The sequence below is a fragment of the Strongylocentrotus purpuratus genome, unplaced genomic scaffold (genome assembly GCF_000002235.5).
Source record: "Strongylocentrotus purpuratus isolate Spur 01 unplaced genomic scaffold, Spur_5.0 spur5_scaffold_12, whole genome shotgun sequence".
NCBI classification, from domain to species: Eukaryota; Metazoa; Echinodermata; class Echinoidea; order Camarodonta; family Strongylocentrotidae; genus Strongylocentrotus; species Strongylocentrotus purpuratus.
In genome coordinates, this window is record NW_022145597.1 from 23,179,926 (window position 1) to 23,252,014 (window position 72,089).

Genomic DNA, 72,089 nt, shown 5'->3' on the forward strand with positions numbered 1-72,089 from the left:
ACTTTAAAAGCAGTACGAACATGGACACTGTAGATGGAGTATACAAACACGTCTGAAAATACTGCTGTAAAATGTTAAAATCAGAAGAAGAAAAAAACGCTGGTGTGCACAGCAGGAGAAAGAAAGGAAGGGTCTGGAAATACCATTTAGGCCTGTCTTCATCAGCTCGAGTTGGCCAAATAGCCCGCTATTTCTGATTCGGGAAATTAGCCCAAAGTTACAAATTGCACCTTCATCAGCTCGATACAGCTCGAGAAATTTGCTCAGTGTTCGCGCATAGTGCAAGTCTTCGAACTGGTGAAGACAGACCGGACAAATGGCAGGCTATTTTGCAAACCAGCCCAAAATATCTTGGGAGGATTTCCCGTGCAAAAAGCCAGCTATTTGCGTCTTCACCTGCCAAATAGCGAGCTATTTCGTGATCGGGCTAATTTCCCCGATCAGAAATAGCGAACTATATGGCCAACTCGAGCTGATGAGGACAGGCCCTTTGAGAGGACAAATGGCCATACAGCTGTAGCGTCTAATGACCTACTTGACACATTTCTGCCATGCTGTTCTATATTTAACGTCCGACACCGAAAGAGAGCATGTATCGCCATGCAGAAAGTGCTTTAGCATGCACAAGGAATGTGACCACATAGATATGCACTGTCATACTTTCACAGTGAACCCACAAAATGAATTTGGTGTACTGTGGCCCAGCATGGATTTGTTTCAAATATTTAAAAAGGTTAGAAAATAGAATGAATTGAACAAGGAAGGGTTTCAATAGACTTGACCATGTCAACTCGGGGAAAATTATCCCTCTGAGGCTACGCTACAAACTTTACATGTCAGACTACACCTAGATGGGCAATATTCACTAACAAATGTTTATTTTTTTACAGGGCACAAAAATCCTACAAATCTTTTTCGTATGGTGTATCTATGTTCTAAACTTCTATTGCTTGTGTCTGAATTCTTCCAATTCATTTAATCATCTATCACAAACTAAAATCCAAACTTAAAGACAGGTATCTGAGACGCTCTTTATACTAGTATGGTGCTCTTCACAATATGCATTGCATTGATAGTGCATGCTGTCTGTTCAGAGCCTCGTGGGCATGAACTCATAACACTTTAACACTTTGACACAGAGTTAACACCTTTCTGCCTCCAAACAGGTTGCTTTCCCTCATCCTAAATCATATTTCTTTTAAACAATCTTTTTATACGAAGAGCAACATGTAGATGTAGTCCCTACTTCATCCTATAAACCCATCTTTAAGAACTTCTTGAAATGCATGTCACAGTTAGAGATGATGATCAAATATCAGACACAGCACTTATTTTCAATCTAATGTTTTACTCGGCTCCTGTATATATATAGCTGCTTTAAAAGAGATCAGGGTACTTTGTGTCATGACCTTCTCCTATGTGTACAAACTTTCACTTTTGTAACTCCTCATTTCTTACACCAACAAAACCAAAGCACCCGGAAGAAAGCCGACAGCTGTATGAAAACACTTACAGGATGCTCCGGGACAAGAAATAATAATCACTCGCTTCCCTAAAACATCATTTAGATCATACAGGAGATCAACTATGTACCTCTTTAAACTGGTAGTAAAGACATGCATTGTTAAGCTGTTTATCTTTAGATATTGAAAGTATCTAACATTGTAAAGTTATAATAATAAATTTGGGTGACAAATTGCTTGGAATTTATAATGATTTCCTCACAAAAATCTGATCTTTCTGCCATCTTTTCTTCCTCTAGCTCCTTCTTCCTCTCTCTATATCTCTCGATCTCCCCCCCCCCTCTCTCTCTCTCTCTCTCTCTTTCTCTCTCTCTTTCTCTAGTACTTATCAATTCATCAATCAACCATCCACTTTTGATCAATCAATAGACCTATAAATTGATTAATAATACAATTATTCAATGAGTCTCAATCTAATTAACATGTCAACCAATCGTTCCCAAACAAAATATCAATCACTCACCCAATCATTCAATCAACAAATCAATCAATTGGTTAATTGATCAAACAATTGTCAATCAATGTATCTTCTCCTCAATCAATCAATCACATAATCAATCAAATAATTAATCAAACACTCACTCACTTACTCAAACATTCAATCAACCAATAAATCAATCAGATTAATCAATCAACTCATAAATAATAAATAAACAAATCAATCACTAGTCCTACCTCTGAAGGTTGTTTGGGTGAATTCTGTCCAAACTGTTGCTGCTCCTCCCACCTGGTTGCGACCTGTAATGTTTCTAAGGTCTTCTGTGATATTGATTTAGAACTGTCCATCAAGGTCTCCTCGTAGAATTCTTGTATATCTGTGCGGGAGAACAAAAATCAAAAACATTATAATTCATCATCAATTAAAATCAAGAGACAAACAAAATGAAATATACACTGTAGTATGAAGCTGACAGAAAATTGAAGCGTGAATCAAATCAGTGTTTTCCTCAGAACGGGTGCTGCTTTATTTAGAAATAAAAGTCAAATGATCATCATCACATACAAATAAAGAAACAGACAAAAACATGCGAAGTGAGGGTCTTTAAAAAAAAAGCACTTGTCATGCTCATTTATATTCATCAATGTGTTCCCAAAATCATTCTTTTTAAAATCCAGTCATTTCTGCTGTGAGTCAGAAGAGTATGCCAAATTATAGAAAGTTAAAGGGAAAGTCCATCCTGATATTAAGTTGGTTTTAATTAAGATTTTAATAGAAGCAGAAAAATGAAAGGAACGGATCAGTGAAATTTTCAGCAAATTCTGATTAAAAATAAGAAAGTTATGAATGTTGAAGTTGCGATCAATCAAACACGCATTGGCAACTCTATGACGTACATGTATCTTGCAAGCTCCCCTCCCATTTGGTCTGTGCTTAAAAAAAACCAACTTTCTTTGGACTTCAACAGACAACATGCTTTGAAATTATTATCCATTGTGGGTCATTTAAGAGGACAAATCGCTTTGTAGATTTTGATCGAGTGGAAGAAGAAAAATTAGAGAAAAACATGAAAGTTTCATAACAAAGTCAGAGAGTAAGAGATTTTCACACATCAAGAGAACACATAGTATGGGGAATTTTCTACTTGCAATTGGCAATGTAGCCATGTACACACGTTCTCATGAGAAATATTAACCCATTTCCTTCTGGAACCAAATGGCCCCTGTATAAAGCCAATAGGAATAAATGAATTCAGCAGTCAGCAGGTTAACCCCTTTTTATGGTACAAACAGTTCAACCTACATATTCTCATTCCTTAGGACAACATGGTCACATCCATTTAGAGAAAATGCATAAATATGTACATTTATCTATTTATTTCTTCTCTCTCTCTCTCCCTCCCTCTATGTCTCTCTCTGCCTAGTACATGAACATCAGTGTCTCTCTCAGCAGCTTTCCATTTAGTTTAGTTTGGATGAATAAACCCGAATTGAATTGGTTTATCTCTTCTCCTTCCTCCCCCCACCCCATCTCTCTCTCTCTCTCTCTGTGTCTGTCTATATGGACCTCAAGTCATTTTTTTTTAATCTTCATCATCATCATTCTTTCTCTCCCTCTCTCCCTGCCCCCTTCTCCTTCTCTCCCTCTCCCCCTCCCCTCTCTCTTTCTTCATCCCCTCTTTCCTCTGCCTACATGTATCTGTGTCTCCCTCACCATCTTTATACTGCCCCTCTCTCTCTCTTTCTCTCTCTATCTATCTCTCTATCTCTCTCTCTTTCTCTGCCTATCTCTCTCTCTCTCATTAATATGTACATTTATCTATTTATTTTCTAAATATTGAAGGGTTAGCCTGATCAGTACTGTTACACTGCCTGTACAAAGATGACCTGAAGTTTAACTCAATAGTCCAACAGTAATACATACTTGATAAATATAAGTACAGTAACAAATTTGTTTGAAAATTTTGAATAACCAGATCTCATATTTAAAAAAAAATGTTTTTAGAAAGTAAACTCTGAGATTTTTTTTTTCAAGATCAATAAATCTTCTACTTTCATGTAGAGCCAAAAGGGCATTTACTCATATTCTTTGACACCGAGTAATCTCCCTCTGGCTCTTAAAAGACGATATATGCAAAAGCCGTGATAAGTAATCCAATTATTAAACTGTTATCCACTGCCCAACATTGCCCCCCCCCCCTCCACGATCCTCTGCAAAAGAAACAAGCAAATTGCATGATAACAAGATGCGCATTGTCTCTCTCGCACCCCGGTCTCTCGTGAATAATCCCGGGCGAATTACACGCCAGAAACGTCAATTACCACTATCGGATTACCCAGCTTCCCCAGCCGAGCGTTCCTCGCAAGGCCACGACCATGTCTAACCTGTGTGGTCATGGATACGTTGTTCAACACCAGGTCAGAGTATAAAACTTGATGATACGAGCATCCTCTTTGAGAGATACATGTGTATGCCTGTAAATTCTTGAACGTAGTTGACGATCAATAATAGATTTAATCCACTGATTTATTAGGTGCCATGTGTCAAACTGTCTATTCATTACAAATTACCAGTAATGAAAATCAGCAACGAAATGAATCTTGTCGTGAAATAACTATGAGAAATTGATTCCATGATAATATGATTTTTTATTTATTCATACAGGTACTAAAATGAAGAAGTTAGTATGAGAATATGGGGTGACACTCCATAGCATAAACCACTTTGATGTGGGCTGGGTACTTCATACTTACACAATACTTTTTGTGAATTTAAAAAGAATTAAAGTTATAAGCTTACATCGCATTAGATACCTGTACAAGTAGCCTTGAGTCTCACATATCATTTGATAACAAATTTACATGTATAAAGTTTTAACAGATTGCCGCGATGAGAACAGCAAAAACAGATAATTTACTTATTTCCTCAGTTCACAATAAACGAGTGTCGATAAGTAATTAGCAATGATTCCAAAACAGTTAGAGGTGAATATTAAGCCTAATGGAGTCATGGCCTTATCCATTACACAAAGATTTCAATTTTCTGTCCCTTCACAATCAGTTCCATCAATGTTCATAGGGAAATCTAGACAAAACTTTTGTTACATTTAAATAAAATCATATGTAACTGTGATATATGGATGGTTCCAGTGAGTCGAAACCATGATACCATATCGTCTGTTCAGAGCCAGAAGGGAGTTAACTCTGTGCTAAAGTATGAGGGTAATAATGCCCTTCTGGCTCCAAACACATTCTGATACACCTTTCAGAAGATGTACAACGTATGAAAGCAAGCATTTTAAACATGATCAAAACTATTGTTTTCGAAAATTCAACTCAAGGGCAATTTCAATATCCTTTAGTATAGAAAATTATAACTCATGTTCAAATTACGTTATTACGGAATACGTTATTGTAATGTTCGCACATTTCAATAGATGACACACTAGGCTCTTAAAATTGCCTTAGGTTGATTTATTGAAATTTTAAGGGTAAAATTTAGACTAGTCACATCTTTTCCTAGACTAGTATCCTCTGTGTCTAAATTAAATAATACATAATCTTGAAATAAGATAACAGAGGCTATCACTACCATCACACCCTTTGTACTGGTACATGTATTTGTATAAAAAAAAAACAGCTTATGCATTTGTTTTGATATTGAATGTCTGGGATTTTTTTTCCAATTTAATTTCTGCACGATCATTACTCTGTAAGCGTCTTGATGACTAATAGTAGCACCATCATTGATTACGACTGTGCTCTCATTCACTCTATCTCGTCCCCTTCCTCCATTTCTCTCTTCTTCAAAATATCTCATTCTCTTTCTCTCCCTCACTCTATTTCTCTCTCTGCCTAGTACACGTACATCAGTGTCTCTCTCAGCAGCTTTCCATTCATTTTTAGTTTGGATGAATAAAATAGATTTGAATTGGTTTCTCTCTTCTCCTTCCTCCTCCCTCCCCTTCTCTCTCTCTTTCTCACTCTCTCTCTCTAAAGACCTCAAATTATTTTGTATCTTCATCATTCTTTCTCTTCCTCTCTCCCTGCCCCTTCTCCTTCTCTCCCCTCTCCCCTCTCTCTTTCTTCCTCTCCCCTTTCCTCTGCCTACACGTATCTCAGCAGTGCCTCCCTCACCATCTTTATACTGCTCCCTTTCCATCTCTTCCTATCTCTCTATCTTTCTCTCTCTCTCTCTCTCTCTCTCTCTCTCTCTCTCTCTCATTATCCTCAAATTTGTTAGATTATCTGAAGCGCCTAAATCATCACCCTTATCCTCCTTGCCCTGAATCGAACTGAATCATCAATGACTCATTATCTAGTCAGGCTTAAATTCTCACATCAGCCCTTAAAGATAAAGACCAGTTATGGTCATGCGATTGCATTGTGAAAGAAAACGTTGTGGAATCGATCAGAAAAGGTTGATCATCTAGCATAAAAGTATTGGTGTGTACTGCAAGGTTCTGGAATCATCAAAATGATAAGAAATTTGGCCAAGTCTTGATAAAGTTACAAACACTGTACACAGAAAGATGTATATGGGACTACACAAACACATGGCATAAAAATCCTATCCAGATTTTTACGATGTCACATGACATATTTAGAATATGAAGGCATTTCAAGAGCCATGCTTTCTAGGGAACATGTCTTAACTGATGTTCTTCCACACTGGCGTAATACGAATGATAACGCTCACAAATTATTTTTTACCTCTTTCCAGAACTCAACCTTCTCTTTAAAGGTACTACTGTAAACTCAGAAACTTATGTGACATAACCTTACACAAATTTAAATGGCGGCGACTTTCACAGGAAGAAACTATGGCGAGTTGCAAATATATTTGATGCAGTGTGAAAAAATTTTGAGAATCGTTAACATTCACGAAACTTGTGAGCATTACGTAAACATGAAAGTATGTTTCTAGGAATCAAGAATAAACATGGGAATAGACGATGCATTAATTAGCTCATGAACAACTCCAAAAGATCAGTGGAAAATATGATGGAGAACTAAAAAAGAAGAATTCGCCTCCTCTGAGACTAGAAAGAATTTTACTCTACAAATTGAAAACAGAATATTTAGTTTGGGCTTTACATTTTAACAGTTTCAATTAATGAAAAGGAGAGCACGAAACTTGTTTCATTTTACATAACTCCTCCTCAGATTATTAATTACAATGCTAGAAAGTACGAGACAAAGGAATCATCAGATAACATGTCCGCTTTTGCTTTACAGTGAATCTTTATGTGATGTTTCTTTATAAGAATTTCGTAAACATTTCTTTTTTTGGTATGAACAGGTCATACAGTGTAAGTAGTCTCTTCCCTTTTCTCTCTTTATATCATGTTCCTCGGCGTTTTTTATCTCTCTTCCTCACGCTGCTTTTTATCCAATTTGGATCTATTTTGTCCTTCTATCAAACTTTTTTTTTCCTATCTCGTGATATCATCCATATGGAAAGATGCCAGCATATTTTCCATCCCCCATACCCCCCCCCCCCTTGATAAGCAACTATATATACATATGTGTGAGTTTTGTTGCATATGATCCTTCATCCTTGTGTTTTTGTTTTTTGGTGTAAAATAACCATTTCTGGTCTTCTTTATTTCCTCATAATAATATAATAATTTTCATATATTCAGCATTTGCCTCCATTTCTGTAGGAATATACATGGTTTTCTAATATTTTCTTCTATCTGTAGACAATAATTCAGTGCGTAAAACAAAACATGAAGAAGTCTCTTTTTTTTTTTCTTTTCTTTTTAAATTCTTTTCCAACAAAGGTTTTGTAGACAGTGAAAAGTGCATAATTCAAAATAATAACATCTTTTACCTTCGTTGAATTAAAATCAATACCAAACAATAGATAATGTGGTTTGAAATTAAAATTAGACATGAAATATTTCTTTATATTCTCTTCAACTTCTTTCCAGAACTTAATCCTTCATCCTGGTAAACTTCATTTGAAAATGCTTTTGTAAAGTTTATCATTTAGTCATACAAAACTGAAGAAAATAATCATTCTATTTCTCTAATCAATTTAGTTCATTCCCTTTCCATCATCTCTCCCACTTTTTAGCCATACCTCTCTTCCTTTCTCTATTACAAACATGTCCCCTCTCCCCTCTTCACCCTCTCTCAATTTCGATCTCTTCTTTCATTATATTCTCCCCCTCCCCCTCTCCAACCTTCATTAATCCATGCATTCCATGGCTAAACATACACTGCCTCGTTTAATGCATTCAATAAACAATCCCTAGGCATGCATCGAGTGAATTAACTATGACAAATTCATCATTCTTGCCTCAATTCCAAACCAAAACTGGAATGTCTACAGTTCAAGATTTTCACCCTTGTAGTAGGTATATACAAGGAGGAAAGTTTTTAGTCAGCCACTATACTACATCGACATGTAGCTATTAATATTGATAAAATGATCAAAATGAATTGATAAAACATCTATTGAAAGTCAGAAGAGTGGTTGCTCAAATAATTTTACTTGGAGTTAGCATCCTGGTTCTCAGCAGAAGACATTGCATGATACTTCGTTTTTTGTTAACTTCTTTTTTTTTTGTCCTTGTTTTTATCTTTGACAAGGGGACAAAATTACCAAAACAGATTAATGAAATATACCTGTTAAGAGCCATAAGGGGCAATAACTCAAATATTATCTTATATAAGCCAGAAGGGTGTTGAATCTGAGTTAAAGAAGACAAGTTAATGCCCTTCTGGCTCCAAACAGATTTCCCAGATTTAGTGTCTTTCTGGCTCTCAGCTGATGAAATCATGTCATACTATGTTTTCTAGATGGAAACTTGTCAGGGAGTATGGGATAGAAAAGTGGAGGGAAAAGGTAAACCAGGGAAGAAAAGAACGAAGAAGAAATGAAAGAATTGAAAGGAAAAAAAAGTTTTGAAGTGATATAACATTGTGCATGTAATAGATGTGCAAACAGTGGTAGAGGATATGAAAACATAACAAGAGAGCTAGTACATGGATCAGATTTGAAGATGATACACTGTATTTCGTTGTGAAAAGGAAATGCATGATAGTGAAGATTTCCAAGAAATCAGCTCTTCAGTAGGTCAATTAGAAACCCTATCGTATATCTTATAAAAATCATGTCCAGATTAATAATTCCTCATCGTTATTTTTGCACATTTCAAAAGGTGATTCATTCTGCTGTTGAAATTGCCTTGAGTTGAATTATAAAAAAAAAAACTTTTAAAGGAAGGTAGTGCATTTACACTTTCTGTACTTGCATCAAAAGAGAAGATGTGCCACTGAAAATTTTAAGTGATTTATGATTAATTGTAGAGGTGTCATGGTCTAGTGGATAATACGTCGCTAGACTGTGAATCACATGGTTCACGGTTTGAGTCCCGCTGCGGCACTAAGGTCCTCTGCAAAGATATTAATCTACATTTGGCACTCTCCACCCAGGTGAGCCAAATGGGTACCCAGTAGGAAGAAATACATGTATATTCCTTAAATGCTGAGGCGCCTTATCATGGTGGAACGTCTAAAGCTGAGGTGATAGTGTGATTCCAGGGCCCTCAGGGTGAACAGTATTAATACTGATGAGGCTACCCTATTAAGTAAACAGGATGTATCATTATTATTATTATTATTATTTTTATTGTTGTTGTTATTACTTTTATTGTTGTTGTTGTTAACATTATTATCATTATTATTATCAAACTTATCGATCATAGAGTAAATATCTGAAAGGAATGCCAGACTTGAGCTACATGTACATAAGGTGCTATGTTAAGATCCTCCTTCACCTGCAGGTAATTAAAGCTCTACATGACTTTCTGCTGCAAAGTACACTACATACAGTGTATATACATGTACATTTCATATTCTCAAACACTGAAAATTCAAAACATGTAGCAAAACCATTATCATTAACAATCTACCTACCCCCTTAACGACCCTCAGCAGACGTCACTTTTATGAACATTTGGGGAATAATGTTTCCTATAATTCATAATCTCGGTAGATTAGTTTGATATGTGCCACAACGTTCTCCTCGTTTGAAGAAGTGCAGTACGTCCCATGGCCCATGTGATTTAGTATTGTCAAGATTTATTCATACATTTTATTAAAGCGGGACTGCACTACTTGTAGCTTCTTGTGCCCTCTAAACAGCCAACAATGCCTTAGCGGTCCAGTTGATCCCCCATGGTCCCCTTTTTCTTATGTTAATTGAGAGCTGATTTGATGAGATAACCACCTGCCAGTGACCACGCAGGGAGGTCTAATCCCTCCTGGCCAAACTATTGCAGATAGGTTTTAAGACTTGTTCATTATATGATATGCTAAAATGCCCCCTGGCCCTCCCCCCCCCCCCCCCAAAGGAAAAAAAAATCATTGCAGCAAAGTTACAAAAGTGTAATTATGCACTTATTATTATTATACCTTAACATACAGAGAAGTTTACATTTAGGGGTCTTTAATGGCTACGTGCAGCTACTTTTTTCACCTCTTCATGCTATTTATAGACAGGTAAATGTTTTTTCTATATTGCTGCCATAGTTTTTATGACGTGGTTTACCGCACCACATGTAAATAATCCTTAACCATTCTACCTTTGTTAATTTCCATAATAGACAACATTTTATTTTGATGTATTTCCCCTGCCGCCGCAATTAATGCCCCTATTGTCAAATAGATTGCGAGTTTTTCTAGACCTCTACCTGACCTCTGCATGTACTCTCTCCATTCACATTCCCACAATGGCGACATTCAACGAATGTTCAGGGAATGTAGCTGGTACTAATTAGCGACGTGATTAGATCTCTTCCTTTGACAGTAAATACACCCACGGCTTGCACGCCCTCTCAATCTACATGTAAATAATGAGAAGAATTCCCAACTGGACCTCTACAAAATCAGTTTCAGCTTTAGAAGACATTTACATTTGTAAGGGGTGCCAAGAAGGATATCCTGCTTAAATTTATAATCACAATTTTGTATGATTTTGCAAAAGGTTGATTGAACAGGTACAAGTTTTTATTTGAACTCAATAATATTCATACATATATATATATATATATATATATATATATATATTTGTAATTTAGTTGCACATGAGCTAAACACATTTCGAACTCCATGCATCCATAAGCTTTTATGCCTACATTCTAACTGTGTTCTGCAATGTCCAGGTCAGTGCCAAATCCAGGGGCCTAAACAGTCCTTGCCTTCATTTCAAAACTCAAACTGGCATGATACACAAAAAAAGTGTCCCCCATTCCCCTCCATCATAGCTTTGAAACCCCTTTCAAATTTAGAAATTTAGATCCAAGGGACAAGATTTTTTTTTTTTTTTTTTTTTTGGAGGGGGGGGGGGGGGGGGGGGGGGGGTTGACAAAATGTTAAAGGTGACTTTTTTTTCTTCAAAGACTTTAGGGAGTAGAATCCCCTAACACTTCCAATTGATTTTCACTATATACTGGGTCTGGAATGGGGCTTAAAATCAAATCCTTCAATTAGTACATGTCAACATTGGAATAGAAATATATCACGATGAAGTCTTTACAGCCAAAACAGTCATTCCTGAAGGGGTTTACTGTGCTCATCAAAAGGCAGTTTTACTACGATGTTTGACATACGTGCAATGCTAAATATGTCTACATTGTCAAGAATGTAAGAATGTACATGAGGAATGTAAATCTACCAGCCATGAACTATGATATGCCTAGAAGTATGTGAGTTTTATGAAAAGCAATAAAAAGAATTTCAATCGTGAAGTGAGTGAGCAAATTTGATGTGAAACATCTGGCTTTAACCAGTGATATACAATTGTTCACTTGTGCATTACTACAAATTATGTCTCCTCATAGCCGAAAGGACATAGGGACATAATACTGCCATTGAAATGAGATCTGCTGTGAGCTTTGAAAGGCAGTAACTCCTATCAATAGGCTGGTACAGTAATGTAACCAAATGTTAATGAATTTGTCATTGTGAAGTGCGTCAATACAATTATTTCATTCCGCTGAACATTACAAATATTCACCTGTTACAAATTATTGTATTTCAGTAGTCATAAAGTTAATTTCATACAGTATTTGTTGCTAGGTAGGACAAACATTATGGCTTTCCCTACCTAACAACACATCATGTATGCAGCTTGCATTCTGACTATTGAAATACAATTATTCTTAACAGGTGAATGAAATAACTTGTATTGAGGCACTTCAAAAGGACGTACCATATGTATTATATTTGGTTTCATTACAATTATGGCTTTTTAACAGAGTTTAAGCCCTTCTGGCTGTCAAGAAATAATGCAGCCGTAATGGCCTTCTTGGAGGCTTAAAAAAAAGTTAAATTGACACAACTGATCAGACTTCTATTTGAAACCTCTGGTATTTCAAACTTTGCAAGCATGTCAGCAAAAGTTGTTGCATTGCTCAAAAATATTATGACATCTCTCTACTATGTGATTCTGTTCTTGATGTGGAAAATATTTGACATTTCATTCATTTGTGGTCAATTTTCTACACTTATCATTTTCCAAATCCTAACTTGAATCCTGAATTATATCAAACCCTAACCCTTATTACAAAAATAAAACAAAATCAGAAGCCCAAACCTACCCCCATATTTTTAATTTTTGTCCTACCTAGCAACAACTAATGTATGCAATTTTAATTTTGATGATTGAGATACATTTATTGTAACAGGTGAGTGAAATAATTTGCTTCACAAAGGTATATGCATAAATTTGGTCCATTACGAAAATGGCCTATCATTTCGAAAACGGATCGTGGTCGAATCGTATAATGTGAGGTTGGCTGTAGATGTAGATGAAATATGAATCACAAGAATCGCAACAAAAATCATAGGGTGCTTGAATACAACACAGAACCATGCTCAAACACAAGATCACTAATCATTTCTTTCAAAATATTATTTTTCATCCAAGATACAAGTACAGGTACACATATATGCATATCAAACACCAAGACAATACTGTAGGATACAGTCATGTACTGGACATTAAAGCTACATTAAACAGAAGGAAACACTATTTCATATTCTTTACATGCTTATGAAGCAATTTCGTTTGAATAATTTGACCTCTAGCGTTTCAGTTTTAGTTTCAAAAGTGGTTAGATTGTTGATTTATGATAGAGGCAGTATTTTTGTTGTAATAAAAATGGAAATGTTATGACATTTAAAAAATCAAACAAATAGGAGAAGTGCTCGCTAGATCAAAGATATCAATCTGTGTTGAATTGGCCAAAAGTTTGCTTCTTCTTCTTCTTCTTTTCTATTTCTTCTTAACTTTCTCACTGGATTTCCTCAAACTGTTACTGATCTCTTTCTCTCTTTTTCATTCATGTGATTTTCATTAGAACCAACATGATGCCAGGATTAACTTTCTCCTTTACCCTAGAGGAATACATGAATCATGCAGCGCACCTTTTGGCTTTCAGCGGACGAACGATACACATTTCGATCATGCAGCTCAAACATGAATGACTGGGAAGTGCGGAGATTCAAACCAGAATGAACATCTACAATACTAATTCAATGGGTTGCCATGACAACATCCAACAACGTGAACAACAAACCATCATGCTGCAATGATTCAAGCAAAGCTAGAACGAAAATAACAGCCTGTTCAAACTGGGGGAAACGTATATGAAACGTTGTATAAGAAACGTTGTATAAAGAATTAGTTATGAAGAGGTCAGTTCACATATCGTCTGTTTAGAGCCAAAAGAACGTTAACACCACATTAAAGTACATGAGTTAACACCCTTCTGGTTCCAAACAGATGAATAATATTGACAGTTGGCCAATCTTCAGTGCACATTTTCGATAAGCCCCGCAAAGTTATATGTTTTTTTTGTACGATACATTGGAAATGGACTCTGATTCTTGAGAAAGTATTTATTCAGAATGATCCTATACAACGTTTCATTATACAATGTTTTTATTATGCGATTCTCAGGCTAGACAACGTAACACCAGTAACTTATCGTATAGCTGTTTTTACGTAGAGCTATACAATGAAAGTTACGAGTCTGAACAGGGAGTTAAAGAGATATACAAGAGGAGAAAAAACATTCTGACAAGTCACAATGTGCTCACAAGATAACTGAAATAATAATAAAAAAGATCATTGCAGGTTGCCGGCCAATTTATACACGAGGGGGTGAACAAATTGACAACATCGAGAAAAGAAGAATGTGGAGACGCGCTCCCTCTTACTGTTATCAACTGGAAGAAGAACGCAAGCGACTTGGATGTCTGTTGATGGAGAGATAGGAAGGTTGGTGGAGGATGGGTGAATGGAAGGGATCGATGAGATAGAGGGAAGGTAGGATGAGGGAGAGAGAAGGTAGAATGAGGGAGAGAGAAGGTAGAATGAGGGAGAGAGAAGGTAGAATGAGGGAGAGAGGAGGGAGAGAGAAGGTAGAATGAGAGAGAGAGAGAAGGTAGAATGAGGGAGAGAAGGTAGAATAAGGGAAAGAGGAGGGAGAGAGAAGGTAGAATGAGAGAAAGAGGAGGGAGAGAGAAGGTAGAATGAGAGAAAGAGGAGGGAGAATGAGGGAAAGATAAGGAGGATATGAGATTATGTATGGGAGGAATCAATGATTGTTTGCCAAAAGACAATGATGAATGGAAAAGGAAGGTATGAATTGTTTTGATGGATGACAAATTAATGAAAGGTGAATTGGATGAGTAATCAATGAATGGAAGAATATAAGCACATGTATTTAATGATTTCAGGATAAGTGGAATGGATAGATGAAATTGCCAGTGTTCATGATGAAGAATAGATAAAAAAAGAAGATATCGTTTGAAGATAAAATGAATAAGAGATGATGGTGTAATGTAATATGATAAGGAGAGACATGTGGTATAGGTTATAATTGTTATTACATGGATTCAATTTAGAGGGGAAAAAGATGCATTATAGACAGGTGTAGGAGTAAAAATATGAATTAATACGGGGAGGAGGGGGGGGGGGGCAGGTTGGGGATCAGAAATGGAGAAAAGAAGTACACAGGTAAGCGGGATGGGAAGGAAAGAATCGTAATGAGAGAAACGGAATAAAAACATGAGTTAGTAGAATCAGAATCGTTACGACTGTATGGCGTGTACTTACATTGTAGGCCTTCTGTATATAAAGCTTTATATTCATTTATTCATACAGAACACAATTATCAAGGAAAAACATTTCAACTAGGAGCAGTTGATCTTATTATAATGTAGGATTTTTTTGTGATAGTAATCTATATTTTATAATATATATTTAATGACCAGTACTCCAGATTGACCGAGGATAAGGTTAATCTTTCATCTGCAAACAAAAAGAAACATGGTATTACTGCTTAGAGCCAGAAGGATGTTAACTCATTAAAGATAAACTCCAGTTCCGGTAAAAAAAAAATAAAAAAAATTAATTCTCACAGAATCAAACGAAACTTACACTGAATGTTCAAGATTACAAATAAATGACATGTGCCAAACAATTTTGGAAGAAAATGTATACTGGCTGAGTAATGAGCATAGAAAGACAAGGAAATCAAGGTAGTACTAGCCCCGACACCATGTGTGTTGTCCCATATATAGCTTTCTGTGTACAGTGCTTGTTACTTTACCAAGACTCGGCCAAATTTATTATGATTTTGATGACTCCAGAACCTTGCAGTGCACACCAATACTTGCATGCTACATGATCAACTGTTTCTGATCCATTCCACACCTCTTCTGTCACAATGCAATCTCATTACCAGAACTGGAGTATATCTTTAATCTAACAAAGAATTATTGCCCTTCTTGCCCTGAATAAACTGAAAAACCCGCAAGAGCCTAAGTTTAATTCAGTTTGACTTGAGTTTTGAAGACAGCTTACAAACTACATGTACCCCCCAACAAAAAACAACAACCATGAGATGGAACAAATTTAAGTTCTTTACTTTATTAATTCAATAACTTAAAGGTAATACAAAGTTTGGGGAAATTTTGAAAATTAGGTGGATAGTGATTCTTTACAGTTTTGATATATTTGGATTCCCCTGCAGATGTATTATAAGCACTAGAAAATTTAGCCCCTTAAACACTTCTGCTTTCGAGAAAAATGGAATATAAAAATTTACCGGTGCTCCTGGTTAATTTTGATGAATTTCAAATAGCACCTACGGTCGTACAATGGCAGCTGCAACCATGAAAATCTCAGAATATGTAGTTGTGATATATAATTTCCAAATGGGAATAGCTAATCGGCAGATTTTAATCAAGAAACAATGTTTCATAGCTTAATTAATATCTTGATCTTGAGAGGGAGCTATACAACATAAAGAGTTTATTATTTATAATTTCACATTTTTAACCGCGACAATGAACACTGAATATTGTAAGATCGCATATGCTTCCAATATGTTCATTTGAACCAAATTCATGACCCCATACCAAAACTTTGTATTACCTTTAAAGTTATCAAAATTAATTAACATGAAGCTTTTGCATACATTAATGATCCTTAGAAAAACAATCATTGAAGAGCCTACTACATGTGTGTATACTTAAATACTAAACAAAGGGGTGTATTCCAACCCTGACATCGTCTAGTCAGAACCAGAAAGGCATTAACTCTATGTTATAAGTTAATGCCCTTCTAGCTCCAAAACTACAACATGATAATGCATAAGGATAAAAAGTCATAGCAGTTAATAGCACATTCATACCTTTCATATTCTTAATGTATACAAAAGAAAGTCTTAGTTTGAACATAATGTAATAATTAATTAAAAGGAGTATCAGAGAGCAAGACGGATACAACCTACATGTATGAACGGTGCTAGTGTGCTACACTTAAAAATTGGTGTATGCAGGACACAAACAGCTCCTAAAAGGCTCATTTACACACATCCCAAACACCATTTTGAAAAATCATCCATATTTTTTAATACCACACTAGTAAAAAAACAACATAAAAAAAACATCAAAGTATGCTCGTACTGAATTTTTGGTGAGTAGTGCATATGCGCGACTCATCTGTGCCCTGCATGCATTAGCACTAAAGCGAGTCATGTGACCGAAAATCAGCATCTTATCGAAATTCGCAGTTACACTGCAAAAATCATGAAACTTTGGTAGGAGTTTAAAAAACCACGCTCAAGAGGTGGATTTTTCAATTTCGATTTGCGCCGTGTTTGCCTGTTGTTGCTATGGTATATTATGCTATGCAACTACCGGTGAAACACCGGAATGTGAGAAAAATCTATGATTTTTGGTTGCGGTGTAAAAGCAGCTATAACTGCATCTTTGATCAGAGTGCAGACACCTTTAATCCCATTCCAATTACTCGCCAAGGCCATTTAAACATTCATGTCTAATTAGTATGAACAAAGAGACAGTGATTGCTGATTAGTCTAAGAGGATGACTGGAATAGGATGAGATACACATGGTAATTGGGCTAATAGCTTTTCCTTCTCCTTGTAGGCACATTAGTCTGTAATCTCCAGGCACTTTCCGTGACTGTCTGCATACAGCGGTTGTTTTGAGGGCATTGTACAAGGGGTGAGAGATTCCCCACAAGAAAACAAAAACAAAAAAACCCAGCATTATTGCAATATTAAATTTGTATCTAAAAAATAAAAATGGAAATGGTAATCAACTTCTTTTTTTTGAGGGGGAGGGAGGGGAAGGGGGAGGTGGGGATCGATTACAAAAAAATAGTCACAGAGTTTATGACTGCCCTCGATGAAATTTGACTTAGGGCGCGTTCATGCTTGATTTTGACGGCCAGAATCAGGCATCTGTTACGCGTTTAGTTTAAAACACGGTTGCGTCTTAGCTCACTTTTGTAGAATCACCGAAAAAACGGCGATCACGATCGCCGATCGTAAACTCACAAAAAGATGCGTTTACAATTTGTAAACGCGTTTAAATGGGGTCAACGCACTGACCTCTAGTGGGTCTACGTAGCATGCACAGTGAAGGTTTGCGAATCCAGCTGGAAGACCAATTAAGGCCACACACTGAGAATTGCCTGGGGGAGCCAGAGAAGTAAGCATGAACACTACATCGTGGAACTGCGATCACGATGAGCGTTTACGATGAGCGTTTCAGATCGCTCATTCTGCCTTCAAAATTTAAGCATGAACGCAGCCTTAGAGGTACATGTATGGAAAGTTGGAGACTACAGGCAGAAGACAAGAGTGAGCATCAAAACAAATTAAGACAAGGCTAAGAATTCATAGAGCAAAAAGCCACAATGTCTGCTGACTGAGAGCCAGAAGGGATCCAATGACGCATATATTTAAAATTCTTCTACAGCTTTCAACAGACGAGACACAGCATGAACATTGCTATAATAATAATAACAGTTCATTCTTATATAGCGCTTTTCAGGACCGAAGGCCCTAGCTACACGTAGCTCTCAAAGCGCTTTACAGATATATATTATTACACCGGTCATCTGATTCAGGCTTGTCCGCACACAATGTATGCATATTCTCCACTACCTGGGGAGTATATATTCCAGCCAGGCGTCATTTTTACAAGAGCACACTTGCTCACCTAACCACATTAACTTTCGCATCCTACCGGGTACCCACTTAACACCTGGGTGGAGAGTGGCAAATGTAGATCAATGTCTTGCCAAAGGACATTAGTGTCACGATGATGGGCATTAGCAGGAGAATTTGTTAAAAATTCAAGTGCAATTCATGATTCTTGATCTAATGTAAGGCAAATAGTGATGTGTAACTCCCCTCTCTTTTACATCACAAGATTTTAATTTTTTTACTTTTCATATTTTTTTGTGTGTATAGGACCCTCCTCCCTCTTTTTTCTGTTTTGACCCCACGTAGTTCTTTTTTCTCCTTGTTAAATTTTTTGTGGAATTGGACCCCTCCCCTTTTTCATCATTGCTTTTTGTGTACAGGACCCACCCCCTTCGGTCTGATAACCTTTTTTTTCATTTCGCTTGTTAACTTTTTTTAGAGCCACTAGATCGATCACTCCTCCCCCTCCCCCATCCTCTCCAGCCCTTTAAAAAAAATCCTTCCCCGCCTCTGCATCTCGCTTCCACCTTCAGGCGAGGTCTCATACCAGGATGTCATTCAAATCCTCTAATGCAAAGTAATTGGCGAACAAACACCAAAGCGAGAGCCTATAATGCAATTAGCAGCTACTACATGTATTATTACAGACATTAAGGCGTTACCTCTGTTACATCTTCAAATGAAATTGATTATGGAGCAATTCTTTGTCGTAAACAATAATTACTGATAATATACAACTCACTCCAACATGTAGATCCAAATCAAATGATTGGTCAAATGGGGTCATGTGTGATTCATTTACTGAGATTATAATCAAAAAAATTTTCATCAAAAACATGCAATAGTTTTCATAACCACGATCCAATGATTTTTAAGTACGCAATGCGCAGCAGTACAGCTGTAGAGGTTAATGCGCATGTACACTGTGTGTGGGTGAACACACAACCTTGAAAGGAATTGATAATGCTTTGAAATTACTTTGTATCTTATTCCTCCATTATGCAAAGACCCACTGAAAAGAATTAGTTCATGAATTGAAATTAACCTTTTCTAAATCATGTAAACAAAATACAAACCGGGCTTAACCATTTCTATTTGTAAACAAAAAATTCTGCTATGCCAAAACTACAAGCTCCTTAATTGAATACCAAATGCATAATTTTGTCATCATCCCCTTATCTAATGGTGCCAGAACCTCGCATCATTACACTTCCGAACCAGGCTGGCAGGTTATTTTCGGCGGAAAAACATTTCAACCGTAGCCGACTGATCATGACTCACTGCGTTGTGTATTAGGCTTGCTTCGGATGTGGAGATAGAGAGCCAAAATACCCCCCTTTCAATATTGTAATATCCGTTGCTGATCTAATAAAAGGGGGCGTCGACTCATTCCTCTCCAACTTCTTGTTTTGTTTTTGATGTCTTAAGGCCTTCATGTCTTCATCAGCTCAAGATTGCCAAATAACCTGCTATTTGTAACTATCCCCATTGCAAATTATCCAGCTAATCATCCCAAGATATCTTGAGCTAGTTTGCAAAATATCCCGCTATTTGCCCAGTGCGTCTTCACCAGCCCGAAATATCTCGAGCTAATTTCCCGAGGTCGAGTTTTGAGTTTCAAGGTCGAGTCTCGAGCTGATGAAGACGCGATTTGTAACTTCGGGCTTATTTCCCAAATAAAAAATAGCGGGCTATTGGCAATCTGGAGCTGATGAAGACATACCTTTGGGACAGTTAACCTTTGGGGGAATGAAGCAAAGTTTTATTGAGGGACTGACTGATAGCAGTCATCTTTAATGAAAACAATAACAAGATGGCGTAGACATGCAAGAGAGGTTCGGAGAATGGTTGCATAACAGGAAATAATGCTCCAGAGTTGTTATGGATGATGAAGGGATGACAAAACATAAAATGCAAACTGTTGATTGAAAGATTCCTCTTTTAAGCATAAAAAGCATACATGTAAAATATAAAGACCAGTTATGGTCATGCGATTGCATTGTGAAAGAAACGTGGAATCGATCAGAAAAGGTTGGTCATCTAGCATATAAGTATTGGTGTGTACTGCAAGGTACATATCGGAAAGGGACTACAGTTAACTCTGCATAGTTTAAATCAATTTTCGTAACCTAAATATGCAAACCACGCAGGCCTGAAAATGTGTTATTAACACTTCCAAAGTTACTTATTCATGGCTCTAAATAGAGCAATCCATCGTTATATATGTTTTTTTTATACAGAAAATAAAACCAAACCAAAAACCGGACTGGCTCTACTTGTGAGTAGTCTACACATAAGTCCCTTTTACATGTACATGAATGGTATGTTACTAATAATTGAGAGTGTATTTGAACTTGTAATATCTCTTTTCAGAAGTATTACTTGAAAGTCAAATTTTGAATAAGGTATTACCACATGGAATTGCTAAGATACAAAATGAAATATTTGTGGGTGATTTATACTCTTTAAATGTTACATGTATGTCAATGTATTTATTATATTTAAAAAAAAAAATCTCTTTTAAGGTCCCATGCTGGCCTGTATACCATCCTCAGCTCAGCCAATCTATAACAGACTGGAGTAGCTCGTCTAGTTTACAATCTAATTACCGAATTCTCTTTTGGACTCTACAATAGGGATTCAATCTGATCAATAACACCCTTTTCTACCATACCCAATGAATGGTATTAACACTAACACTAGAGCTAACCATCTAGTCCCATCAACAAATCAATAATTAGTCTTTTACAGTCTAAGTACAGATATCTGTCTGCAATGTGAAACCTGCTTTACTTGGGGTACGTTTATGCTCAGCTTTTTCTGGCCAGAATGAGGCATATGTTACGCGTTTAGTTCAAAACACAGTTGTGTCCTTTCTCATTTTTGTAGAATCACTGAAAAACGGCGATCATAATCGCTGATCGTAAACTCACAAAAAGGTGCGTTTACGATCGGTGATTTTGCAAAATCAGCGATTCTGGGGAAGCATAAACGCACAATCATTTGTAAACGCGTCTAAATGGGGTCAACGTAGCATGCGCAGTGCAGGTGTGCGAATCAAGCTGCAGACTCAGCACTGCACTTCTCTGGCTCCTCCAGGCATGATTCTGGCTCTGAGCCAGAATCATGCCTGGATCTGGAGGAGCCAGAGAAGTGAGCATAAACAGTACACCGTGGAACTACGATTATGATGAGCGTTTACGATGTGCGTTTCCAATCGCTCATTCTGCCTTCAAAATTGAGCTTAAGGCCCGGTCACACAGAGGGGACGCATGGGGGACGCACGGCCGGCGCATGGAAAATTTGCAATTTTGGCCAGTGCGTTGTCGTGCGCCCAACTTTTGTCGAAGCTATACAGCTAGCTGACACCAAATGCATAGCGCGCTGGACGCATACAGGGCGTATACAGGGCGCACACAGGGCGCACACAGGGCGCACACAGAGCGCACATGAAAACAACTTCCACGAATGCACAGCGTGTTGCTAGCGCGCTGGACGAATGGTCCACGCATGCACCGCGTTCTACGACGCACGGCCAGCGCATTGGAAATCGGAAAAGAACGTGTGCCTAACTTTTGTCATAATTTTGGAAAAGCTAGCGAGCTGACACAAAATGCACGGCGTGTAGCTAGCGCGCTGTGCGTATACAGGGCGTGTGCTCCGCGTTTGTCTGGCGCTGGTCTAGCGCGCTCCACGCATGTCTGGCGCTGGTCTAGCGCGCTCCGGCGCATGTCTGGCATGCCTTTGGCGTGTATATTCATGCGTCGAGCTCGGCGCACGTTTTTGAGCATGCTCAAAAAATCCCGACGCACACAGCGAATGACGACGCATGCATAGCGCTGGTCCAGCGTTGGTCCAGCGCGCTCGACGAACGAGTAACGAATGATGACGCACGCCTAGCGAACGACAACGCACTGGCCCAAATTGCAAATTTCCAATGCGCTGGCCGTGCGTTCCCCATGCGTCCTCCCTGTGTGACCGGGCCTTTAAACGCACCCCAAGTCAAAGATCAGACATAATACAATGTAGAGTGTATGTGTTGGAATGTTGTATTTATTTCTGTAACATGGCCCATAAATCTGTTGCATTTATCACGATAGGACATTCATAATGCACTTTAAATTTCCATAATACAGGCAAAGCCAGGGACGACAACACTGTATTACTCAGAGTCAGAGCTCGAGTTGCTATGGGCAACGTCCAGGCCTGGCTTGGGCTCAAGTCATTACCCTCTGGAGCGGTCATGAACTCTGACCTCTAGGTGTCAACTGATTAACCTCCAATCATCTAGAGCTAGAAATAGGACACCCTCCTCGGTAAACTTGACCCCATACCTCCAAAACAAAGGGGTGAAGGGCACATAATAGGCGCGCATGGGGTGCACATGGGGCGCACGTCCGTACCCCATGCCGAGCCAAATCTGCAGATTTAATTTAAATCTACAGGTGAACTATACCATACATACAGTACATGAACATCCATAGACCTACAGTGTAGGCCTACATCATAATATTTGGTAAATCTAATGGCAAAATAGAGGGGTAGAAAAGGGAAAACTTGGAACAGTTTTCAGGAAGCAAATTTTGGTTTGTGGTCGTGATGTCACCGCAGCTTCACGATACATAATAGACAGAAACTTGCGGCTTCACGATACATAATAGACAGAAACTTTGCGTCTTCGTGATGACAGCTCCGTAGCTCATCATATCGTAGTAGTACTTGAGGGGTAGACGTGACTCAGTCGCCACAGGGGATCTCCATCGGAAATGCTCTCATACAGTGCTTGAAAACCAACAAACCTTCAGCTCTACAGGCAATTCCTTCATCCTGGGTTACAGGCACTTGATAGAATATCGAGCTCCCCCCCCCCTCAACAGTGCCTGGGCCCTTACCCCAGTCTTGTAAACTGTTGTGATTAATCTCAACTTATTTGCAATTGTTATCAATCGCAACTACGTACAGTAAGGGTGTGTTCAAGCGATTTTTTAAAACTAGAATCACAAACATGAATCACAAATCAAAACGCTGTTAAAAAACATGGTTACTGATTCTTGCTCATTGCAAGCCCAGCCACTGCTCATCACACTGTGCAGTTTAACCCAGGAAGTATAGGTCAACTTCGCTGCATGTTTTCTGTCTGTGTTTATAGTCGTCTGTCGGTCAAACCGGAAGCAGGCCACGATAATTACGTCATAGAATCATGAGTGAGATCTCTGTTCGTTCAAGGGAATTTCAGCGACCGTGATTCTGCAGAATCACGATACGAACTCACCTTTTTCAGCGTTTCATGTTTGTGTATTTAAACACGTTTATTTTTACGACCAACGAAAAATCGCTTGAACGCAACCGTGTTATAAAAAGTGTCAATTGAACGCACTCTAAGAGATATAAGGAGACTGCAAACTTGCGATTGATTGAGATCAAACGCAAGTCTTAATGAGACAGGGCCCTAGCTCGACCAAGTACTGTATAAAATCCAGACACTTTTGCGAACCGTACACAACAGCAACAAACTGCACAAATTTGGTGTTCTGTCAGTCATGATTCTAACAATTTGCAGCATGAAACTGCCACACAGTTTCATGCACCAAGAAGTTTTTCTTTGGCAGTACATCTTGACTTGAGGATGGTAAGTTGCCCAATGAACGAACAATATGCATGTATTGTGTTGTAAATGTGGCCATCAGAATTGTAAGTTGGAGAGAATGACAACGCTTCTTGCAGACGGGGATCGTGCCTTGCTTTAACATCCTGCCGAGATTACTGACATATCTACTTCCTCCTCGCATCCTTGCAGCAACTTCCTGTCTACTGCAGTACAAGTGAGCTAGCTGTTTGGGCACTTATACCAAGATGGAGGAGGGGTGTGGAGGGGGAGAGGGGGGTGGGGGTGGAGGAGGAGAGGGGAGGGGGGCTTATTTTGAGTTCATCTCTTAGGCCTTGTTTAGATATGTTGCAGCGAAACTTTTTTACAATGACATAATACATTTTTATCTCATAAAACAGAGCTCAGTGAATATGCGCTTGCTAGTTGCCTTTTATTTAAATGTCTTTAATAAAAAATTACCCAAGATGAAAACTTTCAGTTTAGCCAAGGTGGTGTATGCTTAAATTGTTATTAAAACTGATAAATTTTGGAACAAAAACCATGTACAACAAGCTTGAACATATATGCTCCTCATTCCTACATGTACATGCTTGAACATATGCTCCTCATTCCTACATGTACAATGTAAAGCGAATGTACATCTGTACATGTGATACATTTATTCATACATTTATTCGTCACTACCTGCAGAAAAAATATTGAAAAGCAGATATTTAAAAAACAGTATATCTCTCAGATAAATTATTTCTCTTTCTGTTACCATGGGAATGGGAAGGTTATAGGTATCCTTGGGTCTGGAAATATAAATCACACACTTTGGGCAGAAATTGGCTAAACTTCATTTTCAATTATACAACAATTTGCACAAACTCACGTCCACTAAAAAAGAATATATTTCATTCCTTTGGGACATGCTCTTTTGGGCAGCCCTGGATGGCCCATCCATAACTAAAAATATTCTTGAATTTATTTCAATTTCATATTAATCTGCATCAACTGTTCATCTTCTACTTGATTCTATTTTTGGCAAACTAATCACTCTTGTTTGTTTTTAGATATTCGTTATCAATTTTACATGATTCTGCACAAAGTTGCTTTTGAGAGAAAGGAAAGGTTGAGTTCTGAAAAAGGTATAAAATGATTTGTGAGATTTTTCATTCTTTTTATGTGAATGTGGAGGAATAAAGGTAAAAACATATCCCCTTAAAATGATGGCTATATGACATGCAATAGCTACTTGTGTTTGTTGTGTACCACAATTTCATGCCACATGTTTTGGTAGTCCCGCATACATAGTTCTGTGTATGATGCAGGTGAATTTTTAGCAAAACTGGGCCAATTTCTTATGATGATTCCACAACCTCGGAAATACAAAAATTATGTCCTACATGATCAATCTTTTCCAAATGCTTTAAGACAGATTCTTTCACATTAAAATTGCAGTCAACTTTGTGCTTAGATTCGATATGGACAGTTCTTACATGAAGCAAAGTAAACTTGCGTTGTAGAAATAAGAGAAATCCAGCAACTGAGAGTGGACTGATTTATGACCATCTGAGGGTAATAAGACAAGGAGGAAATATTGACACCTATAGAGTGCCAAAGACAGCCACTATCCATTTGTCATGTCATTTCATACGCAATAGCAAGGGAAATCACTTTGTAATGCAGACTTGTATACATGTAAATGTTCATATGTATGCCTAGATTTTGTTGATGTGGGCACAGCTACAATGTAGTACTTGTATTTGTAGTACAAAGGTGGGAAAGGGGCTCTGGTGGCCCATGCAGACTGTATGCTAAATTGGGGGTGGGGAGGGGGGTGGGGAGGGGGGGGGGTGGTTAGTGGGGGGGGGGGGGGGGGAGTTGTTGAATTTTGTATGCAAGATGACACCATGAAAACCCTTTTTTGGGGGGGGGGGAGAGGGGAAAAATATTGGGATTTGTCAAAGAAATAGGGCTTCTCCGCCTCTCTATCTCTCCTTCCTTCCACCCTCTCTCTCTCTCTCTCACCCTCTCACTCTCTGCCTCCGTCCATCCCTCTGTCTCCCCTCCCCCTTCCCCTTCTCTCTACCCTCTCTCCCTCCCCCTCTCTACCCTCTTCCTCCACCTCTCTCTCTCTCTTCTCTCTCCTCCCCTCCCCTCCCCTCCCCTCCCCATGATCCTTTCTCTCTCCCCTCCTTCTTTTCCCCCTTCCTCCCCCTTCCTCTTTCTCCCCCTCTCTCCATTTACATTCTCTATCGACACCTCCTTACCCCATAAAACTAACAGGATGACAGAACTGTTTCAATATCAGGGAGAGGACCCTCTAACATTACACCTACTGCTGATGGACCAATAACTCTATTACTTGGATTACACATCCTTTCAAAACATTGTATGCAATTTGACTGATCGAACAGGTTACTCTACCCAGCAGGTGTAACTATAGATCTTCTGTATATATACCAGGTTCATCTAAAACAAATATATTGGATCACAGCATTTGAGGTATGTAATCACAGTGAGCTGTGTGCATCGGAATTAAAAACAAATAACAAATGTGTTCAATTCATTTCAGTCCAGTTTGCATACTACATACCTGCATTTGTTCAAGTGGATACTCGTAATTCAAATATGCTCTGTGTTAATAACATTTATCGACATTACTTCATAAAAAGGTTGTTGAAAGGTACCCTATGTATGAAAGAGAAGGTTGAGTTCTGGGAAGAGGTGAAAAATAATTTGTGAGCGTTATCATTCAAGTGTGGAAGAACATCAGATAAGACATGTTACCTGAAAAGCATGGCTCTTCAAATGCCTTCATATTCTAAATATGTCATGTAACATTGTAAAATCCAGGGTAGGATTTTTACGCCACGTGTTCGTGTAGTCCCATATACATCTTTCTGTGTACAGTGCTCGTAACTTTACGAAGACTGGGCCAAATTTCTCATTATTTTGATGATTCCAGAACCTTGCAGTACACACCAATTCTTACATGCTACATGATCAACCGTTTCTGATCCTTTCCACACCTTTTCTTTCACAATGCAATCACATTACCAGTACTAAAGTTTATCTTTAACATGTTAACATTTATCGACATTACTTCATAAAAAGGTTGTTGAAAGGTACCCCATGTATTAAGCTAGTGAGCTATGGCAGACAAACATACATGTACAGTGCTAAATCAAAGACGAGTAAAACAAATTGTAGGCTTAATGTCTGTTGAGAGCTAGAAGAACATTCACATGTATATAGTGTAGAGCTACATGTAACACCCATCTGACTCTCAGTAGTAACAGTAAGGAAGAAATATGATCCTGGGGGGTGTTTCATAAAGAGTTTGTAAAGTTACTCATGACTTTACGAACGACTTGTATTATGAAGTGCCAGATAGGATGCCCAAAGTTTTTTCTGATATTTCCAATAACCTCGATTAAATTATGGCAAAAAATATACTTTGCATTAAAAATGGTTGTTATAATAAGAATGTTAATCTACATCTGCACAGTTCAACTTAATAAATAATAATCAATAATGATTGAGCATCCCATTTGGCTTTTCATATATACAAGTCGTTCGTAAAGTCATGCGTAACTTTAGGAACAGCTTTATGAAACACCCCCCTGGTATTACTTTCACCTCTGTTTGTTATAACGCCTCGAATGAGAAGCTACAATTAAATCTAAGCCTTCCACTTTTTTAAACAGGTCGAATATCATGAACGATCAAAACAAAATTGATAAATGTCGATATCTACATCTCAGTTATTTCATCCTTCTAGTTTTCAGTTTATAAGATACAAAGAAACTTAACAGTAATTAACAATTAACAAGCCTACCCTACACAATCATTGCTTGGGCTTGGAAATACTTCGGGTCTAACAACATTCTTTCTTGGATGACCTCTGGGGGCGGAGCCTGCAATTCAACACTGAACTTGACCTCCGATTTCAACTTTCCACTCACAAGCATTCGGTGAAAACAATATGCGGTCTAATTGGCTGCAATCGGGCCTGTTCGTCTATGCCTAATGGATGTTTGTAGCATGTAATGTAGTGCACTGCCTGTGGGCCCACGAGTCAGAATTCTATGTACACATGGTACACAGAAGATGTATTTTTTTAATGTACATGTACCCATGTATTGAAGCATGCTGTACACTTATAATGTAGAATATGGAGATATGCAATTTGTTATAATCTTCTATCAGCCTTTTCACACACAGCTAAATTCTATAAACATGATTAGTTTAAAGGGTTTTAAACTAATCAGCTGTACATACGACATCATTCACAAACAGAAATATCTGTGCGATCGTTAATTGTTTCATGATTAACTACTGCTCTTAAAATGCGCAGTAGTGCCATTGCACATTGAAGGTCAGGTCATATCAAACAAAGCACACGTTCTATCCAGTTTAAACCGTTCACACACAAAATGTCAAGCTCTCTAGATACAAACTTTGTATCTGCAGCCTGCTTTGAGAGGTGTATGAATCGCGACTTCGTATCTATCCGAACATCGTATAAACGATGTTCACACAGGGAAAATTTTCTTTAAAGGTGTACAAAACTGTTGAGTTAAAGATGAAGTTGAGTTCTGGTCATGCGATTGCATTGTGAAAGAAACGGTGTGGAACCGACCAGAAAAGGTTGATCATCTAGCATATAAGAATTTGTGTGTATTGCAAGGTTCTGGAATCATCAAAATGATAAGAAATTTGGCAAGTCTTGGTAAAGTTACAAACACTTGCACAGAAAGATGTATATGGGACTACACGAACACGTGGCGTAAAAAGCCGGCCCCCGATTTTTACGATATAACATGCATATTTAGAATATGAAGGCATTTGAAGAGCCATGCTTTTCAGGGAACATGTCTTAACTGATGTTCTCCCACACTTGCATAATAAGAATGAGTAATGCTCACAAATTATTTTTCACCTCTTCCCAGAACTCAACCTTCTCTTTAAACATGTTTATACAAATCATCTCTAGATATGATGAATTTTAGCTGTGTGTGAAAAGGCTGTATGACATGTATGTTGTTATACAGAACAGTGATCAGGGCCAGAAGGGCGTCATTACAACTACTGTAGGTAACACCACTCTAGTTATTCTGGCCCTTGATTGTAATCATAAGTCTGTCTTGTATTCTAGAATCATTTCTACACAATGTACAGTTGAATTAAACAGCAGACACTGCTTTTCTTTCCTTATTCATTTTGCAAGAACTGATGAAACACTTATCCTTTACACAAAAGAATTGGCATCTTTACCATCTTAATCACAGTATATTCTAAACTCTAAGATCAATGTAAATGTACTTTGCTATTCGTTCCTTTTTGATTTTGTCTTGTATCTATTTTCGAGGGGGTGTCCTAAGATCTACGTCTTTGATAAGATGCGAAAAATGATGACCTTTCTCAACCTGCTCTCCAGGAAGTTATTCATGAGGAAACATCAGTGAGGCATACATGATGTATGCTTATAAAGGTGCATTCTCATTAGCCCAAGCAAGCGCACGGTTGAGAGTTCAGCTACATTGTACAGGTTCACACGAGACTGGCATCTTTCAACTGTAAGTTTGCGAAACGTCATAGTGATAAACAGCGATCCACTAGCAACAACGAGGGTTCACTTGGGAAAGAAACAATAGGCCTGTCCTCATCAGCTCGAGTTTGCCAAATAACCTGCTATTTTCAGACTCTGGATATTATCCTGAATCTCGAAATTGCATTTTCACCAGACCGATATGCTCATCACATCTAGCTTGGACGGGCGTATAGATTAGACTGTATTTCCCCAAAAGCGGGATATTTTGGAAACAAGACCAAAATTTCTCTTGATATTTTCTCGACCAAATATCCCGCTAATTGCAACTACGGGCTGATGAGGATGCAAACTAGCTGGATAATTTGGGATAGTTTTACTAGCGGGTTATTTGGCAAACTCAAGCTGATGAAGACAGGCCTAATGAGTACTGAGATGTCTAAACTACAAGTTGGGGAAGGCATTCATTTGAACTACACGGTGGTGTGTCAACACAGCACATGACTTTGAATTAGGCTAGGAGGCTTGCTTGAAAACTCAGGCTAATGAGAACAGACCTTCTGAGTGAACTCCTGTGCTTTCTACATCGATGATCATGGCAGCCATCTTGATTTCTAAGCATGACTTCACAAATCGCATCTTGTCTAACTCCCAAAAATCAAATTCTAGCCTGGAAAGTGATAATGGCAAATGCTTGTAACATTCTACCAATGCTGTACGTTTCATGTACAGTATATGTTCATGTAAAAACCCAAATGTACAACGTACACTGCAGGCCTGATAAAAAGTGTACTAAGATGAATTAATGAATCGAAAAATAAATAGAATAAATTAATTAATTAATAACTAAATAAAAGTAAACAAATAAATAAACAAACAAATAAAATTCTAGCCAGGAAAGTGATCTTGGCATAAATCATTAGATAAGAATAAAGTTCTACAAATGATTGTTGTATTCTTCATGTGTAATTGTACAATGTAAATAAAAACATATACAATGTTGACCTGTACATGTACATGATAAAGAATGTACCGCCAAAAATAGATTCTCAGTTTGTAGTTTAAATTCTCCAAATAACTTGTTGAATATTGCACATACTCATTTATAGCAATGACATGTTAGAAGATATGGAAAATCTAAGTTACATGTACATTGTATCTAACATAATGCTCAGCATTAGACAGGCCCTATGATACAAGTAGTGCCCAACTTGTATCAATTTGCCTTTTTATTTTTGAGATTTACACATATGATATAAACACACCAGTTTAATACCAGAGACTTTATATATGAACAACAGAAACTAAAATGTTCAAAGAGGAAAAACTGACGCATCAATAAAGCAATTTAAAGGCCCATTGTACTATGTACTTGTACTACTTGCTCTCTCTATATAGAAAACAATTCCTAATCGGTGACCATTGGTCCCCCATGATCCTCTTTTTCTTATGTTAATTGAGAGCTGAGTTGATGAGATAGCCACCTGTCAGTGACCTTCCTGGGTGGTCTAATCCCTCCTAGCCAAACTAGTACAGACAGCCTTTAAAAGAAAATCAGAGAGGTGCATCCTCTATTGGGCATGCAAGCAACAGCACACGTGCCGTCTCGCACAGCGAACGCCAGTCAACGATGCTAGCCGAATTAGTAATTCCTTCCTCAACGATATAAATACATGCTGGTGCGGTGAACTGCATGTACCCCTAACACACACGGTTCAACGTGTGATTAAGGGAAGCACAGTAGCGATTCCAACTCCACATTGAATACATGTACGATACTAGCATATACTGCATTTTATATGCGTCTCTGTAAACATCAAATTCACCTCTACAACTTTCAAATCAAATATCTGTTTTCAATTCTCACATTGACAGCCCTTCCAGTCACAGGATATACCCTACAATTTCATCACAAACTTTTGCCAGATTTCTTGGCAGTTTGAATATAAATAATCCCCTAAAAGTTTTTTACACATCTTGTTATCAAGTCTCAAGAGAAATACCTCATATCATTTCTAATGATTTTTTCAATATCAAGGAAATTCTATGGAAATATATGAATGCATACTAATGGAAGGCGAAGGACCATAAATGACTCAAATTATTTCCTTTAACAGAATAAATATGATTTTGGGATGAAAATTTCTGACATTTAAATTATATTTTCACCGATATACCTTATTCAAGCAAAATTAAATCACTTTCATTTTCAGCAAAATTATGAAAAGATATCATAAATAGATATCAAAAATTCAAAAAAATATAAAATATCAAAGAATTTAATTTGTATGTGGTGTTAATTTTAAAGGTTATTTTTATAATAGGTTAGAAAATGTATACTATACAAGCAGATGGAAAACAAATACGTTTTAACTTCTTGCCAAAGCAGCCAAAAATGATTGAAGAATGTAATAACTCATTTGGTATTTGTGAATGTGGAGGCAGGCAACACACAATGGTCTCTAGCTATGCTAGCTGTGATGATTCAGACGCAATCATCATCAGTCATCCTAGTGACCTTGTAGAATGGTTGCCTTGAAGCTCAAAGCTATTGATCAGCATCTATTCTATTCTCTGCTCACCATTGGGTAAGTTTCCACTACTTTCTCCCTTTGAGTTTTCTTTCTTTTCTTTCCTTCTCTCTCTCTCTCTCTCTCTCTATGCCAGTATATTGTGTGTGTGTGTGTGTGTGTGTGTGTGTGTATGTGTGGAAGTGTGTCACCCATACCCCCTCCTACCTCTCTCTCCCTCTCTCTCTCTCTCTCTCTCTCTCTCCATCTATATTTGCCCTTCCCCTTCCCCTCTTCCTATAGATCTATTTATCTATCACTCTCTCTCTCTCTCTCTCTCTGTATATTTTCTCTCCTTCAATACATTGTCCCTTCTCCCTCTGTCTCACCCCTCATCTCCCTCCTCTCTCTCCCCCCATCTCCCCCCCCCCCCATCTCTCTCTCTCTCCCTCTCTCCCCCATCTCTTACTCCCCCTCTCCCTCTCCCCACCCCGCTATCTCTCTCTCTCTCTCTCTCTCTCTCTCTCTCTCTCTCTCTGACCATCATACACCAAGGTAGATACAAAACTAGATACATACAATTACAAACGATGCACAGACTGTACTATACATCTAAAGAAAGCTGCCGAGGATCTTTGCCCAAACCCAGGACTGACAAAGAAAGGAAAAGATTTATTCAGCCTTTGGGCTACTCATTTAGCATGGAAGGAAAAATCGATGCATTCTGCCACCACTACGCCAATCTTGACATACAGACAGTGCTTATGCATTAACACACAGTGTAATATACGTATGTAGAAGAGTGCATGCAGTCTCTATACCTGTTGCTATTTGGCCAATGCATGTCTGTTTGGTGCAAAAAGGGCATTAACTAATATACATGTCTTTTTAGAAAGAATTAATACCCTTTTTGCTCTCAACAGATGACATGCATACCGTGTACTGTACATGTATGTCCCAAGCTACCTAAATGTCCAATTGGATATCAATTAACACCAACCATGCCAATTACATTGAATGTATATTTTGTCCCAAGCAGAAAATAACCTTCATTTGCCAGCTTGAGAATGCCATATCGGTAGTCCCAATTAGTATTAAAGATCCATGGATGTAGGTACAGTGTACATACCATTAAACATACAGTACATACTTCTTTAAAAAAATTGAAATGCAGTTGTCTTCAGCTGCAGTCGAGCTTATGGTTTGCGTTATTCACTTTTTGTCTGTTTAATTGTTTTGTACATGTGTTGATCACGTGGACATAGTTACTGATAACTTGTTTATAAGCTACTGGAAAAATAATTAACCAATCCCCACAATTAAACCAATCTACATGTACAAGTGTATACAGGGCTTTTCTAATATCTCCACTTACACATACTGTATGAGTCTGAACATGTGTGGACTCTATAGCTCTGTTCATAATTCAAAACCTGAAATTACCAACATCGAAATGCATCCTTAATTTTCTTGGTTACCACTTATGTAGCAGCACTTAAAAAATTGCAGTAACACACCAACATATTACAGTATTACTACAGTGTACATTCACACCCTCACCTGCGCTTCTGGAAAGCTGCACATCCAGTTTTCATTGAGCAATAGGTATTTTAGAATACATCCAGCAAAGAACCCTGACTACAGTACATTTGTAATACTAGAAATTCGTGAATCGCATAAGACCAGTGTATGTACAGTGTATGTTTCAAATTTACGAATAATTTGCTTGTTTTTTTAATCTTGACATATTCTCCAGGGGCCCCTACCTGCAAAAGTCACACAATACAGGTGCATCCATACAGTACTTACTGTACATGGAGCCTGGAGGTTCTCAGCCAAATACAGCATTATTCAACATCTAGGGCTTTCTGTTGCATACATAAGCATGATGGCTCAGTGATAGAGCAGTGCTCACATACATTTGTTACTGGAAGGTTCTAGGTTCAAACCAAATCAACATGGTAGAGCCCTTTGGTGGGGCAATTATCGATTCCCTTGGATAGGATCTCAACCATTCATGTAGCCCCCCCCCCCCCCTCCTCCCCCTGCTGAATACCTAGTCTTTACTCGCTTTCTTTACAATCAGGTTTAAGTAAGTCATCAATCTACTGTATCAATTAAAATTGCTGCAAATATTATGCGGACACAGCTAAACTAAAGTTCAAGGTAAAAAAAGCAAAAGCTGTGCATGCTTATTACATGAACTAGCAAAGTACATGTAGTTGTTTTTGCCCCCCTCCCCCACCCACGATGAAAATTACAGGGCATATTTTTTTTAATATGTCACAGAGCTTCATTTATAATGCATTACACAGCTCAACGCCTATAATATGTTAAATGTTTAAGTACTGGGGTAATATCAACTTGCTATTACACATCAACTGCACTCTGTAGTCGGTGAGGCATTATATTACTTCATTAAATTTACATAGCTATCCTCACGAGATGAAAATGATTATTTGATAATCCTTTTAACATCACTAAGGCATTCCATACACAGCGTGACAAGGAATAATGTATTCTACATTCAAAATTTAGACTAAGAGCTGTACATAAAATATGAATACGTAGGCCTAAAGCATAAACATCACCACAGAACATCATCATTGATACCGTAATGTTTTGACAGGTGGCTAAATGGTGATAAAATATAATCGGCATACATCTGAAGTTTCTAATTCATTTACACATTCTTACAAAACATTGTGCATTTTAATGCTCTGAAAGACTGCAACAGGTACATACATGTATACATGTCCTGTCTGTACAAAAACAGAAACATTTGCAATATGAAACTTTTGCAATCATCATTTTCACAGCAAGAAATTTCTTGAATTCCAAGAATTCAGTGTAGTGTTACAGTAGTTGTAATTCAATCTTTTTAAGGCGCATGAAACTTTTGCGATTCTGAACCACTTGAAAAGTTTATGAACATTTAAAGTAAATGCACACATCTTCTTTTTTTTTTTTACTAGTACTTACATGTAGCATGGCGTTCGTATGCAATACTTCATTGTGTACATTACATTTAAAGAGCTGAATATTATTTTCCAATTGTGTACTCTTCTGAGAGCACTTTATGTAAATAGGGAAAAAAAGTACAAAGTCTAGAGAGATGGATCTCCTTCAAAGATTAGATCAGATTCAGAACTTGATATTTCTATCTACGATTGTATCCGCTGAAATAGAACTCGACTGTATCATGTCAATATTTACTTTCATTAACCACATCATCGATGCATTTCAATGTGATGAGTAGCCTCTATTTGACTGGTAAAATACATTCAACATATTTTGTGATTTCTTTGATATGAAAAGCAAAGAATTACATGTACATTACATGTATCTCTCTCTAAAACTATTATTCATTGTACATTTAAATGCATCTTGACAACATACCAGAGAAGTATTAAAAACAAACAAATTACCAAGCAAGGAAACAAACACACAAAACCAAATGCTAGCAGGATCTGCACTTAAAAAGCATTTAGTCAAAAGGAACTCCTCATGAATCTCCTTTGTATGGAGTATTGATTTAGCAGTAAACCACAGCTTTAAAATCTAGTTTCAAACAATAAAGGGCAAAGAAAATAACTGTAACTCATCCTATAATCCCCTTTACATGTGTTGTTCCTTTACAGAGTTATAGAGACTATGCATAAACTTGAATGTAAACATGTCAGCTTGTAAGGGAACAAAGATGAGTTCTGAAAAATCAATATCTAAAGTAGGCTCAATCTCAGTTAATCCTACCTAAAAACTCATCAATAAAACCTATTTATAAACTCTCCTCAATAAGAAAAGACCTTCAGCACTATACAAAACCCAAAACCACAGTCATTTCAAGAGCTATGAGGTACAATACAGGTGAATTGAAGAGCTAAAGATCAAAAGTACAAAAGTATAAAATAAGAGGTGTGAAACGGCTCCTAGCACAAAGTCGATTACATGTTTATTAACTTAAGTCAATTAACTTTATTGTGTGAATACAGTCTGGGGACTAACTTTAAAGACTAAATTGGAGCCAATCACAAAAATCAGAGACCTACACGTACAGTACATGTAGGTGGGATAAAGGTTATTGATGTTGTGAAAGTATGTGTGTGTGTGGGGGGGGGGGGGTAGGGGGAGGGGGTGGGGGGGGGGGGGGTCTGTTTAGCAAATCAAATCTGTTTTTCTATTTCAACAAAATGTTTACTTTGGGAGTTTGTATTTTGTCCATGTAAATTAGCAAATCAAATCTGTTTTTCTATTTGTTTCAACAAAATGTTTACTTTGGGAGTTTGTATTTTGTCCATGTAAATTCAAAAGCATGCTCTTTTTTTCATGAATAACAACAAATAAACATTTGTTTTTTCCATAGATAGTCTAGCTAGCCCTGGTTGTAGGAGATTATAAAATGAAATTGTGGTAAAATAACTTATAAATAAAAATAAAATAAAAATTTGTAATTTAAAATTAGCCCCTGTTTCTACTTGTAAATTTTTTTCTGTCATTGGTTTTAATGTTTAACAACTGACCAGACACCAAATGAACAGCAAAGTTCAGAGCAGCATGTACCTTACATGTGAAAGAAGCCCGCAATAGAAGGACTTTATTTCTTACACTGCACAAGCGGCCCTAGGACCAAAACAAGCTGTAAGAACAAGCGCCAAACTGAATCCTGGAAAATTCCTTTGGAGGGGATAAGTTCTTTATTCTATTGTCACTTCCCGTTGTTGGGGTGTTGACACACGCAGCTTATACCATTCTCCGACTGCAACAAACCCCGAACAGAAGAATGGTAACACCTCTCGGCCTTTTGTTAGGAAACATGTCATCACTTTCAAAGGCAAACAGACCTGTGGCACAAGTGAGATCGAGGATGAAATACCAGTCTCAATCACGCCAAAACATGTGTGTTTTGGATTGGGGCATCTTCTCCACATGTATGGATTCAGGAGGGGAAAAAACAGGTACATGTATGTGCAAGTCAAATAAAAATATTAAAAAAATTGAAAAGTTAAAAAAAAGGAGTGATTTTAAATCATTCAACGCAATGGACAAGTATTAAAAGGCTGAAAAGCAGCCCCCTCCACCCCCCCCCCCCAAAAAAAAAAAAAAATTGCAATGTACATGTAGGCAGCACCTACAGTATATATGAAATAGGAATTTTCACCAAATAGTTATGAAATAATGTAAACATGTTCACAAAATTGAAAAATAGAAATATGTACCCAAGAACATGAATGTATATGTACAAGAACATCATACAATGATCTTAGAAGCAAGATACACTGAAATGTGAAATTGAACGTTTCACCCTTTCATGAAACAAGCTGGAAATGCAAGCACTTTCAATCTACCTGCAGCTCAATATTTCAAAGAAAAATGCCTAAATAACAATTTCAAAAAAGAAGGAGCAGTAACAATATATTACACTACAGCACAACGGTAGAACAGGGGAAGGGATGGGGACAAAACACAAACAAACCCCCCAAATTCACTCGTTAATATCTGAAACCCTTAATTATATATTATTTCTGTTCCTGTCCCCTCTAAACATGAGTGAAATCAGCAAAATAAATACAAGAGAGCAGTAAACAATATAGGCCTGGTAAGCTTTACAAAGGAGCTTTACAAAGGAGCTTTAAAAAAAGAAAGAAAAAGAGCTCCGGTATTTAAAACACACAAACAATAAATAAATATCAAGGATTGTAAGAAAAATAAAAACTCCCGTACTGAATCTCAAAAAGAGCACTCCCATGTGCGGGAAAAACTACATTTCACTGACTGAAATCAAATTGAGGAATTCGTCTGAAAGGCCCTTCACCTCCGGCTCTGCTAGCTGCAAATACATTTTTAATTGGGCTTTAGAATTGCATTGCAAATACTTGATGAATGAAAGGTGAAATTAGACTTGATAGCCAGTCAAATTTGGTTACGGATGAAGGCGATGAGACGGGTGACTCTAAAGAAATGTGAATGGTTCGTAAAAGAGACACGTCTGGGAGATTGCGGTAGTCAGTCTTTCAGGATTCTGATGTTTTACGATAACAATTTTTCTCTCTTCCAAATAAAATTACCATGGATAGGGCAATATTGTATCGTTATTAAGTAAAGCAATCCTCAATGATAACTAATGAGCATATTAAGAGCATGAATCCGATGACAGGGGTAATAATATACATGTATATCTGTAAAGCGCATTGAGAGGGCCTGGGGTCCTGAAATGCGCTATATTAGGACGAACTATTATTATTATTAAAGGCGTAGTGTGAGTCAATGCATTGACAGGGAATTGGAACGTTTTTTTAATCTTGAGGGGGGGGGGGGGGGGAGCTGTTTTACAGAAATTATGAGCCAAAGATTGTGGGAGGTGCATGGTCCAGGCATCTTCAATTCTTTTCCTTTTCCCATTCTACTTTTTATTGCTCAATTTTCCTTTCTGTTATTTTTTACCCCATTTCTTAACCGCCCGAACCCCCCCCCCCAACCCGGTGCCCCCATTGCCCTAAAGCTACACCACTGCGTCTGGCTCTAAAAACAGGCATCATTTTGATTTTCAAAGTTTTCTGCACCACTTGGTCTAATTAGGGAGATGGGTGGGGTCCAGCAAAGTGTACTACATGTATAGAGTACATGCTCTAACAGTGGCACAATATTGACCAAAAAAGAACTTCATGGATGAAAATGCAATCTTACAAGTTACATTGTAAATCCTAACATTCCAATTTTTCCTTTAAATCGTACATTCACAAACACTTATCACTCAAACAGGAGATCAAAAATATGTAAATGTCAATCACTGCTTGACTGTACAATGACTGCTCTGAGCTATGGAGGGGTGCATGGGAAGTTGGAACTCACCAAGTAGAGCTTGAAAGAGGCGGCTTTTGAAGATGCGGATGACACGTTCGATGGCGTTGCGGAGAGGACGGTCCCCCGTAGCAGTCAGCTTGGAGTGGTACTCCTCCAGGAGCTCCAAAGCCCTGGAGGCTTCTGAAGGGTTGGGAGAAAGCAGGAGAGAGAGGGAGAGAGAGAGGGAAGGAGAGAGAGAGAGAGAGAGGGAAGGAGAGAGAGAGAGAGAGATGAGGAGGGGGGAGGATAAAAGAAGAAGAAAAAATCAGTGTGATTAAAAATGTCCATAAGATTGGGGAAAAAAGTACATGTACAACTATAAAATGGGTCAAGAGATGTAAACAATCTGCCCTAGAAATGGAGTGCTTTCACAAAATACAGCCCATGCAAAAAACTCTTGACTTGGATTCTCAACACAGTTTAATCAATAGAAAGAAAAAAAAGATTAAAAGTCAAATATCAATGAATAAATACATTGTGAATCCTAAGACCATGAAAAGTCTTAAAACAGCTCCACACTGACCCTTTATCAGAAGGGGCAGAACCGGCAGATACAGAGTACAGTGTAGATATATTTATGGTCTGTCTGCATGAAGGGAAGGGGACCCCTATTCAAATTTCAAAATTTGGGGTCCATATTCAACAGACCCCAGTAATTTTGAGGCACGGTGAAAGAAGAATGCCTAACAAAATCAAAATAAAAGACATCTAACACAATCAATGAGGCCCACAATCAATTCCAACCCCAAAGATGACTTGACAATCATTTTTTGATACACACGTACATGTATAGACCCCAGCCCAAATCCAGCTATGCAAATATGCATTTCACACCTATGTATCTTACAACTAACTGATAATTTAGAACACTTAGACTTTGTGGTGACGAGGGGCCTTTTTCCATTGTTACAAGTTGCTACTTTTTTTTTAGTTACTATCAATTTCTGAGCATAAAAAGGTAGAGGCGTTATGGTCTAGTGGATAAGTCACCCGACTGCAGATCACGAGGTACGGGTTCAAGTCCCGCCGCGACACTATTGTCCTTTGGCAAGACGATAATCTACATTTGCCACTCTCCACCCAGGTGTAAATGGGTACCTGATATGCTTGAGCGCTAGTTACTTTGGCACCTCGGCTATGACCAGGGTAATATGTGTAAAGCCTGACGGATACCAGCACTATATAAATATCCATATTATTATTTTTATTATAAATACATTAAAAAGATCTTATTTTGATACAAGCTTTATCTTTTTTTTTAAATACTGCATATATTAAAATGGTTCATGTTTATACAGGGTGTATATGTAAATAAGGCCTCTTAACATCAACAAACTTCTCTCTAAACTTACGTTTCAGTGTGATGGTCGTATCTACCGCATCAATATCATCCTCATAACTTGACTGAGACATGACTTAATCACTTCGATCCTGCACTAAAGTACCCTGCAAACACCATACACCATACACCGTACATGGGTAAGGAACAATCCCTTTCCACCACTAGTCGAAACTTACTACAATGTATGTGCATACAAATTCTGTAGATTGTCTAAAGTGCGAAGCTTGGAAATGCTTTATTTAACCAGGCTGCATGTACTTGTGTCAAAGTTCACCTGTTGATTGTACATGTGAATGGCTGATAAATACAATTAGTTAATTATTACGTATCAAGTACTGATTTTGTTTGTGTATGATATGAACACCATGACCTATACTAAAGGGTCAGAATCTCAGAACTTCAAATGTGTGTGGTACGACAAACCGTGCTCATATTGCAGTCACATGGACAAAAATATCTAGTCACAAACCAGTATAAGACTACACTTTAAGTATAATAAATCAATGTGTATTGGAAGAATGAACTGAAATTTTATCTCAGCCTCATCGAATGTTTAATGACATGGAATCTCCCCAGAGACTCATTCTTTAACATTTTCTTCAATCTTTATTTCTTTTCAATTTCACATCCTGTAAATCTTCCTGTATAAGACGCAATACAAGGTGTGTTGACTCACCATTCGAAATCTAGAACAACACATCATGTACCCGTAATGGCCAGATTTCTGTTTTGACTGTTGGGAAAATTTGTCTGTCATCTTAAGTTTTAAAAACGACAATGTTACTATTATTTGTTGGTTGGTTTTAATAGAAGCAGAAAAATGAGAGGAATAGGTCAGTGAAAGTTTGAGCAAAACCCCATTCAAAATAGGGAAGTTATGAATTTTTCAAAGTGCGATATATCAAACACAGTCGAGACCCTCTCCAATGTGCCCTGCATTTATGTACAGAAATTCCTTACAGTTTCATTTTCTTAGTTATTATGAGGGAATAGATTTGTTTAATAATTCATACAGACATTACATAAACAAATATTTGCAATAATTATATCTACACTGTACGATGCATGTATGATTGAAAAATGGTCTTTGGGGAATAAAATATTAATAGAAAGTTCAGATTTTTTTTTTTTATAGTACAGAGCAAATGATAGGGAATCTCTCTCGAGATACTTCACCGAGTTCTGCAGAACATCACTTTACCAGGGTACTACCCTCCCAGCAACACCCCCCCCCCCCCTTCCCCCAGTTCAAAGTAGGTCAATGACTTTTGCCCCCTCCCTGCCATCTAGCTAGACAGGATGCAGGATATGACTTGCAAGGTTTCATGCCAGACAGTTAGTCCTTCATTGCTTCAAAAACAATCCCTTCGAAGCCTTGGACAATTTTATTTGAAAACATTAACGGTTGAGTTTATCATTCTCATACTGAAACCCTTGGTTTAAAAACCCCTTCTTAATCACCAAATTTTTGAACAATTCACTTTCATGAATGAAATTTAGGCAAAGCCTGGAAGTAGTCCAGAGTTTTTTAAAGGCCTACCAGTGAATCAGTTTTCCTCCTCAATTTGGCAACAATTATTTGTATTTTCTACTCTTCATAGTTTGAAAAAACAAAATTAAAAATGTGTACAAAAAAGAAAGTCTGAAGGTAATGTAGATGTAAATTACGCTAACAAAAATCATCAAGAAATTGCCAATATGTTCATTTAAATAGCAATGCTGTGTTGCTACTTTTTCTTGTTTCATTGATAAATTACATGAGGCATGACTTATCACCCATGGATAGTCCTTATGTTTATGTACAGTGTACATGTACTATACTTCTTCATATGACACAATTGTACAGTTTCTGTTATAATGGAGGGGGGGGGGGGGGGAGGGGGGAGGGGGGGAGGGGGGGTACAGTGTAGGTACATGTACATGTACATGCATAATTTATACAGTGTATATTTCTGTTTCTGTTTCGGTTGCGTCAGTATCCTTATAAGTACTTTATTTTATAGACTTTCTTTAGTTTCATCATGGTCAAAACTTGTATTCTTTAGCAGATTTGTATATATACTGAAAAGATTATAAAATGAAAATGATATATGCTTAAATTACCAGAAAAGGAAAACAACTCTGTAAAAACCCATACAGGGTACATGTATGTTGTCCCTAAAATAAGTCTGCTGGATTTTGTACATGTGCAAAAGCGTTAATCACCCACACAAGGCTAAATGTGGAATGTAAAGTATGTGAGTCTGGTCTGAAAATGGGATAGTTGATGGGGTCAACAGAGGTCATGGGCAATAAGCCTGCACTATTACAATACTCCACAATAGGCGTGTCTGCACTATCTCGAGATTGCCAAATATCCAGCTATTTTGAACTATCCCGATCGAAACTATCCAGCTATTTGCGTCTTCATTAGACCGAAGTGGCAAATTAGCTGGATAGTTGGTCGGGATAATATCCCAAGATATCTCGGTCTAGTTTGCAAAATATCCTTCTATTTCCGAACTAGCGGGATAGTTTGCGACCGTCTTCATTAGACCGAAGTACGGAGTCAATTATCCCGATCCCATCATGCACAACGATTTCCGGTTCGCACATGCGATCTATACCGCTCAGCGCTGACCTCGCAACCACTGACCTCGAGTAAACACGGAAAACCGCAAACTAGACCGAGATATCTTGGGATATTATCCCGACCAACTATCCAGCTAATTTGCTACTTCGGTCTAATGAAGACGCAAATAAACTGGATAGTTTGCGATCGGGATAATTCAAATAGCTGGATATTTGGCAATCTCGAGATAGTGCAGACACGCCTCATGTACATACAATGTACACTGTAGTGTAGGATGCAAGACAAATTTTGAAAATAAAACGGGTGTGTGCTTGAGTGTGTACATTTGTACTACCCTGTACATGTAGGCTAAACTTTGCAAAATGGATTGGAGGTCAAACAAGGAAAAAGAGAAGGATCTAAATGTATGTAGCTTTCTGGTGCAGTACACTCATGCACAAAGCTTGTTTTGACTCACTGAAGAATACATGCCTTTGAATCATTATTGTCAATATTGTTGGCCTGACAAATGTACAAACATGTACAGGTATGTACAATAGACTTGGCTGACAGTGACACAGTTGTATGGACTTGTGATATAGGCCTACACGTACATACTACATGTACACCCACTATACAGTGTTATGAACATACTACATGTACTGTACGACTAAATAAAAGTTTTCTCAGGATACGCACAATACTGAACTTCAAAAGCAATTTTGATTTGCATAAATACATGTACATGTACATGTATTACATATGTAGACAAGTATGTAGGCCTGAATGTACATGTACATGTAAGCCTGTATTGTTGAAATACAACTGTATTACAGCTGAAGAATAACATAATGGCAGTATGATGTTCTAGTGTAATGCCAATAGACTGGCTTACAAATATACTCAAATTGTATGCATACTTTAAAACAAAATAGTTTTTAAAAAAATTAAAATTTAATGCTTCCTGGGAGCATCTTATTTACTGGGCATAAACCACAAATATGTTTAAATAAAATAGTTGTTCTTTGACAAACTGAAACTGAAAGCGTTTCTGAGGTTGCCTGACATACCAACAAGTGAAATATGCAGACTGGATTCCAAGCATTGTAGCTCTTTCATTAATGACAGGTTTAATTGAATACCTCGTCACTACAGGTACAGTGTAAGTCTTCAGAAAAAGAAAAAAACATACATTTGAATTTATAAATAAGTAAACTGGTGTATATTTTTTTAAATTACTGACCCTGAAATTACATGAATAATTTCTATTAAAACTTGAAAACTTGTCACAAATAGTGTGACTAGACATTAATCAATACTAGAGATACAGGTCTGATACACAAGCCCACAATAAATTCCAACACATGCTTTGCAAACAACATGTTGTAGACCTACTGACAGAGCATTTTAAATTGTACATGAACCAGTGCATGGGCTAATGCTAAAGGGGTTACACAAAAATGTCAACTGAATTCTACATGGGAAATTGAATCAACATTTATCGAGATAGATGCTGCAGCGATCGACGGAAGATAGAGACGGCAAGTGTGTGCACTGAGCGAGGGAGCTCTGCATACTGCATCTCAATGAAGCCAATTAACACAAAGACGAAGAGTCCAAACCTGTGTAACTCATATCAATTCCGCTCGTCTATTTCCGAGCCCGCCGCCGCAGAAAAACATTTCGATTGAAATGGAGACCAAATCTTCAAATCATTTACTTGTCACAGTAACTCACTCAGTCACAGAGCAGCAGGAGTTTACCGGTACAAGGAAAGGATGTTGGTGAAAGCTGGAAGCATCCTGTGATTAATTGGGCATATATTTAGAAGGGTAGTAGCCTAGTACAGTAGAGTAGGAGAATGTTAAATGTAGGATTGTATTGGTTAACTGCAATGCATGCTGGAGCAAATTTTCTGAATACAATTTACTGCAAAAGCTCTATGTATAACAAGACATGTATTAGTAAAGTGCACTGGGTATGCCTGGTTGTACATGTATGTCATTTTATTTTGTAGCGGTTATTTTAGGCCGTTTACAGCATCATCATGTACATGTAGAAACTAGGCTTTACTCACCACTTCCCAGTAAAGTGATTTAAAAGTCATTTGTATTTAGGACAGTGGTCTTGGTCGGCTGATCATCTCCCTTACAGTTGTATTAGAAAATTTGTTGTGAAACATGTCTTGAAAGACCACTGGTCTATAACAATGTATGTACAGTGGCTACTTTTTGTTTTGGATGGCCTCTGAGAACCAGCCCTGCTGAGAACAGGTATCTCTCTAAAATTCTTAACCCCTTCCATGCTGTGGTCAGCACATCCTGTCCCAGATTTGTAATGCTGAATAATGTGTCGAAAAAGGAAAGGCTAGTTAGGCTACTCTAATCTTTCTCCTTTAAAAACAATCTGTGACTTTGGTCAATCCATTGAGGAATTTATTTCCATACTTTCCTCTTCAAAATCTAGGAATAATAACACTCAAATATTTTCCAATTCCAAAATGGTTATTTGTAATAATTGCTCAAAAAACTTGGTGGCGCAGAATACATGTACTGTACAGTTGTAGGTGAAGATGTGCCCCCTCCCATCTCCCCTCCCCCTCCCTGACCCCTTGAGCGGGACAATTTTTCACATTTTCCAGCATGTTTTCAGGCAACGTTTATTTTCATGCAGTTTTACCTTATGGACCTGCTAAGGCTGCTATTAAGGAAAACAGCACCTTTGAATATATTCACACCCCCACCCACCCACCGTGCATCATACATCAGACAGGCTTTATTGATGACAGGCTGCCTTAGACTCCAGTCAGACTTTTTTTTAACACTCAAGCACATTTCAATAGGCTTTGATCATGTACGTACAAAAACCCCTTGGTGGGGTACCGTAAATCTCCGCGTATAAGACGCACCTTTTTACCACCGAAAAATTTAACTCTAAGTTGGACTTAAACATTATAGAGAGCCATTTGTAGCTTTAAAAATGAAATATATTAAAAAGCAAAAATTCAAGTAAATATAGACTTTTCATAAATTCCACATCAAGAACATGAAATCTCCTTGGAAATAGAACATATAAATGATTTGAATCAACGTTTTATGCCTTTTAAAATAAATTTTACAAAATATTTTACAAAATATTTTCAAAGATGCTAATTGTTAAAGCGATCCGGTAACTTTGTCTGAGATTCTGAAAAAAAATCCTGGATTTGGCTCAGGCTGCAATGATATTTATAGACTTTTAGGAAAGTCTGGAACCCTATGACTTTAACAAGCCGATCGTCTGTCTGATTATCAAGATATTTATGATTGGATATCGTAACCAAATTTTGCATTTTCCTAACGGTTTTCATTACACTGCAGTCTATTGAGGAAAACGAGTCTAGTAAAACCGGTCATTCAAGATTTTTTTACTTTTTTGAGGCACTTCTTGATCATTTTGAAGTGATTTCTTTAGGGCTTCAATATTAAACCATATCACAGACACTGATAACACGTAGGGACGTGCATCTCAGATTTAACATTGTTAAACGATGCCTTTAAGTTCAACTTAGGATCTTTGTGAAACACCCCCATGGACATGTAACCATCGTTAATGTGACAAGGGTTTGCACCTACAGACTAGCTTGCAAGCCCACTCTCACCTGTCCCATAATGTTGGCAATGATTACGCATCAGACTAACCTATAGCCTTCCTAATTTTAGGAGGCATGCCATTTTCCGCAGCTGATCCGACCCATAAATCTTGCAAAAGATGCATGTACACAGAGGTGTAAAGTGCAAATGTCAACATAGAAAGTGTGCATGTAGGTTGATGTATTTTGTGAAAAGTTTATACTTGACAGGAATAATGCATTTTTCATCAGCTATTCAGTTACTCAATCGATCAATCAAACAAATTAGCAACAATAATTTGAACAGTAAAGTTTAGGCCAACAAACATGTACATGTTTTATATACCCTTTTTTCTGAACATATAAACTACCATACTACATGTATTATTACAAACATACACTGTACATCATATTGTAAGACATATACATGTATGTACCGGTACCTGAAAATCATACAAAACGCTTTTAAATAAATAAAAAATGGAATTCCTGCCTACCCATTATTCTTCCTTTTTTTTTGTATTGCTCTTTTGACGATTGCTTCATGTCAATTTCCTGAACTAGCTAAATTCTTAAAATAATTTCAACCCTGGATCACAATATCAAACCCCAAATCCCCAATCCTAACTCTAGGCTAACCAACATGTAATATATGTAAAACCCTAATGCAACCCTAAACTTATAATATACAGTACATGTACAGTATACAATGGAATAAAGCCAAGAGCAATTGTCGCTAGAGAAAACGTCAGAACTCAGAAGGACAGACAAGTAAAACCTACTTTAGCTCAAAATGAAAATCCCCAAATGCAAAGTTTAAACAAGTCATACTTTGCGGGACGGGATGATGTCTATTATTAGGGTACAGTGTGTACATGTACCTGGTCCTGTATACCAGTAGGCTATGGTGGATTTTATTTTTTGCTAAAATCCAGAGGCTTCTTAGCTTTTCGAAGTTAAGTAGTGATACACTGTACGTTCGATTCTAAGCCTTTTTTTTAATGTGCAGACTGGGAGCAATATTTTGAAAACTGTTGTAATATGTCTGATATTGTTTTTCTCCATTAAAACAAAATTTGTATTCTGAATATTGTAACTTTTGTAGAAAATGTTATCATTCGATTTATTACTCTGCAGTCTGCACCCAAATGTTGTTCATCCAACATTTGTGAATTTGAAACTGATAAAATGGTGCATAATCTTATTCTTAACCCGTTGTCTCATGGAACAGAGTGGTCCCTGTGTAATGCGTATGGGAATGACAAACAAAACAATACACACTAAGCCTGTTAATACACACAAGATAATATGATGACATAATTAATGTAGGTACAGTACATGGCATTTAAAACAAAATATCAGATGTACAACAGCATACAGTTTTATCTCATCATTACGGCAATCTTTTCTAGCCAAGCATCAGGCGATACATACAGTAGTTCACTCTTCAGGAGCAAGGGCCTAAGGCCAGGGGCTTTGTGTGTATGTGACTCACAATCTCACCAAAGAGACATTTCGAGGAAACTGCAGGAGTTGATTCAACGATTACTCATCATTATGTGATTTCATTCCAACGGGAGAGGTTGGACCATTCATTGCAGTCGACTGTATTTTACAGCTTATTGCACAGTTAACAGGCAAAATCTTCACCCAGAACTATATTGGCTGATCTATAAATTATAAAATGTATCTTTATTGGTAGGGTCTCACATGTACAACTGTAGAGGTGGTCCTTCAAGAGCAAATACTATATAGACTGCCAAAACTTTTTTCTTATCAACTTGCAAAAATTTCAGTGCTGTATTAATTCTTATAGATACCGGTATGAAGGGGTGACCAAAGTTCGCGGATATTTTTCTTTTCTTGCACATTACAAAAGATCCAGATCAACATATATCATGTTCCATACGTCATAAGATTCGTAATTTATCATATAATCAGATTATATAACATTCCAAGGCTTTATTTACTTCAAATCAATGATAAGACGAGAATATCGGAAGCCTTACCACTACCGACGTCCGTCAAAAAGTGTGACCTAAGTTCGCGCATGATATTTACTGCCCTCTTGTGATGGGCTTTATATATGTAAACATTCCAAAAAGTTACGTAGTTTCAATCAGAAGCCGAACTTTATATTGAAACTTTGAAAAAGATAATAATTTCTCTCTATCATTGAAATAGTGCCCGATAAAAATACCCTCGTTAATTTTTGCAACTAAAAGACAATATTTGTCAATGTTTATGTGTTAATGACAATGTAGTCCCTATCTGCATGTCATTTGTTTGTTTGAAAAAATTATCATGTGTCTCCTTTTTATATGTCAGCCATACACGAGTTCTCGCTCTTTTCTCTCTTTGTCTCTCCACTTTCCCCTTTTAAATTTGTATTCTTACGAAACCCATAGATTCATTGAAATTCACAAACACAGATACGGTGGAAGCAGGCGCGCAGGTTCTGTTTTTTGCGTAAGAAATTGGAATTTTATCATTATTTTTTGGAGTCAATCCCTCTAATAAACTGATTTTCATATAAAAAAAACACAATTTGTTGTGATATAAAGGGTGAAAAAGCTAGCTTATTCACATTTTTATGTCGCATTTTGACCTTTGGAGTTGTCGACGGTGCTCAAAGATTTCGTTGTCTCAGTCCCACACAGGCATCGCGTATCGTTCTCCTCTTATAAAGCGCTTTTAGTGTTAGTACGCGAACTTTGGTCACGCGCGAACTTTGGTCACACCACCATACAACAAAACATACAACAAAATACTTAGTTTTTCACCTTTCAAATTGGCAAAATGGCAGGTTGCATACCACAACACAGGCCGCGCACAGCCACAGTACTACAACATTACAAATAGAAAGAAATAGAGTCTGTCTAGATCTTTATCTACATATACATAATCTAGATTTAGATCTAGACTAGGGTCTAGGGCCTAGGATCTATATTAAACAACCCATACCGGTAATAAGAAAATGCCATCGGGATAGGACTATCGAAATTGTCATAACCACACACACATATAAATGTATGGTTCCCAAACAAGTGGACCAGTCCTTTCAGAAGTAGTAGAAATCTAATTGTTACTTTAATGTCTTGTTAAATGTAGTTTAGACTTCTAACGTTAGGCCTACAGACAGACTGTACAGTTAATCTTTTCTTTTCCTTTTTTTAAAGATGGGTTCACTAGATCTAGAACAGTTCTAGCCAATCTATATCTAGGTTTAAGTGTGAGGGGAAGTCAAATGACATACTCAATTTAAATGTCAACTCAATAATAATGATACTTCTTGACTCATACATTAATTAAAGATACATCTTAAAATCAAACAACAACAAAAATCAGAAGAAATTAAAACAAATGAAACTTGAAATGAAAGTCTGTTTTCATCTGTTCAATTTTAATAAGAAAAGAAACTTTTCCACAAACCTTGCTTTCGCACAGGCATATTCACTGGAAAATCCACCGTTGATTGAGGAAGAATTCAACAAACGAGTAAAATATCCAAAAATAATCCACAAATTTAGGTCGAAATAGTAGCTTGTCTTGCAACATGCAACAGTTGCCAGTAATTTTTTCTCCGAACTCTGGTGAGCTTTCCTGCCTAGACCAGCGGGGTTGAAACAGTGAGGACTGCCTACGCCTTTCGTTGAACTAGCTGCTCTTTTATGAGGGCGTTACTCCACCTTAAATATCCAAGAAAGCAGCATCAAAATCCGGAATAAATCAAGATATCCGTGAAAATATGATCACAGATGATATGAGTGATTGATTCAAAGGATGAACTACCCTAGTTATCACGAAAACTGTAGAGGCAATCGCTTGTTGTTATTTACTGCCGAAACGAGAAATCGCTCGAGTGACAATATGGCGACCTTGTAAATTGACGATCACGTGACCCGCGTGACCTGGAGAATTTCCGCATGTTTTTGCTGCGTTCCTGATGAAAGAAATCCTGTTTATTTACCTGAAGACATCAACGATAGTGGTAAGTAATCGGTTACACATGCAAAGAAATGAAGAGATCACGGGAAAATGCTGTATAAGTCGTTGAATTTCTATAGGAATTCGGCTACGTGCAGTAAAGTGCAGACGAGGTTCAATCCTGGTCCCATACATAGACATTTATGTAAGATTTTGACATTGCGAAATGTGTTATTGATATTTATTGTCATTTAGGCCTAGACTATGTCTTATAAATAATATTGTTTCTCTTTTAATCTGAATTACAAGCTAGTACTAGTAGATCTAGACCTACTTATCAATTTGATATGTCGACATGCTCAAATTCAATAAATTGTCAGGATTGATTAATTTGATTGTCAAATCAAAGAAAAACATGATTCAATAAGAAATGTTAGATTTGGAAGTCTGATCTGGGCAGCATTTCACAAAACAGTCATTTTACAGGTACGCGAACAACCATTGACATGCCTAGGTCTATTTAATTTAACATGCATTGCACTGAGATGTTAGCGAACTTGTACTTGGGTCTAGACTAGACCCAGTTTTGTGAAATAATGCGTTGAAAGACACAAGTTGAAAAAGTTATATTTTGATAGATTCATTGGTCCAAATTAAGATTTATGATCCAAAAAAGCCTGAAATTTTTTTTTTATTCCAGAGGGTTCATATTAATTCCAAAGATGAATAGAATTCATACTCGTAAATAGAAAATAGAAGCCAATTTCCATTTCTGGAATACTTGAACTTACTGTTCCTTAAACCTTTTTAATGATGAACTGTATTTAGCTACATATAGGGTTGACGTCCGAGTTCTGGACATAAGTTGATATGCCTTTATGTCCAGTTTCTGGTCATTTGGCACTCCAGCAAAGCATAGAGAGTCAATGCTAAAGCGTATTGACCTCTAGCACTGCATACATGCTGTGGGACAGGGACCTAGAAGTCTATACACAAATATACACACCACACAATATCGCATAGACTGTACACAATCATGTCGATGCAGCTGTAAGCAAAGTTTGACATTAGACTTACAATTTGATTTTTTAAATTATTCTTTTTAACATCAGTAAGTTAAACAAAATATATTTTACTGCTATTTAGGTGTCATCGATTGTCACTAAAGTACTGATTTTTAGTGAAATCAGTTGAGTTTTGTACAGTGGTGTTTGAAATGTTGAGAATCAAAAGCACAGCTTTTACTACACAGGCAGGATAGTGATGCTCCTATGTGTGGTCATTTGGTAGTGCTCCAGCAGTATATGTGGTCTGTGGGAGCTGCTCTTTAATTTACTTTAAATTTAGCATTTTGCCAGAGCCTATCCAGCCTATTGTGTCATTGTGTAAAAGTGCTCTTACCATTCTTTTTTTTCTTCTTCTCCTTTATTAAATATCTTCATATGTATTGCTTGTATAATGCAGGGCTGAGCTATTATTAGTATGACAACAGTACCACAGCAGCTGAAGGACTCGAAGGAGCAACGAGAGGTCATCTCGGTGTCGGCAGCGCTGAAAGAACAATATGATGCTATCAAGGCTCTAGGAGGACCAAAAGCGTAAGCTCGGGAGATCCACCCATATTTCAGTTTCTTTAATCATAGCAGCTTGGGAAGATATTTAATCATGTTATTAAACATGTGACAGGGTTTTGCAATGAAAACTAAGTGGATTCCAAAGAGAAGTTTAAGTCCTGGTCAAGGTATAAAAGATTTGTTCATTCTTTTTATGTTCTAGTGTGGAAGAATATGATAGTATAAATGTCATGTGTAACTTTAGAGAGTAAATATTTTTGATTTTAGAGCTTCTTTCGCCTGGGTTGTGATTCAGACTCAGCCTAGTTGATCTGGTTCCTAGACCTCCTGACCCTAGATAACACAACCAACTACCTTGACAGCTCATTCATCCATAATCTGACACTGGAATAATAATGTATAATAAAATCAGTGATTGTAGTTTATTAAATCATGAATAAATAAAGTTGGTCAAACTATCTGCTGTACATGTGTAACCTGTTCCTGGATAACTTAACCCGGTCTAGCTGTCACGGATGCATGGTCAGGTGATCCAGAGCCAAAGCAGTCGGTCCTCTGGTTGCTTTCTAACAAGCATTGATGCTTTCTTAGCAGTCCGGTAAAATAACCACCACACACACTAACACACACAATAAAGAGTTCACATTCTCGCCTTTCTTCTTCAGATGGCCTTTCGTGCAGGGCAACCCCCTGGTTGCCTTCAACACCGGTCTTGTAGGTCTGGTGTCCAACTCGTTCTTCCGGCGCATGCTGATGGTCCGAAAGGGCCTCGTCCTCTCTAGCCTCCCCATGGCCGTCATCCCAGGCATCACCATGACCCTCATCTACCCCATCTTAATCAGCAATCCAATCCTGGTGGGGGACCTGAAGTGCCCTCTGTGTGCCTCTCTCAGGGCAGGCGCCTTGGGGCTAACCTTGGGTAAGTTTAGAAGAAGCAGTAGGCCTGTCTTCATCAGCTCGAGATTGCCAAATAGCTCGCTATTTCTGATTTGGGAAATAAGCCCGAAGTTACAAATCGCGTCTTCATCAGCTTGAGACTCGACCTCGAGAATTAGCTCAACATATTTTGCTCAGTGTTCTCCCATAGTACAAGTCTTCGGGCTGGTGAAGACGCACTGGACAAATAGTGGGGTATTTTGGCAAATTGCATAATATTTTGCAAACTAGCCCAAGATATCTTGGGATGATTGTCTCGACCAAACTTCCCTCCAATTGGGACTGCGGGCTGATGAAGACGCAAATTAGCTGGATAATTAGCGATCGGGATAGTTAAAAAAGCGGGTTACTTGGCAATCTCGAGCTGATGATGACAGGCCTAGTGTAATTGTTTAGATGTCTTGCCTCCCTATCATCTTTGTAAACCTTAATCTGATATCCATCCTTGGAAATTTTTAAGAAGCAAAAATGTGATGGTCATCGGATTTACAAATTTGCAGATGGGGAAAAACAAAATGGGTTGTCGGATTTCCAAATCTTGGGACAGATGTTCACGTTTCCTTCTCACAAAGCAAATAATCAATATTTCAGAAATTTTGTTTTTATCGTCATATCCCCATGGTCCTCTCAAGCATTCAAATCTAACCACCACAAGACTTTGGGTACTTGAAAAGAGAAAAGCAGTGTCAATAAAATGCTTCATACCCCAGTTTACAGGCAGGACTGACACCAGACCGAGAAACACTTGTTCATTACGGGACGGTTTAGATTGGGTAAATGTGCAATTTTAAATCAATATATGTTCTCACCTACCCTAAGCTATATTCATAGGTCAACTGCTTTGAATGATTTCTTGTTTAAGATGAAGAGAAAGAATTCTCCTCTGGAGTACAGTGAGTGCCATGCTGGGTCTCAGGACCAGGATGTAAACCAGTCCTTTCTGTTCTTGTTATCCCGATGAAATATGTTTTAAAAAAATAAATAAATAAATAAACAGACAACTTTTTCATCATCCTCAGTCAAGTGACTAAACTACTCAAATATGAGACCCCTCAATCTCTAGCCACTTATCCCATTTTTTTGCCTTTTTCTTACAACAGGTTCTATCTACCCGTTCCTGCTGGCGATCCCACTCAACTCAGCCCTGGCCATCAACTACGCCACCATCGAGGTCCCTATGTTTTCCAAGAAGTCCAGTTTCAATGAGGCTCTCCAGTTCTGGCAGAGGAAGGTGCGTTACTTCAAGGGCCAGTTCATCAGCATCGCCATCTTCCAGATGTTCTTGTTTGCATTTGTGGCGGACAGGCAGTTCAGATTAGCGCACACGGAGCTGGACGTGCAGTTCGTGAAGGAGGAGAGATGATGAAAGGTGCCATGTAGTCGGCAACAGTATTATACGACGATCCACAAATTCAGAGAATATTTTCTTGGTGTGGCACATGTTTATATGGAGCTGCATGTGTGTGAACTGGTGGAAGGAATAGCCAGGAGCGCTGATTCCAAAGACGTTTTCAACCAGTGTCCAAATTAGTCCAAATGCACTGTTTACTTTAAAAACTGTCACATGGATGAAATGTTCGCGAATTTTGTTAGTGGTCCAGTTTGCAAAATTACATGTTTTGCCAAATAATGTACTCAGAATTTAAACGACACCAAATTTTGTGATTCCTAATTTTGTTGTTGTTGATTTTTTGTTGTTGCAGTGAAATGGCTGCCCTTGGCATTTTGCAAAAGTTTCTGTTCTCACAGTAAGCTTTTATTTATCGCCAATTTTGTGCATTGTAGGTTCTCGAAGTTTGCAGTCAGTAGTAAATTTCATGCCTACAGTTTCAACCAATCAGAGGCCTGATTCTGTGGTACATGTATATCATAAGCCCTACATGTATATGTTGCTGACTAACAATAAACAGAAATTGACATAGAAAAGAAGGTGATTACAGTGACGGCATACCCGAACGTAAAGAAATAAGGTACTCGCGCCAAAATCTGTTTACTATTTGTTTAACTCTGTTACGAAAGGGATATGATTCAGATTAATCTTGGGACATGCCATGGTCTATTTGCAATCTAATTTTCTATGTTTGAAGCCAGGAGGGTGTTAACTCATATAATTTTACATAGAGTGCGCTCTTTTAACTCCAAACATATGATTTTATATTAAACATATGTATAAAGCTCTATGAGTACTTTGTATTCACATTATATGATTATTAAATCATGTTGAAACAGTACATTTTATCCTTTGTGTTAATAGTAATAGTGTGCATGTTTTTGTATTTGTGTTTTATATGCTGTATGCTCAATATACTTGAAATGAAGTGTTGAGAGAAGTGAAAGGAGATGAGAGAAAGAATGAAAAATGAAATAGCTGATAGCTGGAAGAAGCAATGTGAGCCAAAACAAAAAAGATAGAGAAATATTGTGAGGGTAAAAGGCAGGTTAAACAGAGATTAAAAGCAGAATGAAGAAACCAGTGCAAAAATGTAAGGAATGAGCATAGAAAGAGAAAATGAAAGAGCACCCCCCCCCCCCAAAAAAAAAAAAAAAAACACACACACACAACAACAACAACAACAACAACATGGGGGAAATGTAATTCTAATCAATACCACAAAAAAATAATTATACTGGCAGTCGGTGGTATGTGGGGATGTCATTTAATATATAATGTTTTGAACAGGAGATGGCGCTACTCCACCAATTTGAATTGGTACGACTATTTCGAGTCACAAGAAGTGAATCCGTCCAGCAGAAGGTGGGAGTTGCAATAAACACAGTTTCATGGATTAAAATATACTGTTATTAGTAATATATTGTATTATTACTATATAGAAACGCTCTGAATCACAGAGATATGTTTGATCAAGATTTGTACATGGCGCATACAATAGTAGTTGCGAAAACTTAGAACTAGTAAGTGGTGGACAATCACGTATTAATAAGTACAGAAATATAATTTTGCACAGCATATACGCTCTTTAGAAAAACATCCGAAGGACTAAAATGTTTAATAATGGAAATCAGGCTAATCATCAATTAATTAATGATACTAGTGAGCCAGTTGAGTGACAAGTTCTCGATGGTTATCGAGCGATGCCACCCAAAGTTCAAGGCGTAAACATTTTCCGCATCGCTAGACGCCTGGTATTAGGTTTGATAGAGGGGGGCGGGGGGGGGGGGGGGTGAACATAACAAGAAAAAAACTATTGCGATGCAACATTCAAACCGTCCGCCCAAATGCAAAGTCAGACTTTCCTCTCCTATTCTTTCTTTTAGAAAGAACACATCGAGATTGTTTCAATTTGTATCCTCGTGTACTTTTTATAAGCTAGTCTTGAATCATATAAAAATGCCTTAATTATCATCAGTTGGTAAGGAATTTGGTTATCCACTTGAAATAAACATGCAAGGTATCAACAAAAGGCAATATCAAAAACTCGATTTCATAAAGATTTTAGTTGTTGTGAGATAAGTGTTGATTTTGGCTAATAATAAAATAGCGCCATCTCACAACATCGCATCTCTGACTGTGAACGTCGAAATCACTCGACTCGATAACCAATATCGAAATTCTGAAATTACGATGTTTAAAGAGGAGTAATGTTTTCTTTTTTGTTAAACAATAACAACAACAATTGTTTGGAGAACTATGAGAGGAAAATGCTCTCAGTCGCTATAACTTAGGGGTACACTTTATAGGGATTTTATGAGATACTCTATTGCTTCGGGGTAGATAACAAACTTCTTGTCATGGCACATATAATTTATGTCTATTTCAATCATGAGTGACATTTGGTAATGTAAATGCAGGATAATTTGTTTTTTTAATCGAGCTTTTGCTTCAAACTTCTTTCATCTTCCATAAATAATTTACATCCTCGTAAGCAGGCGCGTACGCAGGATTTTTTCAAGGGGGGGGGGTTTTAACATTTATAAATCGGTCCGAAAATTTCGCAACGACTCAGCCAGCCGCTGAATAAGCGGGGGGGGGGGGGGGGGGGGGGGGGGGGGGGGGGGGGGGAGGACACATTTTTTTTTTTTTTGGTCCCAAAAAAATCGCAACGACTCAGCCAGCCGCTGAATAAGCGGGGGGGGGGGGGGGGGGGGGGGGGGGGGGGGGGGGGGGGGGGGGGGGTAAGAGGACACTTTTTTTTTTTTTTTTGGTCTCGAAATTTGGAAATTTGACATTTTGCTCCGTTGGTGGGGGGGGTAAGGTCACCTTTTTTAGGTCGGCCATGGGAATAATTTTTTTTTTTTTTTTTTTTTTTTAATAATTAAAAAAAAAAAAAAAAAAAAAAAAAAAAAAAAAAAAAATCCAAAAGGGGGGGGGTTTAGGTTTTTTTTAGGGGGGTTACACACAAAAAATTTCCAAAGGGGGGGGTTTAACCCCCCAAACCCCCCCCCCTGCGTACGCGCCTGCTCGTAAGACAAAGCCCTTCAGGAACCCTGCCCCCCCCCCGAGTATCCGATTTTGTTACCACTCAAAACCATAACCACCTGCAGAAATAATTAGAAGTCCTATAGAGGATTCGACTATGTAGTAGAACAATTTTGAAAAGTGAAGAAAGGTAAATGTAAGAATGTTGCTGTTTTGTTCATGTGATATTTTGCCTATACTTTAGGAAAATTTCTTCTATGCAATGACCCCCATCTCCCACTCCTCGCTCTCCTTCTCTCCCCCTCTCTCTCCATCTCCCTCTCTCCCATTTCCTCTCCCAGAGAGAGGATGTGAGACAAATAAAAGAGACAGAGAGAGAGGGAGGCGGAAATAGAAAGTGATAGACAAATATAGAGATGGAAAGGGGGGGGGGGGCGAAAGAGTTTCTCCGATAGAAAAAAAAAAATAAACAACACAAGCAACCATTGAAGGCAACATTTCACATGGTTATATTATTTCGCTGATATTCGCCCGCTGGGAATTTTCTGTAAACAAAGTAATTAGCATCACCAGTCTAAATGTTAAATGCTATCGATTTCTACCAATCAATTAAAGTCCACGTGTAAACACAAGTTACTGCTTAATTTTGGAAATAGGGTTTTAAAGCCACCCGCCCGCTACGATCAATAATTGATCGGACAAAAATGGCTTATCTCAGAAGTCGAAACGCGAAAAGCATTTTTGTGATTATGTAATATTGTTGAGATGTGTCATCGTTAGATAGTGTTTTGTGAAAGGAGTATAGAGTGACTAATGTCATGTTCAATATGTAGTGAAGCTATGATGAAGAAGGGGCTATAGATAGATAGATATATACTGGAGAGAGAGAGAGAGAGAGAGAGAGGGAGAGGGAGAGAAAAAGAAAGAGAGAGGGAGGGAGAAAAGGAGAAAGAGAAATAGAGAGAGAGAAGAAGAAGGGATATATAAATATATATATATATATATAGAGAGAGAGAGAGAGAGAGAGAGAGAAAGAGAGAGAGAGAGGGGATATTAAATTAGCTTGTGAAGGTAATTCAGAGTTCACCCATACTCCATTAAAAACTAAAAACATTTATAACACTTTTTAAAAGTTTTGTCCGACATTTGCACTAAACTCCATGAGCTAATTATTATTAACGCTAATCAGAGTGATCAATCGGAGTGTAACTTTGTTAACAATAAAACAAAATAATTGTTTTTATTTTCTTTCATTTCATTTCAATGAACACAAAGGGGACTAAAAATAACAGAGAATACAAAAACAAAACACGAAGTACAACAACAAAGGAAAAGCAACCATCAGTTAATGCAGGTCTGTGGATCACTAAATGGAAATGAGTTCTTTTACGAGACTCTCTTTATCATTCTTATAGATTGATTTGCTTGATTCACCAAAATACATTTTCGTCCATATTTACAATGTCCTTTCATGTTACATTTTCAAACAAAGAACTGATCTAAAACAATAAAGAGCCAATGATTAAAACAAAGTCGTCTGTTGAAAAATTCATTACCACATGTCAAACATTGTTGAAGGAAAGGCGCGAAATTTTGAGTCAGGAAACAACGACAATTTTCAGCAAATTTGCCATTGTTTAACAGATGGTCGACGAGCGTGCAACCATATGGTACATCCGGGCTTATTACGAAGAAAATCATATCAAAAGGGATGACTAGCAGATTCTTGTAAAAACCATCTGCAATAATGAACCTCTTAAAAGTCATGGACATAATAGAAAACAAAAGATGATTTCAGAACATCTCTGTTAGCGATAGAAGTTGCTGGAAACTTAATTTTAAAATTCCTAGGAATTTTGCTTCCTAAAATGACTTTGTTTGGACATGTATTTTCTTTTCCTGAAACTGCTGTTAAGATTAGGCCTATATTAGGTTTCAATATGTGTCTTCATACTCATGCTACTGTCAAATTATGGCATTTTGTGGTATTGGACTAAAGCTAAATCGGTATAAGTTTGGGGACTAGAAGGGAAAGACCACCCCGGCACAAAGCCAGCTGAGGAAAAATTAAGATTAAAACAAAAAATAAAATAAAAAAATTAACAGATGAAACGCAGAATGGCAAAGCTATATTATATAGCTATAGAGAGAAAGATAAAGCGAGAGAGCAAGATAAAGAGAGAGAGAGAGAGAGAGAGAGAGAGAGAACGAAAGAGACAAACATACGGATGGAACAGAGACTAGCCCAAAGGTGGTTGACACCCTAATTGATTTGAAGTACAGCGGAAATCGGGAAGAAAATGAAATTATTGAAACAAATGAGTGACCAAATCTCTGTAGAAACGATCAGGATATTTAGAAAACCATTCAGGATATTTAGAAGACCATCTCCATCAAAAGGGCGCCGTTCCACATCATACTTGTCAGCAGCCAATTATTCAGCTTTTCCAAGAGCTCGGTGGCCATAGTGGCTCCACCCGTAAGACCAGAAGGCCGAGAGGCAGACACAAAATGGCATACATCATGGATACGCATAGAAAGAGAGAGAGAGAGAGAGAGAGAGAGAGGGGAACATAAAGCCTCTAAAATTCAAAATGTTCATTTAGCTTTAAAAGTGGCAGAGGAGGGGGTTCAATTTTTTAAATGTAAGATTTCCCTTTATAAAGGGACTTGGTAACATTGTTCAGATGAGAGAAAATGGTGCTAGGTAGTTATATGCTATATGTACTTATTAAAGATAATCTGGAAGCCTAAGTGAAAACAGACCCTTCATAATGATAAAAATTGGGAAAAACTGATCTGATCGATTCCTCAATTCTCCCAACTATGTTATTACAATTTAATTACATTTTAGGTGAATGCATTCGTCTCAAAGCAATGAATTGGCTCTATATTCCATTCCAGACATTAAATTTAAACATTTAAAAGTGCGGTATTTGAAAATGTAGTCATCCCTCGCCTCGATCTTCGTAATGGCGATTAAATTCTTTGGTTTATAGAGTGAAAGGGGAGGGGGAGGGAGGAGAGGGAGGAGAGAGTGGGTATACAAAGGGGGAAATTGTTCCTATTTAATATTATTATTATTATTATTATTTTTAAAACTATCTTTTATACAAAGATGAGGGATTCGGATTGGGGTTGCATTTTCGTTTTCATGCGTTTTAGGGTTTAGGGTTAGAGAGGGAGAAAGACAAAGACAAAGACAAAGAGAGAGAGAGAGACAGAGACAGAGACAGAGACAGAGAGAGAGAGAGAGAGAGAGAGAGAGAGAGGGGGGGGGGGCGGAAGAGAGACGGAGAGAAAGCAATCATTGAGTACTGCTAGCAGACACACATAATAGAAAATTGTCTCTGGATGAGACTTAACTCATAACATGCTTAACGGAGCAAAGACCTTCTGGCCCCTGGAGAGACAGGTGTCTCTGGTACTCATGTTAGCGTCACGTATGAGGATGGACGCCACCGTTTCAAGTATCATAAAGGAGCAAAAGGACGTAAGTCCTTATTTGGATCGATGGTGAAGCTGTGGCGCAGAAAGGAGAGACGGAAAAATATATGAAAGAAAGAAACATCATTCAACAAGATTGTATTCAAAGTCATAACAAAGACAATAAATAAAAAAGAAAACTGGTGGAGAAGGATATATAGAGGGAGAGAGAGAGAGAGAGAGAGAGAGAGATATCTTTCCTTCGTTTGTAAGTGTAAATTTCATTTTGTATTCATTTCATACAAAACACTTATAATGAGATGGAACTTAATGTATTTTAATCTGAATCTGAATATCACAGAAAGAGAGAGAGAGAGAGAGAGAGAGAGAGAGAGAGAAAGTTACGTAAATGTTGATATGAAATATAGCTAAAATGAGCACAACGTTCATTGTGTTAATTCAAAAATCATGTGGAACATGAGGATCATCAAAATGTTTGGAAAAATAATTCACAAATGCCTTGTTACAAGAAAAGACTAAAAAACCACGTAATTTTGAATGTGATAATATATAGGCCTACATCAACAGCAAAAGAATAATATGATGCTATCCGTACCCTGATATTCATGCTCACCCCTACAGGAATTGTGAGAGCTATATCAGCTATCACAACAAACCTCCAAGCTATACAAGTCATGTTCAAGTTAGGGCAATAAGCACGGGGCATTTCCAAGTGTGAAAGTTCACCGTTTATTTCTTCAGTTTTCTCCTTTTCTTCTTGTTAGTACATTCATGTTCATATACAACACGTAGCAAAACTTTAAAAAAAAATGTGTGGTTGTTTTAGCTCCTCCGCCTCTTTAAAAAAAAACACACTTCTCTTCCCTTCCTTTCCCTCTCCCCGTCTCATTTCAGATTTTCACCTTCTCTTTTCCTACCCCTTCTCATCCTTCCCCTTTCTCTTCTTCTCCCAATCCTCTTTCCTCACATTCGCCATTCATTCCTGTTTGCTCCTCTCTGTTCCCCTCCCCATCCACTTTGTTCCCCCTCTCCGTCCGTCCGTTCGTCCATCCCTCCCACCTTCCCCCTCCACCTCCCCATCTCCTTTCCTCTTCCTCGTCCTCCTTCTCCCAAGACCTCCTCAACTTCCCCCTTGCTCCTTCCTACCTTTCCCTCTTCTTCCTCTTCTTTTCCCCTGTGGTTTTTATCTCTTTTCGATCTTCATCGTCCTGCCATGATATTACGGAAGTGTGAACACGCGGGTGATTATTATTATAATATGCGAGCATGATCATAGATTATTGTGAAATTATACCCGAGTGTGATAGTGGTTAGTTGTAAATTCATGACTGTAACATTATATGGAAGTGTGAACGGGATTGATTATTATGCTAGTGTAAACGCGGTTAACGGTGAAATTACATTTAAGTGTGAACGTGGTAGATTGTGAAATCCAACCCAATGCGAGTGTTTTCCCTAATTGCCTGGTTTAGGGGCCTACGCCATCCCTCGTGCTTCGGACATGATCCATATTTAGCGGCGAGTCCAGGGGTGAACACAGGGGGTACACCCCCACCCCCCCCCCCTGACAAGGCCACTTCATGAAGCACATGACCCCTCCCACAAAAACCTGCCTCTCCCCAACAAAACGATGGAAAGTCCTCGCGCTTAATATGGGGCTATACGAAGGATAGATGTGGGAGAAAAAGACGATGGAACATTCTTTTTAGTTGGCCCCATCCTACCAGAACCATGTACTCCCAACGCTCGACCTGAACAGGTTCATTGCCAAGGCCAGATCTTGCACCTGCACTGGACAGGTTATGACTCGAGAAGAAGAAGAAGACTATCTAGATGAATGTGTTAGAAGTCTGTAGGATCTAATAGGATAGCGGAGATATAGGAAGGAAGAAAGAAAGAAAGGCCTTAAAAAGGACCAGAAACGGACAAAGTGGCGCCTGTACGTTCATGCATGAGTGATTCGGAAAACGAAGAAAGTTGTGACCTTGATTGGATGCTTAAGACTATGCCTAAGAAGTTCAAAGGAATCGGGCAAAAGAAAAGGACCTAGATAGGAAAAACAAGCATTACGTGCAAAACGAATGTGATTTCCGGACGATAAGAAGAACAAGAAGAAGAAGGAGACGAAGAGCACACAATATCAACTGTGCCCCATCGTGGCAAAGTTGAAAGTTTCTTGTGTTGCTTGTCGGAATTCTTTGATTCATACTACCCCCCCCCACCCCCCCCCCCCCGGGTCAAAGAATCCTGGATCCGCCTCTTCTCCTAATGAGTAGAGGAATGATGAGTGGAGAGAAAATAGACCACCCATCTTACCTTACAAAAGAGAGATGTAGATGAACAAAGATGAATAATATGTAATGGATATCGAGGATGATGATACAAGTGTGGATTGAAGAAACAAGAGAAACATCAATATTTTGATGGGGAAACGATGGAAAAGAATATGAGGAAGAAAAGAAATGCACTATTGTACTGTATATTTCATGAAACGTACATTTTGACGAAAGCAAATAAAAAAAGAGGTCATATCAATTGGGACCGTTATGCACACAAGTTAGAATAAAATTATTATCAAACATGATAAATTATTCAGAACGGCAAAGCCTCTAGAATCAAACACGGAAAGTGGGTAGGCAGAAAAAGGGGGGAATGATGCAAACATCATTCTACTTTAGGATTGTACTTGGAATTCTACTTTGCATCGGCAAGAGATCATGTTGCCCAGCACTTTCCATTAATCCCATATTGTATCAATATAGACAAAATTGTGATGAGGCGGGGAATATTAAAGCTGAAGAAAAAATATCTAGCGTTTGTACTGTCTAAAATTATATTCGGTTTTAATAAAAGGTTAAATGGTATCAATAGCACAGATGCTCGACCGTACAGACTGGGAAAAACATGGTTCCGCCCTTCTACCATCATTTCCTGACCGTGGTCACAGGCCATCTGCTTTCAGAGAATTCATGAAGGCAATTTTTTCTTTATTCAAGTCAGAATACTCTATCAAACAAGTGATTGACATACGAAGTGGCATTATACAGTCAAATCTGCCTCAGTGACACCTGTCTACAAAGACCACATTTTTTGTTTCCCTTGAAAATGGTTCTCATGAAATATGTACTAAAGGAACCTGATGTACATAAAGACCACCAGGTTATATATATATATATATAAAGACCACTGTTCTCATTGAAATACGTACTAAAGGAACCTGTACTTAAAGACCACCTGCATATAAAGACCATTTTTCTTGTCTCCCGGGTGGTCTTTATAGACAGGTTTCACTGTACAGTTATTCCTTTTCACGTGGTTTCTTCAAAAAAGCATGTTTACTTATTCAACCTTTTTAAATGATGACTGGAAATTTAGTGTTTGTTCAGTTGAGACTTCTTGAGTCAAACTACATTTTGTAAAAATCGAATTAAAGTTATCATATCATGTCCATACACTGATTTCGACTGGCTCAAGAAATTTGTCTAAATTTGGAGATCAATTTCTGAATCTGTTGGCGTTTCAAATTCATAATAGTCACATTTATCAATTCTCCTCATTGATAGATGGACCTTGCGCACTCTATCGCACAAGAAAAAAGGAAACAAACAAATAATAATGTATAAACAGATCGAATCTAAAAAGAAGGGAACAAAAAAGAAACGCCAGAAGAGAAAAACCTAGAAAGGTAAAATATGAAGAATGATAAAGCAAAGACGATAAAGAGGAGGAGAATCTTTAAGGATGAACCAATTATTAAAAAAAGGAGAAGAGAATAAAGAAGAATGTTAGGAAGATGAGGAGGAAGAAGAAAAGTTAGGGGGGAAAATGAAAAAGAAATGTGGCCGGGAGAAGAATTGGAGACGGAGGAAAGAATAAGAGAAGGAAAAGAAGAAGGAGAAGGAGATGAAGAAGAAAAGGAAACGAAGAAGGAGAAGGAGATGAAGAAGAAAAGAAGGAGGGTGAGGATTTAAAGAAGACAAGTTGATGTGTGACATCCTCAATCATAACACAGCACTCATGTTAACATAACAGATCGAATCGGAACAAGGGCAGGATACCAAACAGAGCTATGTATATCTAAGACATTTGCCGTCACATTAAAGTTGTAGAGCGAGCATAAGATACACAACCATTTGAATGCGGCAATATGTTTATCGAAGCAACATGGATACCCATTTAGGAGCATATACCAATTTTGTTCTTTATGGAATGCCCCGACGAACAGGCGAACTCGTTAACCAGTAAGGACCCATTAGTCACAAACACCGTTGGCTATATACGGGCCATCTTTGACCGTGGGGCGATAGGTTTAAGCACTCCCACGCTTTTTTGCACGAATGAGCAAAACCACTTTCAATCCAGAAGTCTGTTTTTTCTTCTTCTTAATATAGGACTATTTTCTCGTTTTTTTTTTTCCTCTCAAAATTAATGTAGGGGCGTGGACAAATCTTTGACCTGTTGTTTTAAAAACATACAAACTCCATGGTTTTTAAAATTCTTCATGACCTCAGTGCCCTTACTTAAAGGACTCCTTTCATTTTGTTTATCACCAATATTCGTACGTTCCATCGGAAATTTATCTTTACCTAAACCACATACCGAATCATGTCGTAGAATGTTTTTATATTATCGTGGGGCATCGCAATTAACGTTTTACCTTTTACTTAAAATCATCCCGAAATTACAATGAATTCATAAGATCATTAAATAAACATACGTTGAAAATTATCTCCCTTTAAAATAGAAGAATTTTAATATTGATCAATAATAGGGTGGAGGGGGGGGGTTGCTTTTGGATGGTGGGGGCATGATACTGTAAACGATGTTGTTTTATATTATACCAATGTTATAAGAATTTAATTTGTGATTTATCATTTCTCTCATTTTTTTGTATTGTAAACTGGACCCCTTGGTAGATCAGCTGTGCAGTATTGGCACAGCTGAGCAGGGCTATCCATCCAATGTTATTTTCTCATGTTATCATGTATATTGTTATTTATATGTTCTATATTGGTGAATAAAATAAAATAAAATAAAATCAATCATATGTACATTTTTTTAAACCCTCCTTGTCGGCAAAATAAATAATAAGGTGATCATTTTTTGATTTCCGTAGCATTTTGTTTTAAATATCTCGTCTGCAAACTATTAAATTGAAATGATTCTTTTTATTAATGGATTATCAAACGATGATTTACAAAGAAAAAGAAGAGGGCCAGTTTGACATGTTGAAACATTATTTTCTGTCTGTAAATGTGGTCGAGACCCTCTTTAAGATCAATGCCCATGCCAATGAGACTATGAGCTTAGTTTACATTTGAGGGATCAAACATGATCATCCTTCCATTCTTACTCGGCTGTGTGCCTTTTCCATGGCGAAGTCTGAATGGGCCGGGGGGGGGGCGGTGGCAACCCCCTAATGCATGTTTTGATATTTCTTGGCACATTTAACACCCTGGTGGTAAATATAATATGTGCCTTTATATTGTCGCTACATATTTTACACTGGCTACTCCTTTGCAAAGCTCTCTACATTAATTAATGACTATTTCTGCCTCTCACTCCCTCCCCATTTTCCAAAACCTTACACCCTCTCGCCGTCTGCTTTTCCTGAAAAATTTCGCTCACGTCAGGACGCTATTTGCAAACTCGCATCGTATTTTATTGCTACGTGCTTCAAACCCTATTAGGTGTGTGTTTATCTCTTGCATCAATGGTTGCATTTCAGTTCACAACCTCTGCCTGTGCCTAATCTACAAATTATAAAATCACTTAAATTGTTCCGAAGACCCCCCTCCCCAACCCCCTCTTTGCTTTCAGTTTCAAGTTTGCACCCTAAAATCCGTGACAAGTTTGGTTTAAGGGCCAGTCGATTTGTGGTGGGCGCGCTGGTTGATTAAATTGGATCAATTAATCTCGGGCTGAATTCTGACTTCGTTTCGGCATCGATTAGTCTAGCCCATCATTGACTTGTCTATTTCAAAACTGTAAGTCTGTCTGCCATGGTCATTCTCTTTTCTGGTTTATAATTCATATCCATATCGTCAGTTCATCGCATGATACACACCATATGCTCTCAAATGTTTGACGAAATTTAGTATTTGTGACAGTTTATCATTTCGTTTTTGAAAATAACAATTCATATATATATGTATTTGCCTATTTATGTCAGAAAAATACTTACTGTACTTAATATATTTATTGTTATCGAAAAACTGTATACGTACATGACTGCAGAAGAAAATCAAATCAAATCAAATCAAATTATTTCACCCTGTATTTATTGTCCCATATTTCCTTCAATATTTTCAAATGGCGCTTTGATTATCTTTGTCATAATACATCCCAAATTTTGTCATTTTTACATCAAATTAGTCCGAGCCGTTTTCGTTTTTTCCCTCTCTATTTCCACCTCTCTTCCCTTTGCTACAATCTTGCGGGTGTTTTTAATAATAATAGTCTCGGTCAATTTTGCCTGCATGATTTGTAATTAGACACGCCAGCATGGTTGTTCTGCAGTTTTCCCCTCGCATCAAATCACAGCAGAGCTGAGCTGATCGGCGGGCAATCAAGCAAAACATCCACTCTTTGATCAAGATTATAGTAAAAGAGAAGAATGAGTCCTGGTCAAAATTATAAATACTTGGGAGATTTTTAATTCCCATATGCGGAAGAACAATATACACTGTAACAGTAGTATTTTTGAGGTGTCGAGGGGGGGGGGGGGGGGTGGGAGGCTCAACCTTCAATTTCTTCTAGCCCTCTCCACATAATTTTCATAAATTATGAAATTAATGTAAGATAGACACAATCATGTAGATATTGAAAGCAAGAACCCAAAAGCTCCCCAAGCCACCCAAAGCGCCCCCTCAAAACATTCTTCTAGAACCGCGCCTGTGATGTAAATTTAGAGGATCGGAAATCATTCTGAAGTGGATATCCTCGGTAAATTATTAGTGGAATCCACTCTCAGAGGAGCAATTCACATTAAATAGGAGTGGATTCCAATATGAGTTAGAGTGGATTCAACTCCTAAACGGAATGATCCTTAATACGCCTACAAGTATAAGTAAGAGAGTAAAATTAAAGTCAAATGAAAGCTACTATCGCTCTTGATTTTTTTTTTGAAATTTGGAACACATTTTGATGCCTCATACCTAAACATGAGTTAAGTTCCATAATGTAGTCCTATTTGTGCGATTTGTTTTTACTGCAATTGATTTCAGCAAGATTAGTTGAGAAGTTTCAACTTGGGTAAAAGTCTGCGTTATTTGAAGTACAAAATTATCCTAATCTTATCCGACATTCTTCTTCTCGAAGTAATACATAAATCTGCTCAAAGTTGGTGGGACATATGGTTATTTTAACTACATGCTGGTCAATATTATCGTCTCCTTTTTTAAAAATTTGTATTTTCTAAAGCATGGTATTTACAAATTCACGGTAGGATTATTCTTTTCAATTTCTTCATCCATACTATCATTATCGCTACCGATCTTATAACTTTATAATCATGTTGTTGCTAGAGTTCTGAAAATACGCCTCGACGTATATTGTTGCGGAGGAATTCGGTCATCTGATCGTTCTTTAAATGCCAGTATGTATAATTGGATATTAGATGCGTGACGGGGCTAAACTTTCGGTCATGCGTAAGTTACTATGTATTTGTTCATTTAATTGTTATATCAAATATAGTTTGCATAATCGGATATTTTGTACGTCAGCGTGAACGACGAGGCAACGTAATGTTGTTAATTTCTTTAAAACCGTATATGGTGTTGTGTGTACAAAAAGATTCATCGCAATTGGGTCTATTTTTGTACTGCAAGTGTGTATATTTCATGACAGGGTGATTGATGAGTATGCTGATGTCACGGCTTATGAGCTTGTCGCATTGTGATGTCACAATGGCACGATATCACCGTGATTGATGTGCTTATAATCGCACTGCCCTATAGGCGATGCATCGCGATGTCCTCTCGACAACATTAGAGAGAGAGAGAGAGAGGGAGGGAGGGAAAAGAGAGAAGAGAGAGAGAGAGAGAGAGAGAAGATAGAGAGAGAGAAGAGAGAGAGAGAGAGAGAGAAAGAGAGAAGGGAGAGAGAGAGAGAGAGAGAGAGAGAGAGGAAGGGGGGGGGGGGGAATAAGAGAGAAACGGAGAAATGAGAGGAGGACGAAGTGTATCAGTGGGCGGGAGGAGGAGGGAGATGGAGGGAAGAGGGGGGAGGAGAGGATGAGGGAAGGAGAATGGGAGGAACAGGGGAGATGGAAGGGATGAGGAGGAGAGGAGAGGAGGAGGAGGGGAGGAGGGAGGAGGAGGGGGAGAAGAAAGAGAATGAGCTATGGCAGAGAAAGGACGAGAAGGAGCGTTGAGGAGAGGCAGAAGAAGAGGAAAGTCGAAAGAAAGAAAGTCGTGCAGAAAAGCTAAGTGAAGAGATTAAAAAGTAGGCGGAGGAGAAGGCCCATACCTTATATTGAGCTGACATTTAGTGTTACATCTAAACTATAATATAAATTGATACTTTCCCCTCGGCTATAAACTCAAACTATGAACCGATTAGATCAATCATTTTTTATAGCTAAAATGCATACAAAAAAGGTAAACATTTAGGAGAATCTGAAGTGTTATGTTCAGTATTACTGTAAGAAAATTTTGCAAAGCCTTTATGGCGTACCTAGCAGATTCATCGACTAAAAAAACCAATATATATATATATATTTTTTTTATAAACATATTGAATGGGCTCCGTTACTCAAAGCTTTGTCATTGATCGTACGATTGATTGCAATGGTCACTATGTGCAATTAATCGCAAAAAGAAATCATTGCTTAGATTTCATAATCTATCTATATAATATGTAGTTGGTCAAATAACATTTCCCTTATAATACAGGAAAAAAAAACCTGTAATAGATTACCTTATAGAGCATTCTTCATTATCATTCCAATGTTGATGGGTTTCAGCTCGTAGTTGCCTTTCTCTGGCCGATCTGTCACTGGAGCAAATCCATGTTTGTATTGGCCGAAGCACTCTGGGATCGCAGTGTGTGTATAAACCAACCCTCGCACTGCAAAAGCTTACACAGCACGAGATCCGATATGCACACACAGGGCATTGCTGACGTAGTTCGCAGATTGCGGGACAGTGACGATACTCGTGCACTGCATGCTTGAATGCGACACTTTGACTTTCAATGACGTAACAATGGGTAAAAGACCATCTATCTAGGGTAGATATGAACCGATTATATTTTCCTTAAACGGACATGTTTTATCAAAATTTATGAAGAGATTCCATTATTTACCATCACATTCTTGGTACATAAACCTGCTTTGGCGTTCAGCCTATAGAAAGACCCGAACTTTGCTTATCTTAAATAACATCGAAATTTGCAAAAAAAAATAATGTCAAGTTTTCTTGTCTCCGTGTGAAAACAATTCCCTGGAAAAGTTCAGAGTTCGGTCTCGTTCTACCCCCCCCCCCCCCATTTTTTCTTCTCCCTTCTGCCCCACCCCATCTTCGAGGGCCTTTCAAGATGGCTGTATTCTCGAAGTAATGCTTCGTGGGAGGTGGGGGGGGGGGGGATTTTGGGAAATATTTCAGATAATCGGAGAGGAAGGGGGGGGGGGGGGCGGGGTCATAAACCGGGTTCATCCAACGCTGCATACGCTACTAATACGCTACTAATACTATGACATTCAATCTAATTACAACCGTCTCCCTGCAATGATGACTTACATGTCTTAAGGCGCATTATCAGGCAAAGGAGAACGACGACGGCACTTTAAAGCTCATGTACAGCAATGAGAAGAGTCGAAATGAGTTTTAACTTTTGCCCGTAGCACACGAGGCGTAATTTCGTTTGCGTTATTAATTGCGCTAATTGAGGCTGTGAAAGGAAATTATAGCATTCGCCAGCTATAAAAGGTATTGCTAGAGCTCTCTGTCCATTTTGCTTTCACTCTTGTATGATGTCACGCGCATGTGGTATGTATGGAGAGTTAACGACCACACCAGTCGCTGACGCACTCCTACGTCAGATAAATACGCTTCGTGTACACAATGCTGTAGTAAAAGGGTATACCAAAAAATAGGAAGATCACAGTCGTTCCAATCAGACTACAGTCCAAATCATGGCGTTGCACGCGAGGCGTCCTTTAGTTTGCGCTATATACCTGCGCTAATATAAAAATGGAGACAATTAACCTATACGACAGCTGCAGCTATTGTGTGCAATGATTATTCTGTTCATTTTCCGTTCACCTTTTATATGATCTCATACATGGTACGTCAAGTGGCAAGCCAGTGGCTGACGTAGCCCTACGCCAATAATGACGCACCATGTGCAGTGGACTTAACAAGGCGATGTTAGGATGTTAGAAAATTGCTAAGAAAAAAAAATGCGATTGTTTTGATCTTCTAGAGGTAAAGTTAAAAAAAAACTGCCATTAACTTTGAAAAGTCTACTTTGTAAATTCGTATTGACTTAATCTTGCTGACAAAAATAAACAATGATAAAAAAAAGGAATCGCACAAATTGGACTACTTAGAAACATGACATCAAAGTTTTGTACTCAATAATTTCTAGTCATATTTAATACGTTCATTTCAAGAGTAATCTTCTTCTTTTGTGTGTGTGTGTGGGGGGGGGGGGGGAGGAGGACAGTGGTTACTTTTCGTATTCTTTCACATGAATATATAGATAACGAGAAATATCATAACAGAGACTATTTGCTCCACCTCTACTAGAGCTCAACCTTCCCTTTAAACCCGACATCTTGACTCGAAGCACTACGTTCATTTCCACAGACATTCAATCTAATTACAACGATTTTCTTCAGATGCTAATCGTGGCCTTTTGTGACTTAGGACGCATTAATATGGAAACAATCAGCTCGAGATCACTTATAACAAGTGCATGTCGTTGGCCTTAGGGGTATGCTGCATATTGCAATTTACCATTCTAACTAATTAAGGAGATAATCACTGGCGAAATTGAACTTATTAATGTCGATTTAATGCCCCCAAGCTGCCCGATGTTCTGAGCATGTACTAATGACGATCTTATATTGTATGCGTACACTGTACATGTGCCGTGTTAAGGCTGTTTGCACACAAAAATTAAAAAATATTATAAACTTTCTATTTTCTTTTTCAATTTGGAAGAATATCTTAAAATAATGCACATTGAAGAGTATGGCTCTTCAAATGGCCTCATATTCGAAACAGAACACTAAATGCTGAAGAAAAAAAAGTCGGTTGAAATAATATGTAGTCCCACATATCCACTTCAATGTGCAAGACATTCGATCTACAGCA

The 72,089-nt window shown here is 37.9% G+C and overlaps 2 protein-coding genes across 2 annotated transcripts; one reads left to right on the forward strand and one right to left on the reverse strand.

The window, feature by feature from the left end:
• Nucleotides 1–2,026: 2,026 nt before the first annotated feature.
• On the reverse strand, nt 2,027–50,051 carry LOC115922714 (disks large 1 tumor suppressor protein-like). Its single transcript, XM_030982150.1, has 4 exons — nt 49,939–50,051; nt 39,013–39,144; nt 14,199–14,237; nt 2,027–2,338 (listed from the first exon to the last, which is right to left on the reverse strand). Exons 1-4 carry the CDS (start codon nt 49,955–49,957, stop codon nt 2,160–2,162), a joined length of 369 nt encoding a protein of 122 aa, XP_030838010.1. The 5' UTR covers nt 49,958–50,051; the 3' UTR covers nt 2,027–2,159.
• A 333-nt stretch (nt 50,052–50,384) lies between these two features.
• LOC577600 (transmembrane protein 126A) lies at nt 50,385–54,821 on the forward strand. The gene is made up of 4 exons (XM_030982149.1): nt 50,385–50,497; nt 51,898–52,031; nt 52,673–52,926; nt 54,044–54,821. The coding sequence occupies exons 2-4, from the start codon at nt 51,916–51,918 to the stop codon at nt 54,304–54,306; spliced, it is 633 nt and encodes a 210-aa protein (XP_030838009.1). The 5' UTR covers nt 50,385–50,497; nt 51,898–51,915; the 3' UTR covers nt 54,307–54,821.
• The last annotated feature ends 17,268 nt before the right edge of the window (nt 54,822–72,089 follow it).

Excerpts from the sequence above, each read along its gene's own strand:
- LOC115922714 (XM_030982150.1), bottom strand. Across the intron at positions 14,238-39,012 it reads CCTCTTTCAAGCTCTACTTG|ACATCCAAGTCGCTTGCGTT; the intron begins GTGAGTTCCAAC and ends CTCCATCAACAG. Across the intron at positions 2,339-14,198 it reads TCTTCTTCCAGTTGATAACA|ATATACAAGAATTCTACGAG; the intron begins GTAAGAGGGAGC and ends TCTCCCGCACAG.
- LOC577600 (XM_030982149.1), top strand. The coding sequence starts at position 51,916 with ATGACAACAGTACCACAGCAGCTGAAGGACTCGAAGGAGCAACGAGAG. Across the intron at positions 52,032-52,672 it reads GCTCTAGGAGGACCAAAAGC|ATGGCCTTTCGTGCAGGGCA; the intron begins GTAAGCTCGGGA and ends TTTCTTCTTCAG. Across the intron at positions 52,927-54,043 it reads CGCCTTGGGGCTAACCTTGG|GTTCTATCTACCCGTTCCTG; the intron begins GTAAGTTTAGAA and ends TTCTTACAACAG.